General features: G+C 32.3%; 6 protein-coding genes, 1 long non-coding RNA gene, 1 other non-coding gene and 1 pseudogene across 12 annotated transcripts; 5 read left to right on the forward strand and 4 right to left on the reverse strand.

Moving 5' to 3' along the window:
• Positions 1–14,067: 14,067 nt before the first annotated feature.
• LOC149514758 (protein transport protein SEC23 D-like) lies at positions 14,068–18,820 on the forward strand. Its single transcript, XM_089744747.1, has 7 exons — positions 14,068–15,226; positions 15,524–15,647; positions 15,751–16,020; positions 16,522–16,736; positions 16,814–17,065; positions 17,840–18,108; positions 18,685–18,820. The coding sequence occupies exons 3-5, from the start codon at positions 15,782–15,784 to the stop codon at positions 16,843–16,845; spliced, it is 486 nt and encodes a 161-aa protein (XP_089600873.1). The 5' UTR covers positions 14,068–15,226; positions 15,524–15,647; positions 15,751–15,781; the 3' UTR covers positions 16,846–17,065; positions 17,840–18,108; positions 18,685–18,820.
• Positions 18,176–23,964, forward strand: LOC111301268 (110 kDa U5 small nuclear ribonucleoprotein component CLO-like). The gene is given in 11 exon segments (XM_022896815.2): positions 18,176–18,791; positions 18,793–19,452; positions 19,805–19,873; positions 19,979–21,172; positions 21,301–21,399; positions 21,507–21,665; positions 21,819–21,904; positions 21,987–22,185; positions 22,677–22,787; positions 23,021–23,227; positions 23,350–23,964. Coding segments are annotated over 11 exon segments (2,973 nt in total). The 5' UTR covers positions 18,176–18,701; the 3' UTR covers positions 23,449–23,964.
• Positions 23,965–24,620: 656 nt separating this feature from the next.
• Positions 24,621–31,246, forward strand: LOC111301269 (heterogeneous nuclear ribonucleoprotein Q-like). 3 transcript variants are annotated; one of them, XM_022896816.2, is made up of 9 exons: positions 24,621–24,899; positions 26,355–26,813; positions 26,894–27,010; positions 27,329–27,469; positions 27,578–27,751; positions 28,478–28,685; positions 28,762–28,937; positions 29,693–29,778; positions 30,899–31,246. In XM_022896816.2, the coding sequence occupies exons 2-9, from the start codon at positions 26,391–26,393 to the stop codon at positions 31,029–31,031; spliced, it is 1,458 nt and encodes a 485-aa protein (XP_022752551.2). In that variant the 5' UTR covers positions 24,621–24,899; positions 26,355–26,390; the 3' UTR covers positions 31,032–31,246. The 3 variants fall into 3 exon arrangements, with proteins under 3 accessions (XP_022752551.2, XP_022752552.2, XP_089600874.1); XM_022896817.2 differs by having other exon boundaries at positions 24,650–24,899; positions 26,072–26,813; XM_089744748.1 differs by having other exon boundaries at positions 24,769–24,899; positions 26,069–26,813.
• A 723-nt stretch (positions 31,247–31,969) lies between these two features.
• On the forward strand, positions 31,970–34,717 carry LOC111302087 (putative calcium-binding protein CML48). Its single transcript, XM_022898026.2, has 5 exons — positions 31,970–32,498; positions 33,486–33,532; positions 33,666–33,841; positions 33,973–33,991; positions 34,457–34,717. Exons 1-5 carry the CDS (start codon positions 32,102–32,104, stop codon positions 34,565–34,567), a joined length of 750 nt encoding a protein of 249 aa, XP_022753761.2. The 5' UTR covers positions 31,970–32,101; the 3' UTR covers positions 34,568–34,717.
• A 1,045-nt stretch (positions 34,718–35,762) lies between these two features.
• LOC111301271 (cytochrome c oxidase assembly protein COX11, mitochondrial-like) lies at positions 35,763–40,275 on the forward strand. Its single transcript, XM_022896826.2, has 8 exons — positions 35,763–36,012; positions 36,534–36,641; positions 36,969–37,320; positions 37,424–37,476; positions 38,296–38,368; positions 38,457–38,561; positions 39,718–39,798; positions 39,882–40,275. Exons 2-8 carry the CDS (start codon positions 36,562–36,564, stop codon positions 39,981–39,983), a joined length of 846 nt encoding a protein of 281 aa, XP_022752561.1. The 5' UTR covers positions 35,763–36,012; positions 36,534–36,561; the 3' UTR covers positions 39,984–40,275.
• A 2,586-nt stretch (positions 40,276–42,861) lies between these two features.
• LOC111301270 (glucan endo-1,3-beta-glucosidase 14-like) lies at positions 42,862–45,479 on the reverse strand. The gene is made up of 3 exons (XM_022896825.2): positions 45,280–45,479; positions 43,610–44,643; positions 42,862–43,496 (listed from the first exon to the last, which is right to left on the reverse strand). The coding sequence occupies exons 1-3, from the start codon at positions 45,332–45,334 to the stop codon at positions 43,437–43,439; spliced, it is 1,149 nt and encodes a 382-aa protein (XP_022752560.1). The 5' UTR covers positions 45,335–45,479; the 3' UTR covers positions 42,862–43,436.
• A 6,083-nt stretch (positions 45,480–51,562) lies between these two features.
• Positions 51,563–54,432, reverse strand: LOC111301272 (ferredoxin, root R-B2 pseudogene; annotated as a pseudogene). The gene is made up of 2 exons (XR_016328286.1): positions 54,294–54,432; positions 51,563–52,237 (listed from the first exon to the last, which is right to left on the reverse strand). The product of XR_016328286.1 is annotated as a ferredoxin, root R-B2 pseudogene (transcript).
• A 189-nt stretch (positions 54,433–54,621) lies between these two features.
• On the reverse strand, positions 54,622–54,707 carry TRNAY-GUA (transfer RNA tyrosine (anticodon GUA)). The gene is given in 2 exon segments: positions 54,622–54,657; positions 54,671–54,707. It is a non-coding gene; the product is annotated as a tRNA-Tyr (tRNA).
• A 956-nt stretch (positions 54,708–55,663) lies between these two features.
• LOC111301275 (uncharacterized) lies at positions 55,664–57,411 on the reverse strand. Of its 2 annotated transcripts, XR_002691502.2 has the most exons (4): positions 57,318–57,411; positions 56,589–56,807; positions 56,269–56,434; positions 55,707–56,088 (listed from the first exon to the last, which is right to left on the reverse strand). It is a non-coding gene; the product is annotated as an uncharacterized LOC111301275 (long non-coding RNA). The 2 variants fall into 2 exon arrangements; XR_016327987.1 differs by lacking the exon at positions 57,318–57,411 and having other exon boundaries at positions 55,664–56,088; positions 56,589–57,311.
• Between the last annotated feature and the right edge of the window lie 4,340 nt (positions 57,412–61,751).

A 61,751-nucleotide genomic window follows, 5' to 3' on the forward strand; every position in this document is an offset into this window, starting at 1 on the left:
ACATGATATTCTTTGAAATTTAGTGTAATATTCCTTCGTAAAAAGTAATTATTGAAAAACCCTCCAATGTCTAGGCAGGATTTCAACGATTATTTTCATGTAAAAATATCAACCTTTTTTTTTTTTATAAAAAATAATTTTCAAAATTATCATTTACTAATTCACACATTTTTTTATTTCAAATCATAATGTAGCAAGAAATAAATAAATGATGGAAATACAAGCAATTAATCAAATTGACTTATCTTACATGCATTTGTCTTATTATAATTATTATCCTTATTGTTATTATTATTATATTATTTTTAAAAAAAAAGAAAATTAAGAACAAAATAAATTTCATATTTTGTTTATTCTTGTAAAGAAAAATTCCTTTTAATTCCTCAATATCTAGGTGAAATTTGAAATTAATCCTTCAAAACATAATTTAGATTCCTTCTAATATCTAGGTAGGATTTTCAAGATCATTTTTTGGAAATAAAAATATTTATAAAATATTACGTAATTAAGGGACAATTAATAGCATATACAGTGAATATGGTAACAAAATATTATAAAAATATTCACATGATAATAATATTTAAATAAAAAAAATAAGGAAAATAAATGCCATGAAATGAATGCAATATGCCATAAATTATGCTGTTGAAATTACTAGCCAATTTTACTCTTTTTATTTTTTTATTATTTTTTTTGTTAAAGAAAATTCTTTCTAATTTTTTAATATCTAGACAGAATTTAAAGAGATTAATCCTTCAAAAACATGATTTAGATTATCTTCAATAGTTAAGCAGGTTTCCAATTTTATTACTATTTTTTGTTTTACATAAATCCAAAATGTATGGAAAATAAATTGTATTAAAAGTATAAAAGATTAAATTGCATCAAATTAAAATAAGTTTAGGAACCCAACCAACACGAAAATTAATAATGTCATGAAACTGAAATTGTTATTAAACTTAAGTGACACCAAAGAAATGTGCGTGGGCATAAAAAGAACAAGTTTATCGGGCCATCCAAAATCAATGTTTATCAAGCCCAAAACAGAAAACATGGGCAGTAGGTCTTCAAATAAAGGCTAAGCTTTGAACTTTTTTTTTTTTTCATGAATGGCCCATATGTGAAAAAGCAATAAACATGTAGAGCTTCCCCCATCTTCACAACTAACCATCATGTAAAAGATGCTGTGAACGCGTAAAGCTTTCTTCACCCCTTAAATAACCATTATGCAAAAGAAATCTAAATCTATAAATACTTAAGCTTTTTTCTCTATAAACAACATATGTAAAAAAAAAAAAAAGTCAACATGGATGAAGTTCTAAGCTCCTAGCTGCATACAATACTACTTATCTCCCTAAAAGCCCTCATGTAGTCAAACATGAGGGATGAAGCTTTGAAATTCCCATAAACAAAACACATGTAGAAAAACAAGAAAAGAACAAAATTGAAATTACATCCAAAGTCAGTATTGGAGCTTTGAAGCTTCTTAAACACCTTTTGTTTTTTGCTTTAAAAGTGTTTTATTCTTCCTAAGAAAATATCTCCTTGCGATGTCAAAAAAAAAAAAAAGAGTTCAAGCCTAAATAGCGTGTTGAGTCTCCACAATAACAAAGAACAAAACTGGATAAAAAACTTAACCTTTATGACTTTTGTCTTTCATATGCTTATATATGGCTTTCGATTTTAAGAAAACTTCTTTTGATCGTAAGCTAGAGAAACATAAACCAAAAGATGTAATTTGGTGGTAAATCACAACAAAATGGAAACTCTTTTTAAGGAAAACAACTTTTACTCCTCAAAACTCCTTTATATTTTTTTGGTTTTGAAAGTTTCTAGATTTTTTTTTATAAAAAATATAAAGGTTCTTTCTTTTTTCCTTTCACAGAGCTTGGAAATCCTATATTTTTTAAAGTGATGTTATCTTACATATTATAAATATTCAATTTTCTATAGTGTTATATTCAAATTAAAGCCTTCCACTTACTATCAATTATTTTAAATTGGATGCTTAATATGGTATTAAAGTCATAATTTCTTTTGTTGCCTTTTCCAAATTTATCACGTGATAAGTTTCTTCCATCTCCACTTACACATAATGGGGGTTTGTTAAATAGTGTTATCCCACATCTAATAAATATATAATTTCTTGTAATCTCATATTCAAGTTGGACATTTTCTACTTATTATCAATTAATTTTAAGTTAAATGCTTAACATGGTAAAGAGTCAAGATTTTCTTTTATTGCCTTTTTTAAATTTATCATGTGATAAGCTTCTTTCACTTTTACCTACATGTGATGGGAGCCTGTTAAAGTAATGTTATCTTACATATAACAAATATCTAATTTCTCATAATCTTATATTCAAATTGATCATCTCCATTTATTGTCAATTGATTTTAAGTTTTATACTTAACAATATTAAACTTAAAGCTTTCCTATATAAGAATACAAAACCAAAGTCTTAAGCTTGTCCCGAAACCACCGTCATTTTTTTATGTTAGAAAACTTTAAACCCAAACTCTTAAGGATAGTGAAAAAGGAATGGAACAAAGCCCTTCTTTTAACTAAAACTTATTTTTTTTAGCAAGTTCCCCAAATGGATGTAAACTACAAGAACAAACAAACTCCATGTAAGAAAGTCAAAATCATGCACAAAATGAAAAATAGCTTAGCTTATATGAATGAAACAAGTTAAACCAAAAAATTGAAAAAATAAATAAAAACAAATAAGCTTTAACTATTTCCATATTTTTTGCTAAAATAGAAATTTTTTTTCTTTTGTTATATAAACAAAGCCCAAATCGAAATAAAAGAGAATAAAAATTGAGACCAAAACCAGAAGTCGAAACCTAAATACCATTTGAACTTAATCCCTATTTTAAATACTATGCTATTGTTGGACTCAATAATCACACAAACAATCATCACGTAGAAGGAAGAAAAAAAACTTGAAGTTTAGTTGACAACCACATATGCTTTTACAATTCTAAACATACACAAAAGAGCTAACAAGAGAAGAAAGTATCAAGCTTTAAAATCTCCTTATGCATACTACCATTATCCTTTGTTTAGATGACACATGACAAGTTTTTTTTTTTGCTAATAACTTTCAACATTAAATAGTAGACTTATAGCCCAATGTGTGAAATTAGAAACATTCATGTCTAAATTTAAAACTTCACATGAAAAGTACATGGGATGTCCAAAAAAGAAAAAATCTTACTATTCTTCTCCAGTTCAGGCTTCTCTTATTTCTGGCCAAGCTTTCCTTCATTTAGGCTAAGCAAGATCCTATTTTTTTCTTGTCATTTTTCCTTCTATAGTGCCTAGACGGATTGTTTTTTAGCTATAAATGAAACTCTTAGCTTAATTTTTATTTTTGCTCTCTCGTTTTTTATTTACTCCTCTCAGAGCTTTTTTATTTTTCTAATTTCTCAAAACCTTTTTTTCTTATTTTGTTTTTTTACTTGAAAATCTCCTCTTCCAAATTTTTTTCTTTTTTTTTTTTTGTTTTTCTCTCCCTCTATCTCCAAAAGCACTTGGTTTTTATATTGCTTGAGAGCCATTTTCTCATTGTCCTTTAGTTTTTTTGGTTTTGTTTTGTTTTTTTTTTTTTAATCTTGCCACTAGCTTCCTTTCCCTATTTGTAAACTTTGTCTCATTTGTTTTCTTTTTACACAGATGACTTTTTTTTTTTTGTTTTTTCACAAATCGTTTAGCTTTGTTTGTATTTTGTAGTCCTGACTTGTTTTGGTGTAGTAGGCCACCAACTTATTTCCAATTGAATGTGCATGCATTTATGTGAATGGGTTTCTTTCTCTTTTCTTTGGTTTAGCTAGGTCATGTTTTGCTTTATGTTGTTTAGTTTTAGGCTTTTATTGTTTTCTACCTTCATTTTTTTCCTTTTTTTTTGGTTTGGGTTTTAATAATCTGACCATATTTAGCTATGTAACAAAGGCCCTTTCTATTTCTTCTTCATTTATTGTTTTAGGCCCATGCTTGGGTCCATCAACATAATCATGGTTCCTTGTTTAGGCTTTCTAAGTGGGCTCTAGAATGTGCTATGTGATGGCCCTTAAAATTACATCTAACCATGTTGGGCCTCAATTAATGCAAAAGCGAGCTTGAATTTGAATATGAAACTAAAATCCTCAAATTGGTCAAAATTGATACACTTGAACCTAAATTGTCATTGAACATGAATAAATCATTTCGAACAAAATTAGGTATCTATACTAGATTTTATTATATTTCAGTTAAAATTTTGAATAATTCAGTTTTCAAACTAAACTAATTGAAAACCGAAATTTTTCTAAAACCATTTTTGATAATTAACTAAAATTAATTTAGTGACCAATTGATTAACTGAATTAAATTGATTCAGTCTATTAATTTAGTTAAAACTAAACTTTGAACACTCCTATTTTAGGGTACAATTAACCGCATTTACTTATATTTTGACTATAAACCTTAAAATGTAAACAATCTTACAATTAGGCTTTACTTTTATAACTTTTTTCGTGAATATTACAAAGTTTCACACGACAAAATACTTGGAAAAAATTTGTACTTGATCAATATAGGCGCCAACAAATGTAGTAGGATTCGATAAATTGGTCAAAATAAAAATCCGAAACTTAATTTAGTTGGTTTATATAATCATTTAAAAATGCGGCACTTAATAAGTTTGGGATTCAAATTCCAATATTTACAATTTCATTTTCTATTTCCAAGTTATGACCTGTTTTGTAAAAAAAAAAAAATTGTTCAAAATAACATCCTAAGGAATTTCTTCATTTAGCTGGAAAATTTCATTATATATTTTAAAAAGAGAAGAGATCCACTTACATCAATATAAATTTTACACTATTTTTTAATTTGGATAAAAAAATCTATGATTAAAAATATTATTTTGATCTAAATTAATTATGGATTTAATTTTGATCCAAAGATCAAAAAAGAATGTAAAACTTAAGTGGATCTCTACTCCGACAATAAAATGCATAAAAGGACATAATCGATTATATTTAGTAAGTTATTTGACAAAATCTTTTAAAATTATCACCATATTTATCAAATCACTATATTTCGTAAGTTATCTGACAAAAATCGTCATGTATCATAAGTTGTTTAAAAAAAAATTTCTTAAAATAGTGAGAATATGTAGTAATATTTATTTTTCAATGCCTATATAAACACATTTTCCAGCCGTAGTATGGACATGAACAAAATTTGTAATGAGAAAAAGCTAGAGTTAAAATTTTTCCTCTGGGTGATCTTAAAATGGTTGGGGGATGACAAAAATTCTCATTTGCACATTGCTGTATTTGATTGTTGTTCATGGCAATTCAATGAAATCGAAAATGAATTAGCTTCAATGCTAAGGTAAATGTTTCTTCGGCCAACGTAAAAAAAAAAGAAAAGAAATCTTTCATTTGAAATTTTCATTATTGAAGAGAAAAAAATAGAGATCTTCCATTCCTTCATTTGCCATTTCCTTTCTTACTTTTATTCACTGCTAGCGTTAAGGTCTTATATGACTTAGCCATAACATATTTGCATTCTGCTATAAATTTTCTTCATAAATTCCATATATATTTGTTTAATTTGGAAAATGGTCTGTCAATTATTATCACGTCGTTTTGGGATTGAACCTATCGACCATCCAAATGAAGCTTCTATAAATGTTGGAGCTGAATGCCATTTGTATATCATTTATTTAATTTTGAAAATATCTATCAAATTACTAAATTTTCGTATGTGATAAACATTATTCTCTTTTTTTCTTTGTATCATTTTTTTTTCATCTAACGTATGTACCGTGTTGATGGAACCATAATTATCAGGCATGTGTTGAAATGCTATCCGGATGCGAAAGAAAACCATGTCTAAATGTTTTGAAAGCTGACCCATGATTGTCGCGGCTAAGCACAGAGGATTGGGTTACCTTCAATGATACAAGGCCTTCGAGAGATGGGACTAACTTCAATGAAATGTTTCTTCGACTCGTACGGGGAAGCAAATCATTTTGCTGATTGAATGGCAAGAATGGGGTGAATCGAAATGACTTATTTGTTGCCTGGCTGTAGAGGTGCTGGTGTCTCTAATGCATGGTCTTGTTGTAGTGTGATCCTTGTGCTTGGATCCCAGTCTTTTTATGACTGATTTCAGTAGTAAAATTCTATCATGAACCAGCAAAAAAAAAATAAAAAATGTTGCGACTAAAAACAGAGGATTCAATCGGTCCAGAATTTCATCATGTTGAAAACACGAATGGACCAAGTGGGATTTTGACTTTTTCAGTCTTCTTCTTAGAAGCCATCTGTTAGAATATGTGCTCTACAAAGAATATTTCTTTTACTAATTTTGAAATAAAATTAAGAGCATAAAAATAAGTGAAATCATGTTTAAAAAGGGAATAGATAAAACAAATAAGAGATTTTGATTTTGAAATTGATTTACTTGGACTCTTCATATATTGGATCTAGACTTTCATTTTTGTATTAAAAGCGAAATATCAAATAGGTATAAAGAAATCAAAACATTTCAAAAGAAATTTCAGAAAAAAAATGAAAAGAAAAGAGAGGAAAAAATAATTATTTTCTAGGCTCTAATTTGACATAGATAATAACTATTCTCTTTTGATACTGTCTAATTAAAAAAAAAAATTTAAGAATTTGATCTTTGCTATACAAAAAAATTTCCAAGCAGAAAAAGTAGCACGCACATATACAAGTGGTAATAAGTATTTGGGTGTGGATATTATGCGGATAGACTCGACAACAAATTCTTCGTAAGAAATAATTTCATTGATTCCTTTATTATTATGCAAGTGATTTTTTACCTGATGTTTGCAATTATATATATATTAGTTTGTTTAAATTAAATTTTAAATTAAAATATTATTACAACCTTACATAATTTCGAACTAAATATCTCAACACCAGCTAATTCTCTTCACAACCTCCCAGAATTCAGGTTCAGCATTACCTTGTATTATACGTTTGCTTAATTTCCATTCGTATGGGTTTATGCTTCACTAACTAAACTTGTATGAAGTAAGATAACTACATGCAATAGTTAATACTTTACTATTCAGGTTTGACACCTTCTAATGTTTTCTGGACATGATCGACTTGAAGACATTAGGCAGATCGTGAGATATTCTCCAATACTCACTCTAAAAAAATATGTACAAAGATTTCTAAAAGCTGACTCATAATTGTTGCGACTAATTAGCACGTTTAAGTATATATGTATAATAAACAATAGTCCGTTTATTGTATTATACATGTATAACAAACACTTGGAGGTCAAGGTGTTTCATTTGTGAGGTGATAGTTGCCATTTGCCAGGTCAAGTAGATTTTCAAGGCCCAAACTGTTGAATGCTTTGTTGCTGGTAAAAATCCGTATATAAGATTTTTGGTTTGCTTGGGAGATGCATTAATGGAAATGCCATTTTTGATAAGTTATCTTGAAATAATCATCATTTTTGGTAAGTGATCTTGCGAAAATCTTCTCAGATCTTGTGACTATATCTGTATATTCTCAACGCCTATAAAACATGATTTCTAGCCAACACTCTCTATATTGACAACATTTTGAGCTGGATAAGAAGATGTAAACTTCAATTCTTGCTTAACAAATTTCTTGAAATGGCCATTGATTATAAGATAATTTATATATTTGTGCTTTTGATCGTTGTTCGTGGCAATTCAGATGGTACATCGGCAACCAGAAATGGGTTAATGGAAAGCATTTTTCGTTTCCTTTATGGCAGATATATGTAATGAAGAGGTAAAAGAGGGGGTGAGGATTTGAATTTTAGACGTGAATCCTCTTAAGATGGGTAGGAAGCTAAGCTAAGCCTAAGTTTCTTTACTGAGATATATGATATAATGTGGTTTAACTTCATGTCGGATTCTCTCTAAAACAGTAAATAGTTTCATCCGAAATTCCACACAAATTGTTGGGACCTTGAGTTGTAATTCATTTGTATAAGCTATGCAAAGAGCTTATACGTGTAAAATTGATCATCTGGATTAGTTATTCTGTGGTAAGCAATGTTATAGTGTAAATTATAAAATATCTCTGTTCTTGTTGTTTTATCTTTGTTTCTTCATATAAAAAAGTATTAATTTTGAACTTAAAATTTAGTCCAATGCAATTATTTTTTAAAAATAACATCTAATAAATTTAAATTTAAATCTCAATATATACTAATTTTGATTGAGAAAGGTTTGGCTCACCAGAATGATTCAATCAGTCTAGAGATGGATGCCAAAAAGGTGTGAACAAATCAGTATTTCTAGTCCGAATCAGTTGATTGGGGGCCTAGGCCTTTCAATTTCTTGAATTATTGGGTGTTAAAGTTGGGTTGTATTGAGAGAGTCTAAATAGAATGGAATAATATGTGGCAGAGATGCCATTTGTTTGTTTATAGATAATGAGTTCACTAAAGTTATTTTCCGATGAGTTAGAGTAAAGCAGTAAACAGGTCTTATGGTGACATTAATACTAGCATTGGGACTATGGAAGAGAAGATCTAGCAACTTGATAATATGGTAAATGAAAGTAACTTGAGGATGGACGAAGTCGAGGAAAGGAAGGTAGCATTCCAGGTTTCATGGGATGTTTTGAGAAGAAAATTGTGACAGTGGACTGTATTGTCATGTCTCCTTCCTTATTAAGAGTCTACCCCATTAAAGTGCTGTTTTCTAGAATGTACTACATCAGGGTACCCTCTTTTTTTTTTTTTTCTTTTTTATTGTTATTATTTTTAATACGACATGTTTATTGTTCAGTGGTAAATTGAAGTTATGAGGTCGTCTATGGTCTCTGATTTTAGAACCTAGAATGTTCTTTGATGTATCTTGATCAAGAGATTTCTTCTATCATCTGTACTCGTCTTATCTGTTAATAAAACTTATTTGATTTAATAAAAACAAAGTTATACATTGATTCATTGATTGATTTGATTATATAATTTAATTCATTATTTTTTTATATTGATGCAATACTTATGATTTTAAATTTCTTATATTCTCATTAAAAAAAAAACTACATATATATTCTCATTGGCCCATAAGAAAACAATACAAATTTTCACTTCAGACCATGAAATTATTGCTTAGAAAAAGTTTGTACTTAGTGCATATAATAATTTATCTTATAGAATATAAGATGATTAGTTAAATTGGTCATAATGGTATCTTATAGAATTTATTTATTTAAAAGTTTTAATAATTTATCTTCTTTAAAAAAAACTAGTTTATATATTTTCTTATTGGCCCATAAGAAACCAATACGAATTCTAACTTCAAACCACGAAATTATTATTTGGAAAAAGTTTGTACTTGATGCATATAATATTTATCTTATAGAATATAAGATGATTAGTTAAATTGGTCAAAATGATCTTATAGAATTTATGTATTTATTTAGAAATTTTAATAATTTATCTTATTAAGGTCAAAATATTTATTATATACTTAAAAATATAGAAAATGTATAAAAAGACATAATCAAATATTTTGTAAGTTATCTAACAAAATCTTTTAAAATTATCACCTTATTCATGATAATTGCTATTTCATAAATTATCTTGCAAAAATCTCCATACATTATAAGTTATTTAAAGAAAATCTTCTTAATAGTATGAGAAGATACAGTACTTATTTTTCAGTGTCTGTATAAACACAATTTTAGGGCAAAGTATGGGCATGGACAAGATTTGTATGATGAAAAAAAATGCAAGAGTTCAAACTTTCCCCTTAGTGATCTTAAAATGATTGTGGATTACAAAATTCTTACATACATATTGTTACATTTGATTGTTGTTTATGGCAATTCAGAAAGACAGGAAATGATCCTACTTCTCCAGGAAGGTAAATATTTCTCGATAGGCAAACATGGAAAAGAGATGTACGATTCTCTAAACTACATGAAAAAAAATAGAGATGTTCCATTTTTTCATGTAATTTCTTTCTTCCTTTGATTCCTTTTTTACCAAAAAAAAGTATATAAAGTTATATCTCTTCTTATTTTTTCAGTCATCTGTTTTATTTTCTCTTAATTTTTTTTAACAAACATATCTTTAATGACTTATAATGAGTAGTGAAATTTGCAGTCTTATGACTTCTGAAGATCTCTGATTTTGGTTTTTTTTTTTTTTTTTCTCTTTTTTGTTGCCAACACCGAAAAAGTTCATTTTGTTGATTGAAAGGGTTGCCTGGTTGCCAACACCAACCAATTGATCGAGGTTGCATAGCCACATCTATGCATTTGGTGGAGCTAGCCAACACCATGATTTCGAGGGATGGGAATGACCATAGTCCTTCTAGTCATCTCAAGAGAGCTCTCACTTCAAATTCTTCCTAGAGAATCCTTCAAATTTGGAAACCTTGGAATCATTGACCTTGATTTTGATTGGTATATAGTTAACAATTAAAGTCTCCTTTTTAACTCTACTCTCATTTGTGAGGTGATACATCTTCAAATGGTTACCAGGTTTAGACGATTTTTTAGACCGAAGTGTCCAATGCTCTGTTGCTGGTAAAAATCTAAATTAAAAAGGAAATAGCAGCTGCAAAGGGGATGCAAGGGGAATGAACATGGTTTCCAAATTAAGGGGGTTCAGAATGTCATCCAATTCGTTTTCTTTCAAGGTAACAAGGTCAAGCTTTGCAACCGCACAAGGATGCGAAAACACAAGACATGAAGACTTCTTTACGCACTAAAAAATATAATCCATGGAGTTTTTTTTTTTTTTTTTTTAATCCAGATATTGTATTCTGAAGTTTTTTTTTCTTAAAGTCCTACCAATTCTTTGTATTTTATTGTTAGATCATACCAAGATAGATGATTTTTTTTTTGCAAGATTATTTTGTTAAAGGAAATGTTAGAGTGTGATATTGGTGTTTTAATTTCTTGGGAGATAATTTAACTTTAAATTAACCTATAATTATATGAAAAATTAAAAAAAAAAAACTTGTTGAACATGGGCAATATTTATTTTTTGGAAAGAAAATATCAACAAACTTTTAATGTTTCTTAGTACCAAAAAAACTATTAATGGTTGTAATTATATTTACTATATTAATTATTGATGATAATTTTCTTTAATTCTATTGAATAATAATGAACTATGATAATTGGCCATTGTCATCAATTTATTGGGTGCAAAATGCAAAAGCTCCCCTGAAAATATATTTAAAAGACACTTTGACGATCCATTAACGTTAGCTCTCCATTTCCTAGTATCTCCGCCATTACTATGAGATTCAACATCTCCATCTCCTACTATCTCCCCCGTTCTATTGTTATTTTTTGTATACTTTTATTTCTTTTGATTAGAACCCGGCAATAATAGAATATAACTAATTCAATTTCAAGTAAAGACTAGAGCTAAGAGCCATCAAATAGATAGCCAAGCTTGCAAGACTAATTTTTTAATTTGAGCTTCTTACAGTGAAATAAATTTGGTGATAATGACGTTGGGCTTTGTAACCAGAATTGTAAACGTGATGTATGGATGGACCTCTCATTTGAAATCTTAAAATTCATCATGAAGAAAGACAAGTTTCAAAGGAGGATAGAGGTCACAAGAGGGGATTTAACGATTTAGAGTAGAGTAGCAGCCTTGGAGAGAAAGAGGAGGCAAGAAAAAAAAAAAACAAGAGAGAGAGAGAGAGAGAAAAAAAAAGAGGCTAAGCACGAAAAATGTGATAAAAAGAGAGAAAAAAAGGCAAAAAAAAAAAAAAAAAGAAAATACAAAAACTCTTATGCCTTAATCTGTATAATTATTTATATACCAATAAATTTTGTTTAGTTACTTATTTTAAAAATTTTTCACTGCCTTTTTAAATTGTTAATAACAAAAATTAGAACTTGATTAATTCTTTTTACTGATATTTACTTCTTTCATGATCATGGATTATTTATTTATTTATAAGTTGATAAATTTTGAAAAATATTATTAATAACCATTTAAGTAGATCAGATGATTTTTTTTTTAAACTTTTCTTTATTTTTATAATTAACTATATATATGTATATGTATGTATGTATGTGTGTATATATATATATATATATATATATAGAGAGAGAGAGAGAGAGAGAGAGAGAGAGAGAGAGAGAGAGAGAGAGAGAGGCAAATGTAGATGTGTTTAGCAAATTCCAGGATGGTGACGGTAAGTTTAAGGAAGCACTAATTGGTAATATAAAGGGAATGATAAGCTTGTATGAAGCTAGCCATTTCAAAAAGAATGGAGAAATTATTCTAGATGAAGCCCTTGCTTTTACAACAAAGTACTTGGGGTCCTTGGCAAACCATATACCATCATAGCATGCAAAGATTTGAAGCAAAGCAGTACATCTCTTTTTACGAAAAAGATGAATCCAGGAATGATGCATTACTCAAGTTTGCCAAATATGACTTCAATCCGGTACGGCTACTGCTTCGACAAGAACTAAGCGTCCTCTCGAGGTGATTTTGGTTTGCTGCCAAGAGTTTTCCATCTTATTTTTATTACAATTTTTTTTTGTTAAATTAGAACCGTAATGTGTTATTAATTGTGTGTGTTCAGTTGGTGGCGACCGGAATTACACCCCTAGTTGGTAGAAAGAATTAAACCTGAAATAAGCTTCCTTATGCAAGACATACAGTCGGGGAGTCATTCTTCTGTTTGCTTGGTGTATATTTTGAACCGTGTTATGCTGTTGGGCGTAGCGTTCTTGCTAAACACGTATGTCATTGGTTTTCTAGACGATGTCTAAGAGGCATATGGTTTCTATTGAAGAACTTCAATATTTCACTGATGCTCTGCAAAGGTTTGCTTATTAATTCCTATCATTGAGCTAACTAAAATTTCTTGAATATTATTTCAGGTTCACTCTTATCAAAAAATCTCTAGAAAATCATTTCTTTTTTCTTTTTTTTAAATAAGAAAATTATCCCTTTTGTAAATCTTACATGTCAATTTACAGAATAATATTTTATATAACTATACCACAATTTTCAATGAAATAAAAGTGACCACTACCAATTTTGATATATCAAACTTAATAAATGTTTTGTCAATTTCTTTTTCTTATAAATCATCTAATTAGAATTCAAAGAAAAAAATGATACTTTTAAAATTCATAATTAATCTTTTTTGGCCGAAGAGAAAAAAGAAAGAAAAATCATAGATCCTTGTATGTTTCCTGAACTAATTTTACTAAATAAATTCTTGGATGAGCTACCTATAGATTACCTGAAAATTCTGTATGAGACTGCTATATGTTCATGATGAATCAGAGAATCAGGTTCGGAAGGAAGGAAGACACAGCATCTCTTACTCCAAGGATGAAGTGAAATTAACTTAAGACCTAGCTTTTCTTGCAACATTATACCGCTCTGCAATGAATATAATATTTCCCTATTATTAATTCATAATTGATTAAGTACTTGAGTTAATTTTACGCCTAACTTTTAGTTGGTAGTGATTAGGGGTGTAATCGAGTCGAGTCGAGTCGAATAATGAGAAGTTCGAGCTCGACTCACAACTAAAAACTCGATACTCGATTCGAGTTCGATTCGTGATTGAATTCAAGCTACTCGAACTCGCTCGATTAAGTTCGATTAATATGTAAAAATAAGCTCGATTCATATACTCGATAAGAGTTCGATTATTCATGCTCGAACTCGAAATATTTTATTAATTAAAATAATAAAAATATATTTAAATATAAAAGTTCGATTAAGCTCGCGAGTTACTCGAGTCGGATATAAGAATACTTGAATTCGACTCGATTGATAAGTCGAGTTACTCGAGCTCGAGCTCGACTCGATAATAATCGAACCGAATTCGAGTTTTCTTTAAATCGAACTCGAGTAACTTACAAGTACTAATGTATCATTTACATTCTTAATGGTGATTATATACCTTTTATTTGATTCAGGATCTGAATCAATTAGGTTTGAATTCAATAAGTTTGGATTCGATTCAGATTAGTTTTTCTTTAAAAAATTAAAAAAAAAGGAAAAAAAGGATAAATGAAAAAAAAATGAACGAACAAAGATTAAAGAGGGATGGTCGGTAATGAGGTTGAAATTGAATTATTATCCTCAGGTGATAATTCATATTATTTTTGAAATTGAATAAAAAGTTTTTTTCAAGATAGAACTGAGCCCCAATCTGGTGGTAAGATAGACTTTTGTTGAAGAATCTGTTCTAAATTGAAACACTGATAAGCTTGAACTTTCCCTTTATAAATAGACGTGCGTATACAGTTGCAAAGGACATTGCAATTATAGAGAAGCACAGCGAAACAAAGAGAGAGAAATCAGAGCAATAAAAAAAATTTTCAAGAGAAAAAGAAAAAGCAAAAAGGTTTCTGGCATAAGGTTGTTGGGAAATTTTGGGGAAATTGCAAGTTTGATTCAATTCCTGGAGGATTTAGAGAACTCAGAAGACTCAAATTGTTTTTTTTTTTTTCTTGTGCTTTCTCTAAAATTTTTGGAATTTTTCTAGAATTTTCAGATTCAGTTGAATTTTCTAAGGAAAATTCTAACTTCTCGACCAAAATACCTAGTTGTTGGTAACTTTTCAATCAGCTTTTCAGATATGCTTATGACTTTGATTTTGCTAATAATGTTGGATTTTCTAGGTATGAATTACTCATTACAGTTTTCTTTTTTTGGCTAAACATAATTGAATTTGATGGACATACATTTAGTACTATGTTGCAGTAAATTTCAGGGATGTGATCTGCTATACAGCTTTATAGCTTAGTATTGTACTTTGCACTTTGAGTTTTCAAGATTAAAGAAAAGATATACATTATCCTTTCTTAGGAATCTGCCTTAACATCTCTTTTCTTGTCATGTAAGGAAATTTAAACCTCAACTTTGTAACCCCTAAATAGTTACAGCTAATACATTGTTATTCTGATAATATGTTATTTTCAGCTTTTTATTATGTTAATTTCTTGTCTGGACCAGTTGGGACCAGATAAATGCTTTAAACATCCCCCCTTTCTGTATTCTTTGTTTGTGCTACTTTCTTTTTTTTTATAACCATTTGAGGAGCATACTGTTATGATATTCAGATTTTGTGTTCTCTTTCTTTTTCCTTTACAGCCATGCATCCGAACAACCTGTGGTGCAGATTGCATTTCAATACACTGTTGTCGTGCCCTCTGAGGAACTCTTTGGTTCCGAATTGGTTTCTTCTAGTAGGTATATTATTTGTATTGGACATTCTGTTCCTAAATCACTCTTACCAGCTTTGTTGATCTAAAAAATTTGAAAAACCTTGTAATTATGCTTGAGATTGACAATCAAACTGTAAATTGTTTCATTCTTGAGGACATGAATAACTATAGTCTCATCTGCAGCTTAAAGAACTGAGACTTTGGTTTATCATCATTTATGCAAAATCTTCTAGAAGTTCAAATCATTAACCATATTCAATTGACAATATTGCTTTCTGGAGCTGCTTTTGGGCTTGGCTTGATGTGACATATTTTTATGCAGAGGCAAACACTCTCTTAAACGAAGACTTAGGATACGAACTCTGCAGTATGGAACTGCCCAAAATCTTAATGAACTTTATGATGTCGTTGATCCTGAAGCAGTTCTGTCATTACTTGTTCACAAGGTCCATTGTTCACCGCCTCTCTATATCTCTCGTTTTGTGTCTTCTACACGTGTCCATGCTTAATGATCTCGAAGCAATTCTACGCATATTATTGATTCTACAGGTCATATTAGCCTCTTTGGAGCAAGAAGTTGATGTTGCTTCATGATTGGCTAGTAATCCTCATAGCTCAATATAATGAGGCTTTTAAACTTATCCAATACAAGAATGGAAGTAATTCAATCACGGGTCAGATTGATGTTGCATTCTCACAATGCCCACAACTGCAACCTTTGCCTCGATTGGTTTTTGCTTTGCTTCGAAATCCTTTTCTGCGCTTCCATGAAGAAGGTGTTCACCCTGACTACTGGATCTATGTGCAATGTCTTTTCAGGTATATGGTGGTCACACTTTTGGATCTGGGTTATTCCCATGCCACAATCTCTTAAATTATCAACAGATCCAGTGTGAACCACGGGAACACACACATGTGGCTGCTGGACACATGCTTTTGAGCCTTGTAAATTCACTTAATTAATGGAGGACTTAGTCTTGAAATTATCATTAGTATCGTTATCATACTATGAACTTATAATAAGAACAATAACAAACTAAGCCCTATATCCCATAATTCTGGGGTTGGTTGTCTAAAAGGCAAGAAAAAAGAATCATGTTAGGTCGTAATTTTAAATCTTTTTACGCCATTCATTCCTATAGAAAACAACTTATTTATCTACTTCTTTATACTGTGAACTTATACTAGCTGATTATTTTGGAAGATCAGCTGACCACACTTTAATTTTATTTGATTGATATTGATTATCTCTTAAGACGCATGTTCCTTTTCCTGAATAATGATTAACTCTGAAATGTTTTTCCCATATGTGTGATGCAGTGCACTGGAACCAAGTTCTCTTCACCGTGCCATCTATCCAGTACTAACGTCATATTCAACACCAGATAAACAAGCCTATCCATGGCACTCATTGAGTCGTGCTGCTCTGATCACCAGCGGTAGTCCAAAATTTTTCCTAGATGCATTTACAACTCTAATTGTCTTTTACTCATCTACAGCAGATCCTAGCCTTCCTTTTCCTCCACCCCAGGACTGTAAGTTCCTTTATCACTTGCTAGTGCTTTCCCACATAGAAGTTGATTCTTAAGAGTTGAAATGGAGTTGTTATCAGGTTTATTGCGGTCTACAATTAACAAATTGTAGCAAGACCGATGTATTACCCCAAAACTTGTATTTATCCGGGGAGGGCAGGATGATGCCACAGCGTTTGAGAATTATCTTATCGAGGAGCAAGACGTCAAGGGAAGTGGCCTAACTAGTGTCATGGGTTTTGTATCCTTCCTTGAAGATACCACCCAAAGTGTGTTGGAGTACATGAAATAGAAGCCTATCATAACCATTTTTCTAAGTCGAAGAGGAGCAAGTAAAAGTTTTACATTGTGCTAGAGCCAAATAAATCATCAGATATGAAGTGGCTAAATTTTGACATGCTTTTGTACTTCAGCTGTTTTTGGCCAAAGAAATTTGGACGGTCATAGATCTTTGCTTCATTTTCTTTTAGAAAATTGTTGTATTCCTTGGAAGTAGGAAATTGGATATTAGAGTGATGATGGAGAAATTCATTTTATTCAAATATAAAAAGAAATGAAGTAATATATATATATATGTATATATATATATATATATATACATGCATGCATGCATATATGCGTGTGAATGTTCGCATGTGTATGTGTCAAATTTTAAAATGTAAATAAGTTAATAAATTAAGAGATTAAAAATAGGATTAATATGTAATTTGATTTTCGAATTATGCTATTAATGATATAGTATTTATAAAAGAAAAAATCATGGTTAGGCATCTGAATTTTGTTTCCGGCAAGCATTTTGCATCATTAGCTAACATATTAGTTAAAATGTTGTTATATAATAAATATCCACTAATAAAAATGTACCACGGGTTATAATATTATTGGTTGTTTTTTATCACATCAATGTATTGTTAATAGAATTAGCATACGATCTAAAATGTTAGACGAAAACAAAAAGTGGGTAGGTAGTTATAAATTTTTCTATAAGTATCAAATAGTTAAAAATGATATAATTTAAAGGTTAAAGCACACATTAATCCTAAGATAGAAAGTATATTAGCCCTTTGCTTTCACTAAATGCCTGATTTCTACATTGTTTTGTGGAGTCCAAATGACTACTGTACAATTAAGCCCAAGAAAAGGAGGAGAAAGCGAAAACCGAGTCCAAATCGAAAAGAAACAGGCCGATCTCCAGCCCAACTAGCAGCATCTTTATTCTTTGTACAAAATCGTGTCGTGCCCATCCCGCCTCTCGCTTCCACTGGTTGAAGTCTCAACTCAAGAACCTCCTCACTCTAAACCTCTGTGTAAACCCTTGCGGCCTTGCCTTGTATTTTCTCCTTCTTCGTTTCTTTTCCTTCTTCAGTTCTTCAAGGTATCTTCCTCTCCTTTTTCTTTTTACTAATATTTCTTTTTGTCTCTGCATTAAGATTCACAGATTTTGAATTATTCGCTATTGTTTTTTCTTCTCAACATATCTTCTGTTTTTCTGTTTCACGCATTTCCCTGTTGAAGAAAAGCTTGATTTTGAGTTGTTTTCTTGCTTTTATTCTATAAAAAAGAGAATTTTTTCTTACTTAAAACCAGAAATGGGATAAAATAATTAAGAGTTTATGAGATCTCTACTTGGAGAAAATTTTCTGGGTTTGGAGTATGTGAACATTTTGTGTAGATAGGCTGAATATAGGCTTCAATCTTGGTTTTTTTCTGTTATTGAATTTGGCCAATAAGCTTATCAATCTAAGTACTAGATATATATATATATATATATTTTCTTGTTGTTGTTTCTCATATGGATTTTGATGTTCAAGTAATGCCAACAGTTTAGGTAAGTAATTAAGTTGTGTTCTTTTGGGTTAATTTGCATCCAAATCTTAGTAGAATTCAATTAGGTTTTGTTTAGTAATTTCATTTATTTGGTTTGGAATTCATTGGTTTTCAATGTGGGCAGACTTAGGAATTTAAGCAATGGATGATAACTTATATGATGAATTTGGGAACTATATTGGACCTGAGATCGAGTCCGACCAGGAGAGTGAAGGTGAGGAAGAAGAAGATTGAAGACCTTGCTGACAGACATGCCCAAGTGGAAGGAGAAGAATCTGATGGTGAGGATCCAGCTGGTGCGTCTAATGGATGGATTACAGCTGCTAATGACGTTGATATGGCTAATCAGATAGTTCTTGCTGAGGACAAGAAGTATTACCCCACTGCTGAAGAAGTTTATGGTGAGGATGTTGAGACCTTGGTTATGGATGAAGATGAGCAGCCTCTTGAACAACCTATTATTAAACCTGTTAAGAATATCAAGTTTGAGGTTGGAGTTAAGGATTCTTCGACTTATGTGTCGACACAGTTTCTTATTGGTTTGATGTCAAACCCGGGTTTGGTTCGCAATGTTGCCCTTGTTGGACACTTGCAGCATGGGAAGACGGTGTTTATGGATATGTTGGTTGAGCAAACTCATCACATGAACACATTTGATGAAAATAGTGAGAAGCACATGAGATACACTGATACAAGAATTGATGAGCAAGAGAGAAGGATATCTATCAAGGCAATCCCAATGTCACTTGTTCTTGAGGATAGTAACTCGAAATCCTATCTCTGTAACATCATGGACACTCCTGGTCACATGAATATTTCTGATGAAATGACTGCTGCTCTTAGGCTTGCTGATGGTGCTGTGTTGATTGTTGATGCTGCTGAAGGAATGATGGTAAGTGTATCTTTGCATGCATATTATAGTAGTTTATATATTGTTGATCCATTTGTTTTGGCTTTCTGCTTATGGCTATGTCTGATATCTGCCTAATTTATGCCTGGAAATAGGAAATGTTTTTATGAATCTTCGGAGGTAAATGTAAGAGTAAAATATGAACTCCAAGGAAAACGAGTATTCTGAGATTTATTGCAGTTAAATTATGCTCTGCTTAGTAAAATATTTTTCAAGTAAACTGCTTTACAAATGGTTGAACTTGGGTTTCTACATGATATAGCTGCTATTTGTAGAATGTATGAACAATTTAGAGCTGTTGAGAATGATTCTTATGCTTTCCGGTTGTGAACAGGTAAATACTGAGAGGGCTATACGCCATGCAATACAGGAGCGCCTACCTATTGTAGTTGTTATAAACAAGGTAAACAATTTTGCACCTTATGCTTTCATATATCTTTATCAGATTTTGATGAAAATGATGTCTTCCACATCATGCTCATTCTCAAACGTTTTTTAATTTTTTAAGGTTGACCGACTGATAACAGAACTTAAGTTGCCACCCAAGGATGCTTACCATAAGCTAAGACATACCCTGGAAGTAATCAATAACCACATATCTGCCGCCTCCACAGCTGCTGGTAATGTTCCAGTTGTTGATCCTGCTGCTGGAAATGTTTGTTTTGCTAGTGCAAGTGCAGGATGGTCCTTCACTTTGCAGTCATTTGCAAAATTATATGTCAAACTCCATGAAATTCCATTTGATGCTGAGAAGTTTGCTTCTCGTCTTTGGGGAGATATTTATTATCATCCTGATACAAGGGCTTTTAAAAGGAAACCTCCTGCTGGTGGAGGAGAACGATCATTTGTCGAACTTGTGCTTGAACCCCTTTATAAGATATATAGCCAGGTGATCGGTGAACATAGAAAGAGCGTAGAGTCAACTCTTGCAGAGTTGGGTGTCACTCTTAGCAATGCTGCTTACAAGTTAAATGTCAGGCCTTTGCTAAGGCTTGCTTGCAGCACAGTTTTTGGTTCAGCCTCAGGCTTCACTGATATGCTGGTTCAGCACATACCATCTCCCAAGGATGCTGCAGCTAAGAAGGTTGATCATATATACACGGGACCTAAACATTCTATGATTTACAAGGCCATGGTAGATTGTGATCCTTCTGGCCCCCTTATGGTTAATGTGACCAAACTATACCCCAAGTCCGATTGTAGTGTTTTTGATGCTTTTGGTAGGGTTTACAGTGGTAGAATTCAAACAGGGCAGACTTTGAGAGTGCTAGGAGAAGGCTATTCACCAGATGATGAGGAGGACATGACAGTGAAAGAAGTAACCAAATTATGGATCTACCAAGCTCGATTCAGAATACCCATAAGCAGTGCTCCTCCTGGATCTTGGGTTCTCATTGAAGGTGTTGATGCTTCAATTATGAAAACTGCCACCCTCTGTAATACAGAACTTGATGAAGACATATACATATTCCGTCCTTTACAGTTTAATACTCTTCCTGTTGTAAAAACGGCCACTGAGCCTTTAAATCCCAGTGAGTTGCCCAAAATGGTGGAGGGGCTTCGAAAGATCAGCAAAAGCTATCCTCTAGCTATCACTAAAGTTGAGGAATCTGGTGAGCACACTATATTAGGTACTGGAGAGTTGTACTTGGACTCGATTATGAAGGACCTTAGGGAGCTCTATTCTGAGGTGGAAGTTAAGGTATCTAGTTTCTCATTGTCCCTGTACTATTTTAATTTTACTTCTTTCTGAAATTCCTTTCTCTATTATTAGGGCTGTGCTCAAGTTAATAAATGTGTTTTGACTTCTTATGCTTCTCCTAAATATAGGTGGCAGATCCTGTTGTTTCATTCTGTGAAACAGTGGTGGAGTCTTCATCCATGAAATGCTTTGCTGAAACACCCAACAAGAAGAATAAAATAACCATGGTAAGGCAGCCATTACTTTTTTTTTTCCAATCTAGATGCTTTTAGGAATAATTACTAAGTACTTCCTTTGAGGCTGTATGATCATATACCTTTCCATGATTCTAAAGATTGCAGAGCCATTGGAGAGAGGTCTTGCAGAGGACATAGAGAATGGTGTTGTAAGTGTTGATTGGAGTCGGAAGCAACTTGGTGACTTCTTTAAGACAAAATATGACTGGGATTTGCTTGCTGCTCGTTCCATCTGGGCATTTGGCCCTGATAAGCAGGTACAAAAGTGCAATTCTATTGTTTCTAACTTAATCCCGTATTGGTGATTCTATCTTGTTCCTCCTGGTTGTACAGAGCAGAAGAAATGGAATTCAGGTCCTAATAATTGGTACCTATGGTTAACCTCTGCTGTTTCAAATCTTGTTTTGCAGGGACCTAACATTTTATTAGATGATACACTCCCTACTGAGGTTGACAAGGTATTGCTGGGTTCTGTTAGGGATTCTATTGTCCAAGGGTAAGATTATATCTTCTTTTCCCCATCTTCTAAGTAGTTAATTTACTGCTTGTGATTAAGGATTTCATGTTTTGCTGGGCAGATTTCAGTGGGGTGCTAGAGAAGGACCTCTCTGTGATGAACCAATTAGAAATGTGAAGTTCAAAATAGTAGATGCAAGGATTGCATCTGAATCATTGCATCGAGGATCTGGATAGATCATCCCCACAGCTCGACGTGTGGCCTATTCAGCTTTCCTAATGGCAACCCCACGGCTTATGGAACCTGTATATTATGTGGAGGTATGTTCCTGCCTTGAATGATATTCCCACTGGCTACTATTTCCTCTTTAGAGTGAGGGTTATCCTGCTGAACCAGGGATCTATTCCTGGCTCAGCCTTCCACCTAGGGGGTTTATCCCAATTAAACATGCAAGAGAAACCTAAAGAGATAATATTGCAAATCGAGGTAGACCAGATGCAGTGGCTAATTCTTTCAATGACAAAAGGAATAAGCCTTGGTATATGAAAGCTGAAAAGAATGCTCAATTTTAAAAATTTTCATTTTTCCCCTGTTGCTATGGCTCTTGGGCAAATGGCATACTCTTCCTTCTAGGATGAGGGAGGGCTATGCCAAGGTTTAAATCCCACCTGCAAGCATGCCTGTTTTGGCCAATAAGGGGGAAAATTAAAGAAAAAATCTGTCTTTTTGGTACCTTTCTAATCACTTGCAACTGCCTCATATGATAAACTTGTGTTTACAATTTGCTTTTAAGTTCGTGATTCTATTTCAGATACAAACACCAATCGACTGTGTCTCTGCTATCTACACTGTGTTGTCTCGTAGGCGTGGCCATGTTACTGCTGATGTGCCACAGCCAGGAACCCCAGCCTATATTGTAAAGGTTTGGAACCGAAGCTTGACTTCCTTTAAAAATATTTGCATGACTGGTGGTTTTATTTATTAATGTGAGGGATGACAGTAGTGAACATATGAATTACCTTATTTCCTTGCCTAACTTCATTGACTAGGAAGGTGATATTCTGGCATGTTTTATCATTCAAACAATTGCCTAATAGTTTACTCATTACCCCATCTAAATGCTCACAATTTCATATGATTTCTTTTTCGATTTAGGCATTTTTACCTGTTATAGAGTCATTTGGATTCGAGACAGATCTAAGGTACCACACCCAAGGGCAAGCCTTTTGTCTCTCAGTGTTCGACCACTGGGCCATAGTTCCTGGAGATCCCCTGGACAAGAGCATAGTTTTGCGGCCTCTTGAACCTGCACCAATTCAGCATCTTGCTCGGGAGTTCATGGTGAAGACAAGGCGTAGAAAGGTATAGATACTTCTTTCCACATATGTTGACACACAGACATCCCATTACTAAAATGGACTAAGAGCTTTAAAAAATATTCCAACCACAATTGATGAGTGTGAATTTTCTGTTGAACTTTCCAGGGTATGAGTGAAGATGTGAGCATCAACAAATTCTTCGATGAGGCTATGGTGGTGGAGCTGGCTCAGCAGGCTGCTGATCTTCATCAGCAGATGATATAACAGAAGCCAAGTGTACTACGTAACAGGATACCATTAGTCCTTGCCATGTTTGCCAAAAGTACTTATTTCTAGGAGAGTTCAATATTGACCTGCCATCGTTGCTCACTGGAAACATGAATCTTCCTTTCACGCCTTCAGTGGGCTCAGTCTCAAAACTTGACAGGATAACACTGTTGATGTTTACCTTACACTTCCAATTTCCAGATTTCAGGTTGCTGTCAGAGTATGATTCTTTAGAGTTTTAGTTGTTTCATTTTTGTCATTTTAGAAGTGTTGTAAAGAGACTCTCTTAGCTAAGAGAATCGAAAAAAGCTTTTCAACCATTTCTATCATATATGTATAATGTTTCATGGCTTTGGAAGTTTAAACAAAAAATGGAAATAGGGTTGTTCATGGAGAAATATCTTGGCATAGTCTTAAATGGAGTCAATTTGCTTTGAGTTCGAGCTCGAGAATGCTAATGTTGCACGTTTGTTACTTAATAAGCTGAGTTTTGAGTATTAAAATTGATACTTAATTGTATTCAATCTAATTTTTAAGGATGAGTTTGAAAACATCAAGTTAAGCTCAATTTCATTTTATTATTATAGTGATTGGATTTATTTTTATTCTTGAGATTGTTAGAATTCTAATTTTAATCATCAGAATTAAAATTTCAGTATTTTATTAAGGAATCAGATGATTGTTGATACTAAATTTACTTCTATCACAAATTGTCTAAGTTTTGGATGAAATAGTTTTAATAACTATCATCATAATTGAATTTTTTTAATATTTGAAGTTATTAAGATTTTAATTTTGATAGCTAAAATTAAAAATTAAATTTAATATTTTCTTAACAAATTACATAAAATTTAATATTAAATTAAATTCCAAGCATATCACTATCCTCATATTTTTTATTTATGAAAGCAAATTAAAAAAATATAAGAAAAAAACCCAAATGGGCATTAATTACAATTAATGGTACATAGTACATTTTCTTTTAACTAAAATTAAGTGTTAGCAACAGTTAAAAATTTCCAAAAAAAAAAGTCCATAAATTACTATTTCTAGTAGTAGTATACCAAAAGCCAAGAAAGTTGGGTGCCTTAAATGAAAATTTACATAAGTTTGGGGGCTTTGAATAAATAACCCTTAAACAATAAGACTTGCATGTAATTGATTCGTTTATGGTTTGCAAACTTGAGAAAAATGGATTATTAAAAGGTAAGTACAACCAGTGTTCAGTCAAAGTTTTCTCCCATTAGAATCCTCTACTTTTAGTTTTAGGGCTTGTTCTTCTATCTTTGTATTTTTCTTCTCTTACAGCCCATTAAAAAAAAAGGAAGAAAAACAAGGTGTTGGCTTTCTCCAGTTACTTCCAAACTTTACACTGTAAAGCTCAGCCTCTTTCTCTCTCAGCAGTTAAAGCTTCTTAGATTTTTTTTTTCCCTACAGCTTGAATTCTGGTATTTTCTCACTCTCTTTCTCTTTCGAACGAAACCCATGATTGAAAAGTTCCAATTTTTGCTTGTTTCTTGAGAAAAAATGTAATTTCGTTTTGGCTTAATTTTCTACTAATTTCGTTAATTCGAGGGCCGATCTGAGGTGGGTATTTGTTGAATTTCAGTGGGGTTTTCAAAATTTTGAACTTTAAGTTTGAACTTTTAGTGGAGTAAAGAGTTCTATAATTAATTAATACCTTGGTTGGTAAAATATTCTGTCAAATGAAGGGATGCTACATATTAGGTGTAAAAGGTGAACTGGGTATTTTTAGGCTTGCGAAAAAGTTTGCTATTTGAGGCTATGTATTCATTTACATTCTTTTGCTGCAGAGATCTGTTGAAAAATGTAGTAAGTTGTCTGCAAAGAAATGGCAGTCTTTGCTATAGGAACGAACGAGGTGTGTAGGCCTAGGTTCTTAATTAGTACACCGGAAACTGATTGGTAGATTTTTGTTCTTTTATTTCGCCGTTTTCCTTCTAATATCTTCAGAATAGTCTGTCTTTTAGTTATTTATTCTTCCTGGTAGTGTTGAGGACAAAAGAGAAAAAGCTGTTGTTTCTTGAGTTTGTTGAATGGGATGCACTCTCTATTATTGTTGAGTTATGAAGAGGTAGATTTTTAGTCCAAAACATAGAAATAGGAATATAAGTTGCCTGGGTTGTCTTTTGGGCATGTTAAGATGATTTGTTAATTGAGTTTTAGAAGCCTTTCAATTTTTTTAATGCAACAGTTAATACTATTCTTTATAATTGTCAAAGGCTGAATCACATTCTAGAGACTAAGTGTGGACTATCATAAAACTTGTTTATATTGATGGTAGAATCATTTTTTTTCTTTCGAACAAACTATGATATCTGCAAGAATCTCTGTGGTTATATGTTAAGTTATTAACAGGGTGTAGGGATGGTGTATTTAGTTTGGGACTGGTATTATTTTTGGTCATTAGGCAGTGTTGCTTGATTTTCCTTTTCCATGGTAATCTCATTTTTTTTCTAATTGATATATATATATATATATATATATCTGAGTAAGTCATGCCTGCTTTTATGTTGTAATTTTGTTTTGTCAGTTCGCATTACTTTTTGAATGAAGCTGGCTTAAGCTTAAACATTTAAATATTTTTTTTGGACAGCAGTCTTGTGACTTTTTCTGATTTGAGCAAATTCATTCCTTGATAATTTGCACCACTTCATAAGCCTCTTAATTATCATTCTTTTGCCTTTCTCTTTAAAATCTACTGCTTAATTATGCCTTTGGTGAAAGTCTTTAACCCTGCAACCCCCTTTGAGTCTTATCTCAAGACACGGGTTCCATTGAGATACATAGCTGAAACTCCTTGTGGCCATCATTTTGTTTCCTCCTTTCAATATGTGTATACTTCTTCCCTTGAATTCTTCTGGCCTCTGTGCCTTCTTCAGAATTGCCTTGCAAGCTTGTTTAAATAGATACATAAGATGCCAAGGCCAAAGGCAAATACTGCTGCTGAGTCAGTGGAATCTGGAGGACCATTTGAGCCTGAACAGCCTGTTGAGTCTGACGAGAGGGTTGATCTTGATGAAGACAACGATCCTGAGGAGACCATGGAAGAAGAGGTGGAGTATGAAGAAGTGGAGGTAGAAGAGGAAGAAGAAGAGGAAGAGGAAGAAATAGAAGAGGAGGTGGAAGAAGAGGTTGAAGAAGAAGATCAGGATGTTGAAAATGCCAATGGGGCTGATGCTGATGAGACTAAACTCGAAGATGGGGATGAAATGAGGAAACATGCTGAGCTTCTTGCTCGCCCTCCACATGGTTCTGAAGTATATATTGGAGGCATTCCACCTGATGTTTCCCAGGAGGATTTGAAAGGCTTTTGTGAATCTGTTGGAGAAGTTACTGAGGTACTCTCTTTTGCTTTTTGTGAGGAACTATAATTTTTTTCTTGAGATAAAGACTGACACGTCGTACTTTATGATGGTAGGTTCGGATTATGAAAGGCAAAGATTCAAGTGAAAACAAGGGCTTTGCTTTTGTGACCTTTAGAAACATAGAATTGGCCTTTAAAGCCATTGATGGGCTAAATAATGCCGAATTTAAGGTGATGAGTCTTCTTATGCCTCACGTATATGTTAATATCATCCAAGCTAAAAATGTTGCATGGGCCTCTTAACGTGAAAGGCAACTTACAGATTATTAGCTGTGATATATGTAACTATAGACGAACATGTTAGCTAAGCCAATAAAATTTAAAGATGACTAACAATCTCATAGGGAGTACCCATCCTCCCCCCCCCCCCCCCCCCACCCAATTTTCTCTTTGTTTCTGACAACAATGTTCTTGCGCTTGATATTCTCAAGTATGTTGCTTTGGTTGCTGAATAACTTTGCTGCTTCTCTCTCTCTCTCTCTCTCTCAGGGTAGAAAAATTAGATGTTCTACATCCCAATCAAAGCATCGATTGTTTATTGGTAATATTCCCAGAAGCTGGGGCGAGGAAGACCTGAGGAAGGTTGTGTCAGAGGTTGGGCCTGGAGTTACTGGTTTGGAATTAGTGAAGGTTAGTTTAATGGCATTTGTATTGTAGTCTATTGGTTACTGATTTACTGTTGATCTCGAGGGGCTGTTCAGTGGTAATGTAGTCTCTGAGGGGCTTTTGTGCTTGCAGGATATGAAGAACTCAAGTAATAACAGGGGATTTGCCTTTGTTGAGTACTATAACAATGCATGTGCTGATTATTCAAGGCAGAAGATGATGAACCCGGAATTCAGGCTGGGTGATAATGCTCCTACTGTGAGCTGGGCTGATCCTAAAAATGCTGATTCTTCTGCTGCTTCTCAGGTATCATTAAGTTGGTCTCCTTTCCTTCCTGGCTTCCTGCTGGCTTCTTTTGGCAGTTTATGTGTTCATGCTGTCTCCGCGGATGAGTTTGTTGCTCCATATCTCACTCTTTTGAGTTGAAGCTGGCATGCACATTCTTCTATGTATCATGTATATTGATAACGTGGAAGCATCTCACATGAAGCAATCACCTTATCTAACTCTTATGCTCTTATCTATTGTTTCTCCCAAATTAAGGGCTGTTGGTTCATTTTTTCTGTGTAAGGAGAAAAGGTGTGTGTCTGTTCCAAGGATTTGGCTAAATAGTTGTTTATCTTATATCTTTTGTTAGAGGGTGAGTGCAGCACAACATTAAGGTCACTTCATTTTGACCCGGAGGCTATTTGTTCAATTAGAAACAGCCTCTCAGCAAGTGAGTGTACGGCTGTGTAAATCTGGCCCTCTCCAAACGCTCACAATGCTGGATTCTCTTGCATTTGGCTGTCCCTTGTCTTTTGATAGCTTTTACAATTGTTAATTTCTTGCAACTTTTCTATATGATTGCATTGACTTTTTATCCCTGTTTTCATTGATGTGTTACTTGAACTTTCTTTTGATATGTCAAGTATTTCCTCCACTTTGTGAAGCAGTTTTCTTTTCGGGTGGTTATCACCTTGATCGCAATTTATTTTTTGGTGTCTTATCGTATTTTGAATTTTTTAATCAAAGTTAACCTGTCTTTTGCAGGTAAAGGCAGTTTATGTAAAGAATTTGCCAAAGAATGTGACACAAGATCAGTTAAAGAAGCTATTTGAACATCATGGAAAGATCACAAAAGTGGTTCTGCCTCCAGCAAAACCTGGACAAGAGAGAAATAGAATTGGTTTTGTTCATTTTGCAGAGAGATCTTGTGCCATGAAAGCACTGAAGAACACAGAAAAATATGAACTTGATGGTGATTATTCAGTTTTTATCCTTTTTGCCTTTTTGTTTAGTGGATGTAATTTTGAATGTTATTGTTCTGTTTTCAGGCCAAATTGTGGAATGTTCTCTTGCAAAGCCACAATCAGATCAAAAGACTTCTGGGGGGTCAGGTTCTAAGAATTCAGGTTTTCTTCCTAGTTATCCACCTCAGGTTGGGTATGGTCTGGTTGGAGGTGCCTATGGTGCTCTAGGTACAGGATATGGTGTTGCAGGCCTTGCACAGGTGAGATATTTGTCTCTGTGCATTATAGGCTCGTGTTCAACAGCTTCTGTATCTTACTTCATTATTTTTTCTCAATACTCTGCAGGTGATTGTTTGTATTTTCTTTTTCATTTTCATTTTCATTTTCATTTTCATTCTACCTCTGCATTTGACCTATTTGGAGTGTAGGGGAATATCCTTGTTAAATATTCTTATGTTGTGGCTTATTATTTTATGTGTCTTGCTATATTTCTGTCTGAACCGGATCTTTACCCTGTTTAGTTTAGAAGGATCATTGTTAAGTTAGGGTTCCACTGACGCAGGTCCTTTGGAAGATATATTGGATATGTCCTATATTTGGCATTTATTGTGTAAAGTTCTATGTTTTTGAAATCTTGGTCTTGTTTTAGCTTTGTTTTTCTTCTGGATATGATTTTTTTTTTTTCAAAGAAAGATGACATTTCGAAAAACAGAGTTTTCTAGGTTCTCCTTTTGCGGGTGGTGGTGGGTGCCTGAGGAAATGGGTCAAAAGTTTGTTAGTTTGAAACCTTGCACCTCCACTTCCCACATGTTGGATGTCTTTAAGTTTGTCATGTTAATCTTGCTCTGTGAGCAGTATAGTGAAGGATGTAATACCTGTATTTTGACCTTTGCAGTGCAAGTCAAGATCCAATGTTAGGATAATAGAATGCTCTTAATCTCTTAATCATCCTTTTGTTTACTTGTTTTATGAGTTTCATACATTTATCTGATATAAAAATATACATCACATGCAGCCCTTAATCTATGGAAGGGGATCTACTCCTACTGGCATGTCAATGATGCCAATGCTTCTACCCGATGGCCGGATTGGATACGTTCTGTAAGTTCTATAACTACATTTTCTACCCAATATGTTGAACTTTTGAAAATCTATATCCTCTTCTCTTAATGACAAAGCAGGATTTTTCAGTTCCTTTGACCCGTTGCTTTCCCTTTGCTGCTGTAGTGTCTAGTGTCTGGTAACCAGCTGAGATATAACCCATTATTTGTATTTGGGTTAGCAAGTATGTAAAATCAACCATTTACATAAAAACTTTAAAGGCCAATGTCTAGACTGACAATTTTGAACACAAACAATAATATGATATGAAAAAAAAAATACGAAAATGATACAGTCTAAAATTTTAACAAAAGATACAAAAATAAAAAAATATGTTTTGTGTTTGATATGTCAATATAAATTGCCACATGACAATTTTTGTGTGTCACACATATTAGACACAAAATAGATAAATACATGTAGGGATGGCGATGGGTTAGGTCCGAGCAGGTTGTTGCCCGACCCAACTTTATACCCATATGCACAAACTTGACCCAATGATTTTTTTAATACCCAACCCGATATTGTATATTGTACTTGATCCAACTCATTCCGAAATTAATAAAATATTATTTTTTAATATAAATTATTAATTTTACTTTAAATATAAAATTAAATAAATAATTTACATATATATATATATATATATATATTGGGTTGGGGCAGGGCGGGGCAAATTTGCCTAAAACTTGATCTCAACTGTTTTTTTTCACAATTACCCAACCTGACCCAAAACTCAATTTAAAAAAAAAAAAAAAACTCGATTTTAAGAGGTTGGATCAGATCGGAACTTGTTAGAGACGGATTGAGCTGCCATCCCTAAATATAAGTACAAGTACATGAAGTGCTAGGTCTATCAATGTCATATAAAATGAATACTTGCACACTTTGTGGTTTAGCTTGCAAAAGGGCTATGTGAATATTTACACTGTTGCACACTTGAATACTTTGAGCCTGTCTTGGGGCCAATTAGTCACTAGATGACTGGGTGACCTGAACTCTCAGGTGGGTGCAGTTTGTAATTTCCACCCAAAAACATGATAGTTCTGTTGTGACTTGCTGTTATTTCGATCTTATAATATGTGCCCAAAGATTGAACCTTGACCATCTGTCAATGCAGGCAACAACCGGGAGCTGAACCTCAAAGCCCAACCATACATCAGAGAAATAGTAGGGGTGGTGGCAAGACTGGTGGTAGTTCAAGCAACAGGGGAAAACACAGCAATGATAGTCGGCGATATCGCCCGTATTGATTGTTCATATTAAATTATTATAGCGGTGGATGGAGAGTGTATTTAATCATATTCCCTTGTAGTCTCCTCAAATTGTTCATTTTTCAGTCATAATCTGTTTAGAGTGTGTCGAAGAAATCATCTTAAGTTAATTTGTTGATTCACTCCTGTTGGTATTCTTATTTGTGTTTTAGGTGTGATCTTTTTTAATTAGTGATATGCCTATGTTTATAACATGCTTTTGCTTCATCTTCTTCTGTTTGGGTTTTGCTTCCGCTCCTTCCAGATAACTCTTCTAACCGGGGTTTGCGGTGGTGGAGGAATTGATAGGAAAAAAGAGGGATTATGAGTTGTAAGGAATCTAAGGAAACCGATGCTGGAATTAAGATCTCATTCAAAGAAAAAGATATCAAGTATCTGGAGTTTTTATTTATTTATTTATTTATATTATATGGATGATTCGAACCGCAAGGCTATGATTGAGAATTGATTAATTGTTTTTTTGCGAGTAAGAGGTGAAACATAATCAATTTGAATTCGGACAGCTATTCAAAATCTCGGTGGAAGACTGCTGCTCATCCCCTTTCCCAGCATTCTTCTTGAGCTGTGCAAGAAGCCCGATCAATCATTTCTCATTTAACAAAACCTAAGAAGAAAACGATATTCCCTTGAATTAACCAGCCAGGGAAGTCTTAAATTCCCAGAATTCAATTCTTCGAGTGCTTTCGAAGTTATAAAAACTAATAAAGACGACAAAGATTGGAGCTCATGTTACGTGGCGAGCGATTTCCGCGAAATCGAGGAGAAGGGCGTCTTTGTGAACGTTAATGTCGCATGTTACAATCAAGAACTGTTCAACCTCACTTAAAATTTAATATTTGACAGTCCATTTGAAGACGCATTTATTTTAATTATATATATATATATATATATATGAAATCAAACCTTCAAAGATCAAAGAAAAGCGAAGTTAAACAAAGCCATCTCCAATGGAAAACTGTGCACAAAAATCTTGAAAGTGAAATACTTTCTTGAATTTATCAGATACCCTTAAAAAGGAAAATCCAAGAAAAGAGAATATTTTTAAATCAATGGCATCTCCCGGGTTTGAACAAAAAAAATTGGCATCTTCAAGGCACTATCCATCTCATTCCTTTGCACCATCAGCACCAACGCTCCCTCCAGGGCCCTACGAGAAACAGCAGCAGCAGGAAACCGAGACTTATCCTTATAATCATCATGGATCTCCTCCTAGTCACGGCCACTACGGACAACATCCGCCTTCAAGTTATGGGCAGAATGGGTTTCCAGCAGGAACAAACCCATATGTGGTAAGGGCGTTTGAAATGGTGGATAGGGATAGAAGTGGATTCATCGATGAAAATGAGTTGCAACAGGCTCTGTCTTCAGGCTACGAAAGGTTTAACATTAGGACTATAAGATTGCTCATGTTCTTGTTCAAGAACCCTCATGATTCTCTCAGAATTGGTAACTTAGTTTCTTTTATGTCTTCATTTGTTTGTTTTCTATTGTTTTTTGTTTTTGTTTCCTCATTGATATTTAGAAAAATGGACGTACAAGAAAAAAATTATTCCAATATAAATTTGAAGAAATTATCTGCATAAATGAGACTTGATTTAAAGATTTAATGGTCTTAAAATCTCTGTTTACCATAAACTGTTGATAAAATAAAAAATTTTGAAAATTGAATTGCCTTGGTAACATTCACTCTTTTTTTTTTATGTGCTTAAATGTAAAGCTATTACGTTCAAATTTTATTGGGTATGATGGCACTTTTAGGTCATTTTCACGTGATTGTTCATGTATTGATTTTATTCCAATAATTTTTTGGCTTTCTGCTTTGCTTTCCTTTCCTGGACCTTGAACCATTCAATTAAATAATTATCACCTCTTGCAACTTTCTGGATTCTTATACTTCAAGAATTTTCCTTTCACTTACCTTGTTGGTTTTTTTTAAGGGATGAAGATGGTTAAAACTGCTTAAACAATACAGGATGTAAGCTTTGCAATACACAGAAAGTCATCTTGCATAAACCTAAACAAAACATCAGGAAGATTTTGCAAATTCATCAATTCAAAGCTACCACTATTCAAGAAATCTGCACAAAAATTAGTTTCTTTGTGTGTGTGAACAACCTGACAATGTCAATCTTTTGTCAATAGCTCTTGACAAATAAACAGATATGCTCTCTATAGACAGAGGATCTTGTTGGTTATTCTATATTTTTTTTTTCAAATCTTGTTGAGGAATGTCTGAAGATACTTTTCAAGGTTATTATCCAAGAAAATACATTTATGTATTAAAAATTTCAAATTCATAATCAATTATTGCTTGTATTCCAAGTAAAAGGAATTTCAGAAATAGCCCTTAGACACTTGTTAGCTTTTGCAACTTTTCCTTTTCCTTTGGAGACTGTTTGATTAAATGATTGTTGCAAAAATTTTCAATTTCAGGGCCAAGAGAGTTTGCTGCACTGTGGAGTTGCCTTGGTCATTGGCGGGTAAGTGATCAAACATTTGCTCAGAATGGATTTTGACCTTAACATTTTTCATATATTTTTCTAATACATTCATGTTAATATCATTTTGACATTTTTATTCACTTAATTGACTTTCATGGATTCAAATTTGTAGGCCATATTTGAGAGATTTGATAGAGATAGGAGTGGGAAAATTGATTTGATGGAATTGAGGGATGCTCTATTCAGTCTTGGGTATGCAATTCCACCTTCTGTCCTTCAGGTTATAATTTCCAAGTATGACAATGGAAGTGGCAGGAGGGTTGAACTCAATTTTGACAGTTTTGTTGAGTAAGGCTTCTTCTCTACAATAATCATTCTTCCTTTCTCTTCATTTTCAACATACTTTTTTCCTTTAAAGATTTGAAATGTGATAATCTATAATCTGACTGGTGTTTTCTTATCTTCTGTTTGATTTGCAGATGTGGGATGATTGTCAAGGTGAGAGATTGCACACCCCCTTTTTAACTCTTTTCATTCATCTTGAAAATTCTTGCTTAGTAGTAGATAGTTTCCCTATCTCTTTTTTTTTTTTCTTTTTTTTTTGGGATGAGGGGAAATTCGAACCTAATTCTTTGAATACCCGGATTCTTTCATTTACTATTAAGTCAAATGTTCGACTGTTCCTGTCAAATGCTTGATTGCACCTATCTTGATTAATAATTCCTTGAGTATGGGAATACATACACTTACCATTAAATCAAATGCTGATTGCATCGATCTAGAATTAGTGACTTACATATGTGGCTTAATATGGCTCACTGATCTTATTAAGATGCTCACAATTAAATGGCATTGCTGCTATGCTTTCTTTTGCCATACGATTGCACATTTATTTGATAGGAGATTGAATTTCTTGGTTAAATTATGGGAATATGAATTTATCATTATTCTTGTGTGTTTCAGGGCTTGACTGAAAAATTCAAGGAAAAGGATCCAATGTATACTGGTTCAGCAACGCTTACTTACGATTCATTCATGTCTATAGTCATTCCATTTCTTGTTGCATATGATTGATCACTTAGTATTACAACACTAATATTAATTATGATCTTGATTTCAATCATTTGAGTTAGGCTACAACTTATTCTTTTTTTTTTTTTTTTTTTTGCACACATGATGTCGTACTTTCGAAATAAAATGAATAGAATTTAAATCTTAAATTTATTGAATCTTTTTTTTTTTTACAATAATTATATAAATTAATTAAATTATATTTAGATTTGACATTTATTTTCTTTGAAACGTATCATTTAATAAATTTTATGAGAAAAGTACAAAGAACAATCTCATATTTTTTGTGACTTGCCATAAATGGCTAATGATAATCATGAGATTTACTTACCAAAAAATAAAAAAGATAATCATGAGATTTAGGCTACAAACTGCATAGAGTTTTCCCTTTGGACTGAGATTTTTTGTTTTTGGCATTTTGTTTTATAAAGAAACATAAAATATAAGGTTGGATTTGAGTAACTTCTATGGATGCTAAGCTATCATGAAATTACAAATTTTTTAGTTATGCAATAAGAATTTTAAATTTTGACTGAAGAGTATAAAAAAATCTTTGAACTATAATTAAAAAATTATTCAAATATTTTTTATATTATAATCAATTAATTCTTTTAATATTAAGTTTTTATTTGAATAAAAAGTTAAAACTATTAATTTTTTTATCAATTAAAATAAAATTTTATATAATATCAATAAAATTAATAAAAATTTGTCACTTAATATATGTAAAATTAAATAAAATAATTTTTTTCATTTTTTTCAAATTTTTTTATCCTTCTCTCTCAAATCTTTTAACGGTTAAATTAACTGTAATTTAAAAATTAATTGATTAAATTTTATCACGTAATTAGATTTTATTTATTAAAAATGAAATTGAATTAAAATAAAAAATTAAAGATTTAATTGATTATAACAAAATATTAAAAATTCAAATAATTATTAAATTATAATTTAAAGATATTTTTGACCTTTTTAACTTCTAAATTATTCGAATATATAGGTAGAAAAAAATGATAACAAGTTATTCTTGTATAAATAATTGTTTTTTATTTTATTAAACTGATTAGCTTTGGCCAAAAAAAAAACACTCATTACGTAATAAAAAAAATCAAGTTTCTAATTTTTAACTATTGAAAATTGTTTTTTATATATATTTTTTGCACCTTCCATAAATAGAATAGTGTAAATGACTAAATGTGGACCAAACTGAACATTCCGCTATTGTTAAGTACCATTTGTGCAAATTAACCTTGATTATTTCATTTTTTTTTTGTTACATTTTCTTTTCCATCGCACTTTCCCTCTCCAGGCTCAAGGTCTCCTTTCAGTTACCCGCACTTTCAGGCCTTCAGCTTTGCCAGAAACTCGAAGGCAGAGGATTAAGAATAGACCCAAAATTACTCCTGTTTGAGATCCCATTTTCAGTGTTTGTCAATACTCTTTTCAAGGTATAAAGTTCTTAGAATTAATATCTTCAATTTTTACATTTATTTCTATCTTAATGTCCTTATTGCTGATATGGGTTTCTTTTATTTGATCGGTTAAAGCTTAAAAGTTGGGTCTTTTTGAGTGAATCTGGTGAGCTTTTGATTAGTTTGATAATAAGGTATCAGAAATTGTGTTTCTTTTTTTTTTTTTATGTCAAATACTGCTTGCTCCATTGAAACTAAAATGATCGTCGTTAATCTGCTACATAGATGACATGGGAAAATTGTTGGAGTTTTTTAAATCTATTAATTTGTTTAACATTTTTATCATTGGAAAAGGTTTTGGTTGTGAAAGAAAAGCTCATCAAACAAGAAAAAAGTATTCTTGTGTTTGATTTTAATGAATATATATTCTTTCTTTTATCGTTTCTGATTTTTGGTCTATTGTTGATTTTATTGTCACGTTCTACCTTGTCCATTTTTTAGAAACTAAACTGAAATTAAATTGTTGTACTGTTCATTTCTCACTTTTGCACTTGCAGGTGCAGAGATACGTAGGTGGCTAGTATCATGTCATGGTCAAGACTTTCCAGTAAAATCACTCTCTTGAACTATACAAAGAATCTACAATTTTTGTCTCATCAATCAAGGTAATCCCCGTGTTACCAATCTACATATTTGGGCGTTATAATTATGTTTGTTTCTATCAGAAGCTTGGGAATTTTACTTGGAGAACTAAGACAAGTTTCTTCAGAATTTTTTTTTTGGAATACCTATTTCATGGTTGGTTGTGAAAGACTAGTAATCCAAATTATTCACTCATTATCTTATTCTTTAGTCTTTTAAGGTTAATCATTTGGGTACACTCAGCCTTTAAAATTTTATTCTTTTACAATTTCATTTTTCACCCCAACCTGAATTACGCACGCTTTTCCGGGTTTTGTACCACCGGGATGGAAATCTTTGTGTTGATCCAGGTTTCTTCCTAATGCTTTATATCCAAGTTACAAGTTCTTTAAAGCTTCTACTGGGTGTGGCAACAATACTTGGGGTTTGATGCGAAGATGTGAATTTAGCACAAGACCTCCAACAAAGTCTTTTGATTTCCACCCTTATGGCTCTCGGTGTTTTTGGAGGTTATCTCCCTTTAGCATTCAGCGCCACTATTCCTCACATGCTTCCAATGCTTCCAAAGAGCAAAACAGAAAGACTCTTTTGTATCTTACGGTATTAGTTTTTGCTATGGTGGGAAGCAGTTATGCTGCTGTTCCTTTGTATCGAAGATTCTGCCAGGTTACTGGGTTTGGTGGTACTATCCAACGTCGTGAGGTGAAGCTGAGTTTTATGTATTCTTTTCCTATCTATTTATTATTTCAGAATTTATTTCTCTGTTGGTTTTTCAACCAGAACAAATATTTTTTTCTTATTTTAGAGTGTTGAAGAAAAGATTGTGCGGCATGAAAAAGATGGAACAGTAGCAACAAGGTGCGCTTTCTTGGCTTTGGATGTAAGAGCTTTTGTTAATCTCTAATTTTCATAATTATAATCATAATATCCTTTCTTTTAATTTGGTTGGGATAGCTATGCATAATTTGATTGAGGTTTTCTTTCTACTTATGAGTTATGACATAGTCAGATTCTAGTTTTTGACATAGTCAGATTCTAGTTTTTGACATTGTCTGCTTAGATATGCATATGTTTCTTTAAATTTGTTATTTTCATGCTTATTTTTTTTTCAAGTGAGATTTATGCAAGAATGAGACAAAAATGACTTTCAATAATATTTCTAGGGCTTTCTAGCAACTGCAGTAACCTTTTCTCTGCACTTCTACGGTATGAAATTTTTTGCTCAATATAAAGCATGTTCTTTTTAGAAGAAGGAAGGAAAAGAAATGAAAACCTATTTGTTGGAAGAAACAGTTTTCTCGAGTGTGATGGAGAACAACTTAAACTACAGCCCTAATGGTCATAGGCTGGTGTTGTTTTTGCACCAAAAGCAAGAGGGGAGTGGAATGCTTTGTTATATATGATAAGATTGACTGTAAGTTAACCCTGGCTTCTAATTATACACCCGTTTCATACAGAATACAGATTCAGTATAACCGGATAACAAATGGGAGCGAGGCAGTTAGGTTTAGGATTATTCATCATTTCACAACAGCCAGTTGGTCATTTTAATTCAATTTAATTTATGCATTTCTAAGAGATGCTACTGTGAAACATTGGACTTTATCACAATGGAGCTCTTTTTTTTTTTTTTCTTCTATGTCTTTGATCTTGAGAAATTTGCCTTTATCCTTGCAGGGAGATAGTAGTCCAATTCAATGCTGATGTGGCGGATGGAATGCCCTGGAAATTTGTTCCAACTCAAAGAGAGGTGCTTATGTTTTCTCTGTGGATTGGGCATTGTAAAGTGATGGCTTTGTTTTATCCTTTATTTTATTTATTTATTTATTTTCTGCTAGGTGAGAGTCAAGCCTGGAGAAAGTGCCCTTGCATTTTATACTGCTGAAAACCGAAGCTCAACACCCATAACAGGTGTCTCTACGTATAACGTCACCCCTATGAAGGTACTGATACTTAGACATGCTTTGGACCTGTGAATTATCTGTTATTTCTTTAAGTAAAGTTATTGGCATGTTTTTAGATTTGGTTGACCACTCGTGCATTACTTTTTTGTGAGCCTTTAGGATTTTTTATCCATTTCTTTCTGGCTTTGGCTGAATCTTTTACAAGCTTGACTTATGGTATTTACTTCTTTCTATAGTATTGTTCAAATTTTCAAGTTAATCCTTGTCATTTTCTTTTTGCTACACTTCTAACTTGGATTGAGAAAATTCTGCCTGCCAACTACTCACTGATCGTCTTCTGATGTGTAGATTCCATGACATACATTATAATCTCTCTCTCTGTGCCTAAATTTCTTTCTAAATTTTTTGAATGGTATCCTTGTGAATCCATGTCTAGACCCCAATATAATATGCTTGAATTGAATGTTGCTAGTGTCATTGTTTTAGGTTTATAGTATTGCTTTTGGGCCTTCTAGTTGTGACAATACGAGAATGCGCAATATTATTTTACTTGTGGTCTCAGCCTAGAAGAGTCTGTATAAAATCATTATCTTCAAGTTTGTGATTAAATGCATCTGTTGCTTGGAGTCAATGCTAGATTAACTGTTTGAATTGGATGATACGGACTATTAAAGGAAAGAATTATTGCACTAGACTCTTACTGTTATTTTCTTTTTGCAAGAAAAAAAATGAGTAAAAACAATCATCCTATCTAATTGTGTAAGATAGGTCTAAAATCTCCAATGGCAAGTTGGAATTCCAGTTTCGTTTTAAAGAAATTTAAGGAAACTTAAGTACGGTATTAAAGTCTTGAGAGATGGACGCTGAGGAACGTGAAAAAGAATAGTTGTCTTTATGCTTTTAGTAACAGTTGGCATCTTGTTTATCCTTTAATATATTTCAATTGGATGTTTTACGTAGTTTGATTATGCTTTTCTCCAAGTTGGCTGAAATAGCCATTGGGTGTGGATCATTATGAGCTTGTTGAAGTGATAATGAGCTAGAAAAGGGAAGAAAAGAGATCTTTGGAGTGAAAAAAAAAAAAATCATTATGTTGAAACAAATTAAGTTACCGGTAAAATCTATCATTATTGCCTGGCAGGCATTAAAATTTTGACTGGGCTTTCTTGCTTGATTTTTCTTGCTCCTTTTTCAGGCTGCAGTTTACTTCAATAAAATACAGTGTTTTTGCTTTGAGGAGCAGCGTCTTCTTCCTGGAGAGCAGATTGACATGCCTGTAAGTGTGTTTTTTTTAAGTCGTTTTCTGTTTCAAAGTCCAAATTCATTTGTGATCATTGACTTGCTTGTATTTTGTTGCAGGTTTTCTTCTACATAGATCCTGAGTTTGAAACAGATCCCCGAATGGATGGTATCAACAACCTGATCTTATCCTATACATTTTTCAAGGTTTCTGAAGAATAAAAGGGGAATTATTTTAGAACATGATTCACATGAGAATAAACCTGTTAAGTCCAAGGAACCAAATGATTTTGTGAAAAGACTAAACATAGGATCCCATTTTCGTATACAAGGAGAAACAGGAGCCCATTTTTTGTATACTGGAAGAACGATGAGTAGAAACATTATTTTGTAGCATTTTTTGGGTAGTACCTTCTCCTTTCCAACCCTTTTTGGTGGAATCAAAGCTGTTCTCTTAAATCTTCTTGTAGTTCTACTGTGGATTAATTGCAAATGTCACTGTTTTTCACTTTCATTTTTTTTTTCCTACCATGGAGTTCCCATGAAATAGATTTTTGGATAAGAGATTAAGAGGGAAGGGGGAAGTTTGACTTAGAGATTGAGGAAGCTGCCAGAAAGGATGAGAAATAATGAAGGGACGGGGGGAATTTCATGTTGCCATGCAGCCATCCCGTAGGAAGATAAATTTCTTCTTTAATGACATTGTTGTATTCGTTGTAGCCATGGCTTGGTTTTGAACGTGGTTGAATGTTACTGGAGGCTTGGCATTTTCGTATGCAAAATGGTTGAAGTGCATCTATAATTTTGCCATTTATGTTATTTTATGGGATCTGTGTAGTTTGAAGATTTTTTGTTGCTCAAATCGTGATCTTAAAACAGACCATTAATCTTCATATCTTGATTTTAAATTGTATGGGAAGATAATAAACCTTGTTGAATTTGTTAGTGCATGCCATGACGGATTTGGATTCCAAAGACACATTTTACAGTAAAAAATTTTATGTTAAGATTATCACGAAGATACATCATTCATGTAAATCGTAAAAAAAATTTATTTCATCATAATTTAATTCATTTAGTTCACATAGTTATTTTTAAAATATAATATTTAATAAATATGAATTTAAATCCAATATCAATCAAGATGATTAATTTAATCCTCGTGCTTGATTCATGAACATCAATCAGATCTCCATTATTAGCTCAACTACTTAAGATAAAAGCATTTGGGATTCAACCCGTTTCATTTTTTCATGTCTTGAAAAACAAATTTCTAACAACTTAATGCCTTAAAAACATTGGATTTTGTCAATTGTTGAGGTTACTATGTTCAATAATATTTCAACCCAATGTCTTCCAAATTATCACCTTTACTTTCCATTACATAAACTAGCATATCCATCATAATCTCTTGATATGGTTCCTAATCATGTACAAATAAAGAAAAATGAGAAGGAAAAAAAATGAAAGAAGGAATATCAAAAACATTCTCAAATGAACTGAAAACAATAAAGTTTTTAATGCTATATGACAAAACTAAAACAATCTATTTCAGCAACTATGGAATCCCATCCCAGTACCACCTAGTAGTAGTGAACCAGAGAACAACAAGGAAACCAGCTGAAGGCCTGTAAAATCTTCACCAAATTCTCCTTTTATTAGGTTTTCTTTTTAAAGAATCTATGTCTATGTTTCTTTAATTTGAATTCAACTATCATCTGTTACTGAATAATTGTTTTGGCTAATTTTGTTTTTCCTAGCACATTATCACCTTCCAAAGTTTATAAAACTAATGCTCTCCTCCGTTGGAAATAATGATCAGTGCTTTACCTCCCTGCAGACAAATGAAGCAACCCATCACAATCATATTTATGGAATGAAAAATAAAATCCAAATTTGTTGGTTCAATGATTTTAATTCAGTTGTCTTAAGGCAGGTTTTAGTCGATTTCCTTGATTTTATCATCATTCTTTTTCGGGGATGTAGATTGATACTTCCTCATCCACATAAATTTTTCATGATGTCTGAAGATCAAAGCCAAACTAAATCCATATGTTGGTGAAAAGTCTAACATTAGGACCAAGGAAGAAACCTGTTTGATGTTCACTGGATCATGCAAAATAAGATATGGCTAATGTTGGTAAATGGGTAGGACTGCTTCATTACAATTGCCTTCGAAGTTTTTCAGGTTTGATTCTGCTAGCATGAACCAACCAAGGATCAAAAACTGATGTTACTAGGGCGGCCAGTAGGGTTGAAAAGTCAAACAAATTCGTCTATCTGTCAATCTTATCCATTGGCTATGCTGATGCTAGGTTTCCATAATTCAAAGGCGTGATCCATGAAGTTGAAAGCTATCAGCCTACTTTAATTTTTTTAGGTATTGATAATTGTTAAAACAAATTGAATTTCAAACATATATATTTGATATTGAGCTTAATAAAAATCAGAAAACAAAGGAAGAGTAGCAGACATTTAGGCAGCTTAAATTGAACCCTAATTTGACAGAGAAAACTATTTTTGCATTGGATGAGAGGACCCACACTTGGTTTACGTGTTAGCCTATTGATGGCAAAAGAGCTGAAAAATGACATGGATTGGACATTGATACAACAAAAGCTGATGCCATGAATTCTCTTTTGGGGAAAGGAAGGAAAGAGCAGCAGACAAAGAGCAAACCATCTTTAGATAGAGCTCACCGCCACCGGCTTTTAGTTTTGGAGGTTTTCATGAGAGATAAGGAAGAAAAGAAAAAGATAATGTGACAATTTTGGCTGCAGTTAGAGGGATTCTAATGGCTTCTCTTTTCTTGATGGAAGCCAATTTGGACTTTTGTCTAGCTGAAGACAAAGAAGAATTTCAACACAGAAAAGATTCACGTGCATGATTACTTTGCAAGTTGAGACAAGAAGCTTGGAGACCCATTACCATATTTTAAATGAAAAAAATGTCATGAATTTGCAGTTTTACACAGCAGCCAGTTGGTGCATATGTGGAGTTGACAGCCACAGCATTCAAGGGGTCCTGCTTATGGATGCCATGGGGTAGAAACCTTACAACAAAATTATTCCAAATTCTTTACCAGATGATTTGAAGACCCTTTTTCTTTTAAAGAAAAAAAAAAAAAACTTAATATATACATCTGTCTGGAAAATAGAATCCTTAATTGTCCCAATCTCCTGATGGGCCAATATGACACAAGAAATCCCACTTAAATATGAATAAACCCTGAAACCTGAATACTTCAGCTGCCGCAATCCCAAATATTTGCTGAGTTCAAAGGATTAGAAACAAGGTCAAAAACATGAAAATACCCAAACTTGCCAGCACATTTTAAATCCTATGAGCCTATTGCAGGTCAAGTTCATGAGACATGAGCTAGGAAAGATCAACTAATTTGAGGCTTAGGCTCTGGTGCACTACAGTCCATCCAGACTCACATGTAAATGTATCCAACAATCATGGCCTCACATGTATGTGAGCATGGACCACATTGCTACTTCAAGAAATAGGGATGAATAACTGTGATGGTTGTTCATTGATGCATGCTCTAACAGTTAAAAAGGCATTGAATAACTCAACTAAATTTTCTGCCCTCTGGAATTTGAATTGTCTCCAGCAATACTGTTTTCCCTTATGATCCCTCCCTTCCTTACTAGCCAAATTCACATGTTTTCAAGCAGAGATCAAGTATGCAAATACCAAGATCAGAAGAGCGCTGGAGACAGATAATGCCTGCAAAACATTCCAAATTGATAGAATAAAACATGCTTGAGTTATTATCGAAAACATCAAAATAAGATGAGATTGTAAAGGCGTAATAAGGATACAAAGAGTACGTTTCTTACATTCTTTGTGCCAGGTGATGAATATACCAACTCAGGAAGATAACCCTGCACTCCAATGTTATAGACTGGGGTACCATCAGGATAGTAGAGGCCATAGTTCCTCTCTGATGCTGGACCAGGCTTTAAATTCTCATTGAAAAGAGCAAAAACATATATGTCAATTGGCACATTTGGCTTCCCTGGCGTACCTTGTTTCTCTTCTATTCTTTTCAACAGATTCTCATTATACAGTCCTGCGTTCTCTGGTGTAGCTCCTACTTCATTTTCATCCCCTTTGGAAGGCCAACCTGTCTCGGAAACCCTGACTTCAATATCCGTATGTCCCATTGCTTTGATTGCAGAATAAACAGCATCAACTTGAGCATACAACATATTATCGTATATCAAATTGGTTATTGGATCCACTGTCCCTTGATTAGGCTGGAAAAGCACATAGTCTAGTGGCACCTCATTTGGCTTATCCTTGTATGCAAAATAGGGATAGGCATTGATCAAGAAAGGTGACTTGATCTGAGCGTGAAAATTCAAAATTGCATGTAGATATTCTCCAAGATCTTGCCTAAAAGCCCCAGCCGAAGGAGGATAGGACACACTTAAGATATCAAGAGAATGCGCAGTAGTGACAGTTACTTGTTTATCAAGGCCAAGATCAACGAGAGTATTGTAAACTGTTTGCATTGCTAGGAGGAGATAAGACCATAGCTGATGATCATTGGTTTTGAAGACCTCATTCCCCACAGTGATGGAAGTGATCCTGGTCTGAGGAAGGTGGGGTTGAACTCGCTGCAAAACCCAGTTTTGAGCTTTGATAGGATCAGTCATGTTCTGAAGGTACTCGTTCCCGAGTCCGATAATGAAATCAACATTTGTGTTGGAGAAGGCAACAAGAACATTTGGATCTGCATCATACAGCTTTACTCTGCTAATATTGAGGGATCTGAGGAGGTAGGAGACACGTGAAGGAGAAGGAAGATTGTTTGCTATTTGGCCATAGTTGATTCCTACTCCAAGACCAAGGATTTGGACTGGTGAATCTGAAACCAGAATACAAACAAGTGAATCACAAAGGATAGCTGAAAGAAAAAGAAACATCAAAAATAAAAAATAAAATAAATAAAATAAACCCAAGAAGAAACAAGAGATGGATTATAATATGGTTCAGAGTAAAAGATTTATAGTTTGCTAACATTAAAAGATGAAAACCAAAAGCAAATATCAGATTAAAAATATGAGTATTCATTTAAATATTAGTCAAGAAGCCCAAAATTCATGTCCAAAAAAAAAATATCCAACTCATGCATTAGACTTCAGTTTATTTGAATAAAAATAAATCATCATCAACTAACTTTATGTGCATACTGAACATTTAGCAGCCATATAAAATGAAATGCAGGAAGCTCAAGTAATAATTAAAGAAAGAGTAATACAAGATTTATTTTGCATGAAAATTGTAAAAGATAATTGAAAAACAATTGGATTTTGAAATGCCATAAAGCAGAGGAAAAAAAAAGTTTGATTCTTGGGTTACTACTAAAATGAAAACTCTGAAACTTTAATAAAAAAACACTTGTCTTTTTTCCCTTTGTGTTCTTATCTTTTCAGCATTTTTCTTTCAGCAACTCGACAATGGAATGAGAAAACGGTTGAAACTTGAAACAAAGAATAGAAACCTGAGAGAGTGAAAAGAACCAAAAGCAGTCTAAAGAGAAGAGAACCGGCAGCCATAACTGATCTGAACTGGGTTTAAATCCAAGACCTTAACCAACCCCTTCAGCGGCGACGTATCATCTGTCACCAAAACGCAGTCTGTTTCCCTCTCTATATATGCAGAACTCTTTGTTTCCCCTGTTTCTCCAACGTGCTCTGTTCTTGTAATAAGAAAATAGCACTTTTTTATAATAATAATAATAATAATAATTTTTCTTTTTACGGGGTTTCAATGGCAGTAGCTTTCTTACACAGTTACACATCATATTACCGGCCGGTTGTTTTTATCTTAACTAACCTTGTTTAAGGTAATTTGCAACATATTTATTTCATTTCCACATCTGTCCCTGTTTTTTTATTGAAAATTAAAGGATTTTTTAATAGACAAAAATTAAAAAATTATGTTACGCATTGCTTGAAAGGTTTGTATTTGTCAAAAATGAAGAGAAATAAATTAATTAAACATATGGAAAAGAACACAACACAAATTATTTATCGGATTAAGGATTCTGTCAAGATTCTATGGGTTACCTCAAATCAGGACTCAATTAATAAAGAATTATGTAATCCTTGAAATTTTAATGCTACTAGTTTAGAATCGACTACTATTAAAATTGATATTCTTTGATTTTTTTTTATATATTATTGTATTATAATAAAATTCTGCTAATTTTAGATAAATAAAGTATAACAAAAACAACACATTAAATTTTATATCTTATACATAAATAAAATTACAACATATAAAAAAATTATATTAATAAAATTAATCTATATCTTTATACAAGCATACAATAATGTTGCCTTTATATATTTAATTAATACATTCTTCAACACAATCTATAATTTTAGTAGAAGAATAAATGTTTAGGAATATTAATGCGTCACGGCTCTCTCTAACTAATGATGATTTTTATTAAAGAAATTTTTTTGCATTTAATGCAATAATTTTACTGAACTTTAGAAAATAATAATGAATAATTATATATTTTTTCTTTAATTATGAACACAGTAACTATCGTTTTAAAAAAGTGATTTTTCCAAGGTTTAAAAGGAGAATGGATAGGGTCGGATCTGAGAGCAAAATTACTATTAAAAATAATTACTGTTCCTCTTTAAAAAAGAAAATATTTTTTTTATGCTGAAGCGAATCTTAAAATAGAGCGCACGTGTTCATCATCGTCTCTTTCGCTTTTATCACGCCGGTCGGCTAACACCTCAGCAATCACACGTGTACTTTACGTTTCCCAAATTTGTTTTCTAAAATTATCCTTCACGTTTTAACTTTTTATTGGGTTCCTACTTTTTTTCTTTTCAAATAATCTAATATATATATATATATATATATATTATAATAACGTACATAAATAAATTTATCACATAAGTATTTACGTGAATAATTATTTTAAATAACACATATGATAATTTTTTTAAAAAATAAGATAATTTTTTTAATTACAAATTAGATAATTTTAAATTTATTTAAATATCAAAATTATTTAAATTATAATTAAAAATCAAATCAATTTAGACATATATTTTTTAAAATAAAATATGTGAAATATATATATATTATTTTTTTAGTAAATAATTTTAATTGTTTACAAAATAACTTTATTTAAAAAAATATTTAATTATCAAAATCTTTTAAACATGTTTAAAAATTATAAAGATTAAGTTTATCTAAATCTTTCAATAATATATTTTTTATCTTGATTTAAAAAATTATCTTTTTAAAAAAATTTATATAAGACATTAAAAATTCAAGTAATTTTATGTAAGACTTTAAAAATTTTTTAAATTTTCATCTTAAATTTTTAAATAATAAAATCATCAAAACTATTGTATCCATTTGAACTCTAATTATCAAATTTATAATTCAAATAAATGTAAAAAAATTTAATATTATCTTTATTACTTATTATATCTATTTTAAATTTTAAAAAATTAATTTAAAAATTATCTATATAATCCTAATTACTACTAAAGAATTCTTATACAAATTTAAAATTATAAATATAATATGTTATACATCAATATTTTTATTTTCTCAATAACTTTTTTTCAAGGTATATTCTATTACTATTGCAATTTGACTTTTTTTATATATAACTCTTTCCCAAGATATATTTTATTGTTATTACAATTTCATACTTATGAAAAATAATATTTTTTTCAATTTATTTTTTTCACATATTTTCTAACATTTTTTATATTTTAAATAATAATTTAGTCAAGATTACTAAAGTGAAAGTGTGTTAATACTTCTTTTATTATTTAATTTATCATTTAATAATATATATTTTTATTTTTTTTAAGAAAGGCATAATTTATTTTTATTTGATATAATCTTGCAGGTGTATAAATATTATTATAAACAAAAATATCCAAAATAAAGACATAATTTTTTTCTTGTTGTTTTGAAAATTTTATTTTTTAATGATAAGTCAATATATATAAATTTTATATGTGTTACAAATTTTAAAAATTGGAATATAATTTGAAAATAAACTAATATATATATATATTTTCATATTAAATAAGTAAAATTATTTCATACACCTCAAAGGTTATAATCTAATGATTGAATATTTTAGCAAATCTTGTATCTGAGCATTTAGACTTTAATGTAAAAATATGTTATTTTCTTTTCTTTTATTTTCTTGTCTCTGGAAATATACAACAAGATTTATAAGAATTAAAAAAGCAATGTATGAATTGAAATATGCTGAAATTCTTGATACATGAATGGACCGACCGTTAATTATTAGCTTTATTAATTCTCTAATATCTAGCTAACAATTTTACTTGAATCTGACTTGGCAATGACTGTGAAAAAGTTTGTCCAGCTGTTGAATGACAAGGATCCATATGGACATAAAACTCATCTTTGTCAGCAGTGAAAATGCAAATTGTTTGAACTTAGAAATTCAATTTAATTAGTTATATAATTATTTTTAAAAAATAATATTAAAATATAATTTAACATTATTATTGAAAGTAACTTTTGCATTCAAAAATTAATTTTGGCTCAACCTCATTTTAAACAATAAAAAAATGATTTTTCAATTTAAAAGTTTGGTTTTGCAATCCAAATCAAAAAATTAATAAAAAAGTGTTTTTGCAGTAAAAAAAAACTTTTGTGATAAAAATTACTATATTATCATATATTTTTAATATTTTATTATTTTAACACCTAACATTCTTAACCACATTTTTCTTATTATTTATTTTAAACATATTTTTTTAATTTAATTATTTTCAACTACAACAACAATATTAAATTAGTCCAAATAAATCTAATGTTGAACTTATTACGACACCGATTGTTTCTTTTCCAATTCTCAAACTATGATTTCTTTTATAAAGAAAATCAAGAACAAGGCTTAAATTAATTCTCTCTCAATACATTTTTATATATCTACTCTAAATTGGAAATTTCTTTGTGTAAATAGTCGGGACACTGTAGGGTGGTTGAGCTTTGGCTGCAAAAAATAGTAGTGTGGCAGATCATTAAAGTGCAGATGGAGTTCAATAATCCACTCTGGAACTCAACTTTCCAGATGGAAAAGTGCAGCTTTGATCTGTATTTAATCAAACAAATTGAATAAAAACTTGGTAAGATATTCGTCTATGCGACTACTCATTGAAAATAAATGTTCGTGAAGTTATTATTTATTTTTTCATATCTTTTTGCCAATAATCAAACAATGAAAAAATGGCATAAACAATGCAAATAATTCTGCTACAAAGTATTTTATTAGTTTTAGATAATATGAAATTCATTATTGAGTAAATAATTCCGAAATTATTAAGATGGATTCCCCTTTTTCTTTTCTTTTCTTTTCTTTCTAGCTAGCCGTCTCTTTCTTGGTATAGAAGACGAAGCAAATCTCACGGGTAATGGCTAGGTTCTAAAATAGATATGGTGGCCTTTTGTATAACCCAAAAGTTGAATTATATTACAATGAACTTTTGGTTAATTGAAAAACAGATTTCAAAAGATTTTGATTCCAGACCATTTTTCATGTTAAAAAGACAACTCGTTTTGCTATTGAAAAGCCTACTATGTAGCCAACTTTTTCTCTTTCTTTGCCTATATTTGGCTCTTTTCTGAGAAAAAAAAGGGACCCCATAAATTAAGATAATGCATGCATGAAATGAAATGCTGTGAAATAACATGGAAAAGTTAGTACTGAGAACTTGAGAAACTTGGAAATTATGTGGTTATATGGAGCTAGTCACCATGGAATAAAAAAATGTCCCACTCCAAACAAAAAGGGGGGTCATTTGCCCACTGATAAAAGAAAGAGCTGCATGGAAAAGAGAATGAAACGAAAAGAAAAAGAATGTCGAAGGAATGAAAGTGATCACTGATCAGTCATCAATTCCTCTCATACATAATGCTTTCATTGAGCACTTGGATTCTGAGGCTATCCATTTCCATCCTTTCTTCTTTTTCCTAGTTTCTATCATTGGATGGTGTGTAATTTTAATTGACTAAAACTTTCTTTTGGAGGGATAATCAATTTCGAATATTTTGACTCAAGATCACTCCATTGTAAAGTGAGAAAAACACGAACTTCTACAAATATGTAAGAGGAAAAAGATGCTTGGGCTTCTGATAATTTGAAGGTGCAGCTGCCTAAGTTCGCAATAGCCTAGAAGGAGAAGGAGAACTCCCTTCAATTATAGAACAAACTTTTTGGTATTTTCCATCATTTTTAGTGGAATTGTGGTCAATGAAAAGGTGCTTTATCATTCCCCAAACATCTTATTTTATTACAGAAAAAGTCAAGTGAAAATTCCGGTCCACTTGTTATTTTACATATCCTCAACTGTCTCATGATCTCTCATTCTTGGTAGCATACAGTGATTCAAGTTGTTTCTTTGGGGATCTTCATTTTACTTTGATTTCCGCTTGGTAAATAATTTGTGAATAAATTTAATTTTTATTTATTTATTAAATTTAAAAAATAATAATCAATAATAAATAAAATTATAAATATAATAAAATTCTTTCATATTGTTTACCTTCAATTGCGTAAACAAATAAAATATTTTACAAATAAGTCATAAATGAATTTAATTTTTTATTATTTATTAAGTTTAATAAATAATTATAAATAATATTTTAAAATTTATTAATTAATCAAACATGTCACAAAAATTATAAAATTTATTTATATTCAATTCACTATTTAAATTTAAATGTAAACGATACGGGATAAACCTAATTTAAAAAAGAAAGTAACTACACAGTAAGGAATAGGGAAGTTCTGCATCTTTCATATTGGGAACAAGCCCAAGATTGAAAACTTTTTCAAAGTTTAGAAGCCCAAGCCTTTTTCATTTCCGTCTTCTCCCATTTTTTTTTTTTTTTCAATTTTCCCTTCTCTTCCTGTCATCTTTTTTTCCCTGCTATCAGTGGCAACACTGGACTGATTTAGGCCTTCCATAAGCTAAGCTTCTTGCATAATATTTTCTTTCTTCTCATAAAGCTTAAAAATAATAATCTCTGGGTCTGTAAATTATTACTGGTTGAGATATTTGTGATCAGACCAAAAAAAAGCTTCATTTTTCCACAACACAAGATGTACACTCGTGCCAAACTTGAAGTTTTAATGATATTAATGCATCTCGAAAAAGTTAATTACATATTTAGTATTTAAATTTGAAGAAACTATATAAATTAATAGTTAAAAAAATAAACCGTATAATTTATGCTATAAATTTTTAAAATTTTAAAAATAAACCGTATAATTTATATTATAAACTATTAAATTATGTCATTTAAATTCAAATTTTAATTTTACTAATCATATCAAAGCGTGACATTTGAGAAATATTAAGTTGTATCTGTACTCACATACTATAATTATTTTTTCAGATATAAATTAAGAATATATATTTTTATTTGAACCGTAAAAATGCGATTGATATAAAATTTTTAAAAATTTTTTAATATTTTTATTAAACAAAAAACGTACATATAAGATAATTGTAACAAATTGTACCGAATTGTATTAAAATTTAAAATTTAAATGAAAATGATACATTACTTTTAAAACTTCATAATGTCAAGTAAATTTTTTTGTAAGTACCAAATGGCATATTTTTCTAAAGCTCTGGTATCAAAAGTAAGGGGCAATTCCAAGTTTCCAACAGCTTACATTTCATATTACAGCTTGGCATCGATTGCTTATGATAATTGCATTCTTCTCAAGATAAAACTTAGAGATAATATTGGTAGTTCAAGAGCACAGGGCTCCAACTTCAACTATGGCAGTCCACAAAAATGGTTAAAATTCTAAACCGAGATGGCATCAGCCACAAACATAAAAATGAATACTAGATAACAAATTGTCCGTGAGAGCATTTAACCTTATTGGTACAAATTTAGATAAGAGTTCTAGACCACAAACTTGAGAGATCCTACTCATTTCTGATCGTAAAATACTTAGTAGAGATCACCTTCCTTGTGAGTGTGAATCTCACAGTCTGAGGTTGGGTATGAAACACAAGTCAGCAGATAACCCTCCCCCATTTGTTTCTCGTCGAGGAATGAACCGTCAGATTGATCCACTGAACCTGACACCATCTTCCCAGCACATGTGGAGCAAGCGCCAGCCCTGCAAGAATAGGGCAAGTCTATTCCTGCCTCCTCAGCTGTGTCTAAAATGTATTGATCATCAGGGGCTTCAAACTCGCTCACCTCACCATTTAGTCCTACAAGCTTAATCTTGTACAAAGCCATTGGTGTTCTGTAATTGGAGGTACGTTTCAACCCAAAAGATTTGGAGATGCTCTTAACAGATCCAAGAGATGTTGGGGCCTTGTCAATAACACTTTTAAATCGGTTGGGGATTTCAGCTTTAACGACACAAGGAGAGGTAAGCCTCACAGTTGTCATCTTTACTCCTGAATCCAAATAACAATTGTCAGATTTTTTTTTTCCTTGTTGTGATTTTACCAATCCAAGAAAAATGAATAGAAAAACTAATCTGTCATTTAAGTGGTTGCCATATACAAGCATTTAAAAAATATATATTCAGATAATTCAAAATTTCAGTCATACAGGAGGCAAGCAAAACTAGAAAAGGCAGGAACTAAAACCAGAAAAAGCTAAGCAAATAACAATAACTAAAAGAAAAACTTAAGGCACCAGTGAGCTAATGTTCGGGCCCTCAATTCTGAGACAATGACATGAATTATGATCACTTATCAGCAACAGTGATATACTGTTAAAGTCTAACTTTAATATTACAAGCAACATAATAGCATTTAGTAGTTGGTTGGAATCTTGAGAAGCCATAAACAATACCAGTTTCAAGATATCAAAGAACAATAACCATTCCAAGACGTCAAGATATGTGAAGATTGTCTTTTATATGCTAGATTTGTATATAATATATTTCTATATATTTCTATGTAAGAATAAACTAAAAGAACCGCATGCCTAGTGTGAGTTAGAGAAACAAGATGAGAACAATTAGCTTTTTCCTTCAGTATGAAAAAGTGGGAGAGAGATGGGGAGGGAGGGTTTATGTTGGGGAAGAGAAGGACACATGTACCATCAAGTTCGAGAGTTAAAAGAAAGGCATCATGCTTATGCATGTCATCTAATGAAATTCTCCAGATATGAAAACATTGGTCAATTAATATTTCAATCTCTTAGTTCATTGCAATTTTTTAGTTCATGCATGATCAAACATACAGCATGATTGAAGGTCATACAACCATTATCCAGAGTTCCAGGAGAAATGCAAGAAAGTCTTTTATCTATGGCTCAGTATTTATTGGACCCTTCTAAACGCCCTTACAAGATGTCTTTAAAAAAATGAGAAAAACATGAGTGTTAACTTGTATCCCGCATTACCCAATTCTTTGCCCTATCTCATTTGGACCAGCATTGAAATCAATATCAAAGACCACATTCTAACAATTGTCAAAAGGCACAAACCGAGAATTGGCAACACGTCTGACAAAATAAACGAGGAAGATCTTCCAAGATGCAATGACTTAATCAAAAAGAATTTCTAGTTGAAAATTTCTTCTCTTCCTATCAATAACATGTAAAAAACCCGTTATTATGAGTCAATTATGTGAATAGGTTCCAGGTTACTGAACTTGCTGAAATGCAAAAGTTTTTACTACTATCCACTACAATTTGCTTATGCTAAAAGTTAGGACCATTCACAATTTGAAAAATCCAAGGACCCAAGAAAAGACATTTTTACAAAATGGTACACTGAATCGCTATAGCCCAATGCATCTACCTCAACAACCAACCCACTCAGCAAACAAGTACACTATATTATCAACCCCATCAACAGACAGGTCCACTATTTCATAGAATGTATTAACACAGACTAAAAAGTGAGAGTAGCTGACCTTAGAATAAGAAAAAGCAAACATTGAAAATAACCAAAGCAAACAGTGATATAGACTATCTCCAACAATCTTCTTGGTAAATGATTCACCGCATAAAATGAAAAAAAATGGATGACTTTTATCACATTTCTAGATCTTCCAGTGAACCAATACAAGCTTTACCCTTCACTAACCAAAAATAAATCACTTGATAATGCATGAATCAAATTAATCTCCTTTTCCATTGTCTAGGTTGAATGTAGCTACTTTGGTGGATAACAATAAATAATCAACCCAAGAACAACAGGTTTCCAAAGCGAAAAATGAAAATTTCTTATTCATCTATTAAAAAAAATTTATCACACCTGTACGACATATTCTTCCTAAAACAAAGATCTGAAAAATGGGAAAATAAAAACTCACAATTCAACCAGAAAACCCAAGCTTGAAAAAGACCAACAAGCAAAAAAACAAAAACCCAGATAGCAGAAACAAGTAATCAAAGCTAAAAGCAGATTATAAACACAAAATCTTAGATGCAGAGATAAAGGTGTACACGCAAAGATAAAGAAAGGGAAGAGAGATAGAGGGACGGAGGGCTTACTGAGGGAGTTTGGGTTGCCGGGGGTAAGCGGAGAAGACGAGGGGACCTAAATTTATAGTGTAAAAAACCTAATATAATAATGAGTGATAGTGATGATGATGGGTAGGCCAGCACTCAGCACTTGGCAAGTGCTTTGTACATAAGGGAAGGGGGAGGAAGTTGGTTCTGGTCTATCTCTGGGGTTTTGCCTTTGGGCATTTGTTGACAGGCAATCAGCCAATGAAAAAGACGCACCCACTCCAAAACCAACCTAACCACGTGACCATTCCCATGGATTGGTTTTTTCCATTTATTATCAGTTAAGGTTGAAAAATAAAAAGAAATAATTTCCGACCTGCCGGATTCGAACCAGCGACCTAAGGATTGCTATGGTACCACTACAGTCCTCCGCTCTACCAACTGAGCTAAGGTCGGTTTGCTCGCAACTTTTTGGAAAAATGAATAGACAAAAGTTAGTTTGGTTGAAGATTCTGATATTTAACTTCATAGGTCTTTCTTATGTAACAAATATTAAATTCTATATGTTGAAATTTAAATTCCAGCTTCTCAATAGATTACCCGATTATTTTCTATATTAAAACTTTAATGTCTTAATGAATCCAACCAAAAAGAGTTGGGACTTGAATGATGCTTTTTAGATGCTTTACTAAAGATTTATCCCTCGTGGAGGCATATGTGTAGCATAGGCAGACGAAGCAATGCCATCACTTAGAAAGCCGCACGACTCTTTGCTCACGCCGTGACATGCCTAACTATTCCCTTTCCAGCAATTATTCCATCTGCCAACCTCAATCCGAATTTACGAAATTTTAAAATTATACGCAATGTTGAAATTAATTACGAAATAGACGAATCTAAATAAGTCAATAAGATTTTCATGGATACTTCAAATATTAAAAAACAAAAAAATTTAAAAGAAAAATTTTTTTACACATTTTTACCGATAAAATTAATAAATTCGTTAATTTTTTTTTATATATATTATAAGTGAATATTCTGGAAAAAAAAAATCCGCCACTGTTGCATGATGATAAAAAACTTGTCCAGCTAGCCTAGGAATGCTTAGGACTGGACTGAGGAATAAACCAGGAAGAAATTAGCAGGATGAGGTTTATTAACACGTGTAAAACATGCCTTCCAATAAGCTTGCATAGCCTATTTTTCTCTGCCAACTCTTACCAAGACTAGAAAGTTCATTGATCTTTTGTTCACGTCAGATTTCAGACATCAATTCCATAGGTAAGGCTATGTGCTTTTCTTACCTCTTCAGGATTGATGTTCTTCATATGTGTCTGAAATAGAAGGTTCATTCAATACTTGTTAAAGTCCAAAAGATTGAACAAGGTTCTGCTTAACTAGATTGTAATATGATGATGTTACTATTATGATTATAATTCTTTGATAGAACAAAAACAATGGAAACTGAACATGAATTAGAAAGATCAAGACTGTTAAAAGGAAAGACAAAACCAATGTCAATCCCAATACAAAGTTTTCACATTCACATAAGCCCTATATTTACTGTGCTCTAAAGAAATTCAATCAGATCATGTAATTAAAAACATGAAGACACGCCCAAAATCCTGCATGTATACAATCAAAAACTAAGACTACTTATATTCTGCCAGTTTTTCTTCAACAATGAAACCAGGAAATTGACGCTCATTTGCACATTATGAAATATCTGCTTCTCCTCCATAGCTACATTCCCAACGGCAACTCCCATGCAAAGGACCTTCTTCAGCTGAAACTTTAACGTTGCTTTGGTCTCATTCACTTTGGACTCCAGGAATTCCTGGTGAGTAACAAGAATGGGAAATTTCCCCACATTGGTGCAAAAAATCATCCAATTAAAAACCAAAAATGACAAATGCAGCATGCATAGACTTCGTCTCCTCTGCAAATGCCTTGAGGAGTACAAATAAAAAAAAAAAACGCCAAAAACAGATGTGCAATAAAAAAGCTCATCACTTGCCTGCTTTGTCGAGACCAGGACCAAAGAGATGAGGGATCAGCTTGATGACAGATTCAGAAGCCAAAAAGGAATGATACTTCTAGGCAAGCTTCTTCACCAACTTCTCGTTCTTGTTTAGCTTCTTCAGTGCTTCCACGTCCATATAATCCTAGCCTGTCTTCTCTGCCTGCAGTAGACATTAAAGCATTTAAAACAGAAAAAACTTCATTGCACCAAACGACCACTCAAACATTAAAAGTCCATATACCTGAGTCCAGAATAAAACATTCTTCCAAGCAATGAAAGCAAAAAAGCTTTACCTATGAAAGCAGCAAAATTACCTCTTCAACATGTTGAGCATCTCCAAGCATGCAGATCTTCATCTTAGGGCAACGAATGTGTGGCAGCTTCATGGAACCACTGAAACGCTTGCTTTTTGGGGATCATCGTTTTTCAACTCAATCTGCAGCTCAATGGTTTCAGTAAACTTATGCTGTCGCTCCTTGGACTGAGTCAAAATGGTTGAAATAGCTTCTCTGAGGGCATCACTCTGAAGCTTACTGTAAATAAGAAATCCAAAGTCTTTCAGGAAAGAAAACTATAAACCAGTAGATGACAAAAAACCACATACATCCTAAGTATAATGAAGGATTAATCTAAGCAAAAATAAACAATTGATAATCACAAATATGAACACCCAAAACATTGCAGAATTCAGCTCAATGCTTCAGACTAGAATATTTCAATCCAGAAACAGCAAATAATTCCCATTCAACTAACGATAGTCCAAATTCACAACTTCTACGGTCTAAGTTCAAATTTTCCAACACAAAAGAAATTGAGTGTCACAAAACAATTCTAATCAATGAAGCAAATAAGAGTACAAATCAATTATACATAACAACAAAGCCATTTCCTATTTCATAGGCGAAAGCAACCTACAGATTATACTACAAAACAAAATCACATGATGGAGCCAAACACTTTTAATCCAAGTTCAGTAAATGAATAATAAATAACAAAATTAAAAGACTAAGATATGAATAATAAAAAAATGAAATAACAGAAACCTATATTTATTGTGCTCTAAAGAAAATGAGAAAATGTATAGAAAATAAATGGCATATTAATTTATATGCTGACATTTAGATTCTAAATATCTGCATCTTTAAAAGGTAAGTATCCATCCATCTATTAATGCCAAAAACACTGCCTTTACGTGACGAAAAGATAGACATGGTCATGAATAGTTGGTCTCAAACAGCATATAAGTATGATTGCTGTGCTACTCTCCTTGTATCAAAGTTCCACCTATTTGGCATCACAATCACCATTTTCTTCCTGTCATACTAATACTATTTCCTCAATTCTAGCAAAATGATTCAGGAATCATACAGGTGGCATTGTCACCTCCTGTCATAATAATACTATGTAACCAGATGGCATATCATACAGGTTCAAGAATTAATATCATTAATCTGAAAAGGCAATTGAATTTTTGGCTCAAGTCTTTTACAATCCTATGCGGTAAGTTTAAGGGTTTATAAGTTTAACAGGACACAGAAGGTCCACAGGTGAAACAGTAATGGAAAAGAAGCGGTCTCTTCTGCATTAAGGAACTGATTTACAATTTTTGAGGAAGGTGATATGAAGAAACTTTTTAGACAGGATTACAATATAAAATTTGTGCACCAAATGTCCACATTATTGGTTTCAATACTAATAACTCCATGGTCCAACATTTTATTCAGCAATATAGTCTATTTAGAGCAGTTACAGGCTGGAAAAGCATGGCATACCAATTTTCCATTTTAGTCACTAGCTTAAATAAAAATTCAAAAAAGGAAAAAAAATAGACAGCCAAGCCTAGCAAAGGATGGTAGCAACCTTGTCAAGACCCACACAGCACAACAAATCATGGCAATGAGCCCTGGGCATTGGCACGCATAGCCCAAATAACACCTCTAATTGCCGACACGGTAATAAAAAAGGAATAACAGAGAGTAATAACTTATGTTATGCAAACCAGCCAAACAAATCATTCCACGAGTTACCTAAAGCGCACAAATCATTTTAACATGTAAACTAAGCAAGTATACATGTATAGAATAAGCGATAAACATTGACGTGTTTCCAAAGATGCCAATTGTCCATAACAGTTATGACCGACTATATAAAATGGTGCTCCAAAATAGGCACAAGACGCACAACCATTCTCTTTCACTAATCCAAATGTTGCTCCTTTTTATTTTCTCTTTAAAGAAGAAAAAGAAAGAAACAAAGAAAGCAAGAGAACAGGACAGAAAATGTAAGCATGCCTATGCCTAACTTGAATGTTTTTAAATGGTAACAGCACATAAAGATCTAATCATAGCGTTAATAGAGAATTAGAATACCTATTCTTTGCATCTATTCAATCTCTATAAACACATTACGGTCAAATCTCTTCCTCTAATTCTCTAACGGTTTCCTAGCATTGGTTGTCTTTCCACATCTTTCCACTCTTAGCTTGAGTTGGTTAATAGGATTCTGTTGAAAAGATTCACAGTCAACTAGATTGTCAGATGATGATGGTGTCATTATTATGTATTTAATTAATTCTTTGATAGTACAAAACAATGCAAACTAAATATGTCTTAGAAAAATCAAGACTGTTAAAAGGAATGACAAAACTTATGCCATTTCCAATTAATTTCTTGAAAGAAATAAACTATTATTTTCTTTTGCTTGCTTCTATTGATGCAAAATACAAACGGGAAAAATTCTAGTCCAATTGGGATAAAGTGCCTTAGTCCTTGTATGTTATTATCAGGATTTCAAGCCCTAAGATAAGCTTTCTTGATGTCCACTTAACTACAAAATCAAAGAGTAATTTGCTTTTCCTTCCCTTTGGATACTGTTTCCTAGACTGGTATTAACACAAATAGAAATACAGTTCATATTATGTAGGAAGAGTAATTATGTAGGGACATCTATATGCTCATGTGCTGCATAAATCGAGTTATAGCTACTCAGTTAGGGAACCAAATGATATTCCCACGTGCTTGGACCAAATAAATTGAAATTAGCACACAGGATTGTTGAAAACAGACTAGAGTTGGTCTATACCAGCTAATAGTCATATCATATCTTTATGATTTGCCATTTTAGACATAAAATGGCTTTAGTCCCATGCTTAAATATTTTAGCTATGTCCAGTTAAAGATTATGTAACTGAATGTGCTAGAATTTGCCAATATTCTTAGTATGGTATGTATATATGCCTTTGGTGCTATATGCTATGTCTCTATGAATCATTCTAGGCATACCATACTTGGCACAAAAGACATATAGACATACAGCAAAAGTTGCCTAATAGACATACCATACTATTCATGCTTGTGTCTATCTTTTGGGCCAAAAATGCAGTGTTTTTTTCATTAATTCATCTTCTACATATGGAATCCTTGCTCATAAGGATGGAGATAGTATTCTTGTGAGGAATTAAATATTAGGATACAAATAAATGCAGCTTCCCAAATATGTATTCTCATTTTCTTCATATTACAACACGTTTAGGCCTTTTTGCATATGGGTACTTTGCACTGAGATTGACTCATCGACATTCAATTCATAAAAATCAATACATATGCATGTATCTATGCATATGTGCCTATAAATGAGTGTAGAAAGAGAGAACTAACATGCGGATGAATCACTTCCCGTATGTATAAGTGTCTTCTGTGCTAAGTATGGTTTTCTATATGTCAATCTCAATAAAAAGTTGCCACATTTGCATAAGACCTTTGTTTGCTATGTTGTAAAGAAAATGAAAACACATGTATAGAAGGCATATTCATGTCTATAATGATATTTGAATTCTTAACGTCTGCATTTTATAAAGGAAAGAATCCATATATGGAAGATCTAATAATGCCAAAAATAACTGCCTTTTTTGGCTGAAAAGATAGATACAGCCATGAATAGTTGGTCATAAACATCACTATAAATATGTTGTGCTACTCTCCTTGTATCAATGTTCCACTCTTTTGGCATCTTAGTGGACATCTTCTTCCTTTCATACTGATACTATTTCCTCAAGTCAGTGGCGAAATGATGCATGGCGTGTTTTATGGAGTCCAAGATACTGCATTGCTCCTAGCAGTGACATCACATATCGGATTAGTGATTTACCAGATATACCTACCACTCCAAAGCTCTTCTCGAGAATAGCTTTGGTCTGAAGTTGAGAAAGGCCATGTTTGCTTCATCTTGAAAATGAGTCCTGTGTTTCAAGTTCCAATGGTCTCAGGATTACGTGCTGATGGCAAACAAGTGGAAGATGCTAGAAATTTCCAATGCAATCCTAGCAGATGTTTCTTCCTCTTCTGCAGCCTTTTCCTGTTCAATAAAGTCTAAAACTGGAAAAGAAGGTGACAATGCCACCACCAAGTTGCTTCTCCTCCAAGGTTAAGGGATCCCATCAGAAGACTGGCTTCTCCTCCAAGATTTTACCTCTCGTCTTTAACATTATCTCGTCCATTCCCTAATAGCCTTACATGTCTTTGATGAACTACAGACTTAGATGTCGTGATTCTATCAGCGGAATTCAATTTTTACTATTACCAAGCATTTATCTGTATATTATAAGGCAATTGACATATATTCGAGTCAATAAAGAAAAAGATTTAAACAAAGAAATTCATCAAATATCCATAGCATTGAGTATTTTGCGTCCCAAAATCACAGAACCATCAATATGAGAGCATGTATCAAAATAGAGTGAAAGACTTTTCACTTTGAATTACAGGCTTAAAAAAAAAAAAAGAAAAGACACGGCAAGAAATATGTTCACCTTTTTTAAAATTGAATAAGCAACCTTACAATTCACAAGGAGATTATAATATGAAAATTATCAAGGATGACCAGATGGACTGAACAATTTGAAAGGGACTTTCAAGAAACAAAGAAGTGAGACTTGGCTCTTCCACTAATTCATCAGGTTCCATGGCTGTTCTGATCATCCATGGTTGGCAACGAAAGCAAAGATGGTAGATAGGGAGAAAGTCTCCAAAATGACTAAAAGCACTTCAACCAAGGCCAATAAACTCCCACTACACCAACCTATGTTGAACATATTAGATTTGATTGATACATGATCTAGCACAGTTCTACCTTACAGTCTCAATACAAAATTTATGAAAAATACTCATTCTTACTTTTTGTAAGAACATGAAAAATACAATTCAAAACTTCAAATTCCTAATGAAACCACTAGATGTTCAAATAATTCATGAACAAGATTGTTTCTTTTAAATGGGTAAGATGCTGAAAAGAAAATTCATACTATGCTAATTTGCAACACCAACCTAAACATGCCAACTGTCAATAGTAAGTCCCATATTTGGATATTCAAAGCAAGCCATTAAATGGGGTAATCACATATCATAATGTGAACATAGTAAACTCGATCCAAAAACACCTAATGCTTAAAAGCTGTTAAATTTCTTGAAGATTTTAACTAA

Source organism: Durio zibethinus, chromosome 15 (assembly GCF_047325235.1).
Source record: "Durio zibethinus cultivar Kanyao isolate XHJ-2024 chromosome 15, ASM4732523v1, whole genome shotgun sequence".
In the NCBI taxonomy this organism is placed as follows: Eukaryota; Viridiplantae; Streptophyta; class Magnoliopsida; order Malvales; family Malvaceae; genus Durio; species Durio zibethinus.

What these genes read in the sequence shown, in the direction of transcription:
- LOC149514758 (XM_089744747.1), top strand. Translation starts at nt 15,782, where the DNA reads ATGTTGCTTCATGATTGGCTAGTAATCCTCATAGCTCAATATAATGAG. An exon ending in TATGTGCAATGTCTTTTCAG is followed by an intron (nt 16,021 to 16,521) that starts GTATATGGTGGT and finishes TGTGTGATGCAG; the next exon opens with TGCACTGGAACCAAGTTCTC. An exon ending in TTTTCCTCCACCCCAGGACT is followed by an intron (nt 16,737 to 16,813) that starts GTAAGTTCCTTT and finishes AGTTGTTATCAG; the next exon opens with GTTTATTGCGGTCTACAATT.
- LOC111301269 (XM_022896816.2), top strand. Translation starts at nt 26,391, where the DNA reads ATGCCAAGGCCAAAGGCAAATACTGCTGCTGAGTCAGTGGAATCTGGA. An exon ending in ATTCTTCTGCTGCTTCTCAG is followed by an intron (nt 27,752 to 28,477) that starts GTATCATTAAGT and finishes TGTCTTTTGCAG; the next exon opens with GTAAAGGCAGTTTATGTAAA. An exon ending in GGCCGGATTGGATACGTTCT is followed by an intron (nt 29,779 to 30,898) that starts GTAAGTTCTATA and finishes CTGTCAATGCAG; the next exon opens with GCAACAACCGGGAGCTGAAC.
- LOC111302087 (XM_022898026.2), top strand. Translation starts at nt 32,102, where the DNA reads ATGGCATCTCCCGGGTTTGAACAAAAAAAATTGGCATCTTCAAGGCAC. An exon ending in TCATGATTCTCTCAGAATTG is followed by an intron (nt 32,499 to 33,485) that starts GTAACTTAGTTT and finishes TTTCAATTTCAG; the next exon opens with GGCCAAGAGAGTTTGCTGCA. An exon ending in GTTGCCTTGGTCATTGGCGG is followed by an intron (nt 33,533 to 33,665) that starts GTAAGTGATCAA and finishes TCAAATTTGTAG; the next exon opens with GCCATATTTGAGAGATTTGA.
- LOC111301271 (XM_022896826.2), top strand. Translation starts at nt 36,562, where the DNA reads ATGTCATGGTCAAGACTTTCCAGTAAAATCACTCTCTTGAACTATACA. An exon ending in GATGGAACAGTAGCAACAAG is followed by an intron (nt 37,477 to 38,295) that starts GTGCGCTTTCTT and finishes TTATCCTTGCAG; the next exon opens with GGAGATAGTAGTCCAATTCA. An exon ending in GAGAGCAGATTGACATGCCT is followed by an intron (nt 39,799 to 39,881) that starts GTAAGTGTGTTT and finishes ATTTTGTTGCAG; the next exon opens with GTTTTCTTCTACATAGATCC.
- LOC111301270 (XM_022896825.2), bottom strand. Translation starts at nt 45,334, where the DNA reads ATGGCTGCCGGTTCTCTTCTCTTTAGACTGCTTTTGGTTCTTTTCACT. An exon ending in GGTTCTTTTCACTCTCTCAG is followed by an intron (nt 44,644 to 45,279) that starts GTTTCTATTCTT and finishes TTCTGGTTTCAG; the next exon opens with ATTCACCAGTCCAAATCCTT. An exon ending in CATCACCTGGCACAAAGAAT is followed by an intron (nt 43,497 to 43,609) that starts GTAAGAAACGTA and finishes AATGTTTTGCAG; the next exon opens with GCATTATCTGTCTCCAGCGC.